Genomic DNA, 72,089 nt, shown 5'->3' with positions numbered 1-72,089 from the left:
CCAAGCTGCTCACCAACAGAAAGGCAGGCATCGTTTTTTCTGGGAAAAAAAAAAAAAAAATACAAATTGTGAGAGCTAAGAAAGGGGAGCAGGAGCAGGGATAAATGATTTACACACAGCAAACCCACTGAGGAAGTCAAACAGATGCTTTATTGTCTCCCAGGGCTCCAGGCTGGATATATCCATTTCTAAATAGAGCTTGCTACACCTCAGTGCATCGTTTCAGGCTACAAACTGTCCTGCAAGGTTCAAGGTAAAGCTTCTCTGTTTCCCTCCTGGACAGCTCATTGCACCTGAGGAAGGGCAGAGGTAGGAAGAGCCCCACCAGGTCACTGCAATCCCTCTTTTTGTGCCCTCGGTGTGTCTGATGGGCTTTCAATAGCAAGCTTAGGAGACACCTCAACAACTTGCTTTGCACCCTCTGTTTCAGTTATTAAGAGAGAAAAGTTTGCACAAATAGGGAGTCAAAGTGGGAAAGCAGAAGCTACCAGCTGAGTTACTCATCGGGGTGGGTTAATTTTTTTGTCGGTGGAGCTACTCCCTTATCACAGAGGTGTCACCCTTTGTGTCCTCCCTTGGGGCAGGTGATGCATTCTCCCCGGGGCCTTTTTTTTGTCATTGGAAGGCAATGTAAAGTATCTATCTGTGTATCTGCCTAATCTCATTCTGGCTGTTGCTGTGATGGCTAGATAACAGATATGAAAATTAGGACTTGTCTAGCAAGGCTCAGCCATCCTCCTGAATGACTTCCTGACTTCCAATAGGGAGTGACCAATCTTTAAGGCACAGAGAGCTGCCCTGACAGGCAGCAGCCTGGAGACCAAGCTTCCAACTCCCATATACGTTTGCACTCTCTTCTGTGTAATTTTGAAAAGGAATTTTTTATTGGACTTTGCTCAGGTGCACGTTTCTCATGTATCAACATCTCATGGAGTTGCAAATTTTAAAGGGATGTTGTAAGGCTAAAAATAATCTTGGCTGGTTTCCCCTTTGCTAATCAGGTGCTGATGGCCACACAAGCTGGGTGGGAAATGCCTGCCTCTAGTTTGCACCCCTTTTGCTCAGGAGACGGGGACAGGGCAGAGCTCAACATCTCTCAGCAGGGTCCAGAACCATGGGCCACAAGCATACTCTTCTTGGAGTGTTGAGCAATTCCTTCCCTAACTTAACAGACTGAATTTTAAATATCTAATTTAGCTTTCAGCTGCATGTTATTAGCCTTTTTTTCCCCTTTCAGTTTGAATTGTAAAAGAGAGAAAAAAAAAAAAAAGAGAGCGAAAAACCTAGGCTTCCCTCGGTAGTCAGACCCCCAGTTTGTTTTCCTTTTCAGTCTGATGCACAAGGATCCAGTAAAGATTTGCAAATGCTGCTGGAGAGTGTTCATTTACATCAGAACATGCTGTTTGCAACTGATTTTTAAAGACCCACTCTCCTTCTCTATTAATTTTATGCTGTGAAATAAAATCGTACAAAAATAATACATACAATGATTTTGACAGCAAACTAAATAGGGCGCTCTGTAGGAGATGCCATCACTGATTTTGCCTATTTTGTTTAGCTGAGAAAGAGCGGGGGAACGCTTGCTTTGAGAAAAATCACTCTCCAAAGAACAGCAGCTGGGGAAGTGGAGGCTGGTAAGCAATTGCTGCCTGAAGATTGCTAAGGCTGGGAGCACTTACTACAGGCAGCTTTCCCCTTAGGAGGGTAGGGAGCTACGTGTGTTACTCTGCCACCCAAAGGGGAAGAGTCTCTCTCCTCCTCCGAAGAGGAACTTTTCCAGTGTCTCACCATCCTCTGCCAGAAAAAAATCATATCTGTCTTCATCTTGCTCCTCTTAAACTGAGAGTTTAAGTGCCAGCCTGCCTTTAGAATAACTCAGAGAATGTGCCTACAGACACATCTTGGCAAAGGGAGGAGTGCAGAGCAACCAATCATGGTAAAGACTGATGTTTTCTACAGGGAGCAAAATGAAGAGGAGACCTTCATGTGGAAAAAACAACAAATAAAAAAAATTAAGAAAAAAGCTCAACCCATAGAAATAGCGTCATAAAAATCTTACACTTGGTCTGTGCACTTGGGCCGCCTCTGATGGACCATACGTGGAGGAGAGACTGTTAACATTTTTCAGATAAACAAAACACTCCCTTCTTCTGCTTCTGCTGGGAAAAACACCCCAAAGTGGTGGAGAAGGCAGTTTTTCCAAGAGCTGGATCACATCTCTTTTCAACCCCGGGGAGGCGATGCCTGGGTGACCTGGACACCCATTTCCCCTCTCCCCATCTGCCTTATTGCGGGGTGCTCTCAGCGGTGCCATTCTCCCCCGATCCCAGGGGGGCCGTATCCTGCTCATCTCCCTGGGACACGGCTCCAGAGCCCGCATTCCTGCCCTCTCCTACAGCTGCTCCTTGGGATCCTTCCATCTCCACCAGCGCCGCAGCCGCCGCCCGGGGACCGCGCTCTCCTTAGCACCCGGCGCATCACCGGCACTCGCAAACCATTCTCACGATAATTAGCAGCAATTAGTGACTTAATGCAGAGTCTTTGGGGATTCCTAAGCGTGCCTCACGAGCATGTTTTTTTGTTGTTTTTTTTTTTTAGGACGGTGGAAGTTGAGAAAGCCCTGAGGAATGCTGGTGGCATCTGGCTGTCCCTTATCTCCGCGCCTGCCCGGACGGGGTTGTTGGGGTGCGCCCTTCCCGCTGGGAATTGCACCCCAGCATCCCCGGGAGAGCTGCCTGGCATCTCTGCCCGCTTCCCCCGCCTCGCCCCACCTCCCCCGGCCATGAGAACCATCCACGAGCAAAAGCATCCCCTCCGAAAGAGGGGGAGCGAGCTCAGATAGCGCAGAAAGTGGGGAAACGCAGCGGGAACCAAGAAAAAATCGAATTTCCTTTGCCCCAGTAGGTCCTCGGCTGTGCCAAGGCTGGGGCTCCCGGACAGTCACATAGGGTTTGTTTGTTGAGGGCACAAGGCATTCACTCCTCCGCCGAAAATACCCCCCTCACCTAATTAAAGTTCTCATTCTGTAAACAAATAGGGGTTCTCGGAGGAGACAGCGCAGTCTCCCTGCGGTTGTTACTGTTGGGCAGATCTTTGCAAGTCATTAGCAACCTCGGGAAAATGTTGATCAAATGGCTGGAAATGCAGCTTTCCAGTTTTCCACTAAACCGAGCGTAGTAAGCCGCTGCGGCATAAGCATCTTCATAATGATGTTTCTGAGCTAACAGGAGGGGCCTGGGGTGTTTTAATTGCCTTAGTTTCTAAATAAATGTAAAGAGATTTGTACACGTCCTGGATGCAAACGACCTCTTGCAGAAAGGCTGCCTTTTTTGCCTCTGAAAGAAGGAAGAAAATCCCATTAAGGCTGGGCTTTGAATGTGTTACTAGCATGTACCCAAAACTATAATTAATGCAGACATATAACCAGCACCTCTATATCTGTGAACCCTTCTCAGCTGCTCACACAGGTTGTTAAATACTCTTTCGCCCAGATGATTTTTTTTTTCAAGATTTTTGTGCCGTTTCACTGGCAAACTACAAGTGACATGAAGACACATCAGTAGAAATAGGACAATTACAATAGATAGTCAGTCCTCAGGTCAGTATGCAAATTGCTATTTTTAGAAATTACACATTTTTGTCCTGCAGGTGGGCTCTCATCTTTCTGTAATTATGGGCTTTCTGCTACATAATAGAGTCTACTTCTGTATGGCAAGTTATTTTGTAACACGTTGGCAGCAGTTTCAATTGCACAAATCGATCCAGGCATTGGAAATTTAAAACAGAATTTTTACCTTTATTGCCTAGTTTAGTTTCTACCTGTTCTCTGCATGTATACAGGGAACATTAGTCTCATCCAAATTCCAGATCACTATTTGCTTGGGGTAATTTTAATTGAGCTGGCTGAAGGTGAAACTCACCCCAATGAATAATAATACCTGCTCTTCTAGAAGAATGACAGAGATGAAAATAGAATTAATTCAGAGATCCATTCCTATGGTCTAGCCACTGGGCACATATCCTCCAAATTAGATTGGACAGAATGGGAACTCCTTTGAAATTACCAGGCAGCCGATTCAAAATAAACACCAAGGAATGCCTTTCCATAACATACATCATTGAACTGGGGAACTCACTGCCACCAGTTGATGTGGAGGCCCCCAGTATAAACAGGTTCCAACAGGGTTTAACCAGAACTGGGAAGCTGGGATCACCACTGCTGCAGTCCCCAGAGGTTTGGCTCCAGCTCACACACTCCTTCAAGTCTCTCATTTGCCGGGGATGAGACGCTGAGAAGGTGGAGATGAGATGGATCATGCCCTCACCACGTTCCTCTTACTCCTTCCCTCCCCATCCACCAGTGGCTGCTTTCAGGAATGAACTGTCAGGTCACTCCAGCAGCTTTGGCCCAGCCCTGTGCACCGCTCTGGGTTTCTGTGCTGCAATACGGGGCAGGTCAAGCCGTGTGGTGCCCAGGGACAGCTGATCACAGCCAATAACCAGAGCCTGCTTGCACCCCTGCTCCAGAGACAAGACTGCTCCACACATCTCTCCTTATCTAAGTACTGAGGTTTGCAGAGAAAAGACCATATTTTACTGGAAAGTCCACAGTCAAACCAGACTATTCAACCCAGAGCTGGCTTTGCAGTGCCTTAGTGACCCTCCAGAGGAATTCAAGGCAGACTGCATTTTTGTGTGTGCGCTTGTTATCTTTTCTTTGAAGTCCTTTGGGAGGCCTCCATCTGCCTTCAACTGACCTGCATGCAGTCTGACTGCAAATTTTTGTTTAAGGAAGCAATTGTGAGATTTTTTTAGCTCCCACATAACAGGTAGATGTAAAGAGCCTGCCAAGTTCTGGCTTCACAGTGCATAATGTTTTCATTAGCATCACTACCAGAGATGCCAGGTCAGAGTTCAGCCCTCCATCTTCAGTGGGCCCAGCACAGTCAGTGCTCTCAGACCTCTTCTTTCCCTAATCCACCTACTCCAGGGCTCAGGAGAGAGCTATTTTCCAGCTCTTCCAGAGAAAGATTCTCCCTGAGAACCTCACACCCTGGGGTTCCCGCAGTTCCTCCTTGCAGGACACTATTTCCCCACACACAATCATTCCCCCTCTTCCCTTTACATCACTGAGCCAAGGGCTGAACCTGTTCCTGTGGCTCACCAAGGGGCAAGCCAGAGATGACCACCTGCAGAGGTGGAGATGATGAGACCACTACAAAATATTGTTATTGTGGTACAGGAGAGTGACTGCCTGGGTCCCACACGGTGGCTGCCTGCACAGCCATGGATCAAACATTTTCCCCATTCATGCAATTCCATAAATGCTCACAGGTATCAGTTTTCCATAAGCACTGTGGACAGACTCTGCTAGGTGACTAAGACATCCATTTTCTGTGTGCCTACACCCCAAGGGTGGCAGTGTGATGACTTCTCCTGTTTGCACCCAGGATTTCAATTTCTCCTCAGGCCTCTTCCTGCTCTGGCTGTGTGAAGGAGGCATGAATGGCAGACTCAATGTAGTGGTTCCCCATGAACCAGGGGTAAAATTCACCCTGCCAGGCCTTGCTCCAGAAGTTGTGACCCAATTTAGACTGGAGGATGGTGGGAGCAGCACATCTACAGGGAGGAACACTTCTCACTATGCCATGAGAAGCCTTTCCATGCTACCCTGAGAGTAAAAATAGAAAATAATGGTCCAGGAGAAAGATCAGGAGGGCTCACAGGTCTGAGGTGAGTAAAGAACCCATAGGAATGTTAAATGAGTGAGCTTTTATCCTCTTTGTTATCTGTCTTGATAATACAGAGTTTTTGGACACGATTTTTTTTTTAATTTTCAAGAGGGATATTGGCACCGACTGACACAAGACTAATTCCCATCCTCTTGGTTCCTTCTGTGCCTGTGGAAGGCAAGGGAGAATTTCCAAATGTATGAATGGTGTCTGGATCAGACCCTGCAGTGCCAGCTAACAAACCCCACCATGGCTCAGCTCTTCACTTGAGCTAGTGCAAATTCTCACCCTGCAAATAGGAAGCACTTCTAACTTAGCACAAGGTAATCTTGTTTAACTCAGAGTTTTTAAAGCAGAAGTGCCCCTCATGACATAACTTGAGCCATTCACCTTGGCTTCGGGTTTGTTAATAATTGAGAAATACTTTGTGGCACCTATCATGGAAGTACAAACAACTGATGGCAGCAGGAACATTTCCTTTAATAGACTGGAGTTTATCTGTGGATCCTTTACTTACAGAGGAAGAATTGTATGAGTTAATCTTAAATGTCTGTCCTAAGTGGGATGGACCTAGGCCTCTCCTTCTCCTGAATCTTCCTACCACCCTCAGGCAACAGCTATATCCCCCTGACCAGTGGTCATATTCAGTGGAGATGAAGCATTGGAAAAGTGACCTTCAGAGGTGCCACTGGAGGTTTTGCAGCTGGAGAGAAAATCCTTCTCCACAGTCCTGCTCCCCTAGCTGCAGCACAATTACTGCAGCAGTTGGTGTGTGCTTGGAGGGACCTACAGCTGAATGCTAAATTCATTTATTTCTCAGATTGGACTCTGCATAACTATTTACCAAGCATAACTGTGTGCCTCTCCAGCCTCACATGGGTACTCCTTTGTTTTCTTTTCCCATTGCCAAGAAATAGTAAAATGTTTTGCAACAGCTGGCTGGGAGCACCCAGGTCCCAGGGCAGCTGGAAGATGGAGAATATAGAGACTCTCCTAGTAAAAGGCAAGAGCAGTAGATCACATTCCCCTTGGACAGAGTGGAAGTTTAACCCTAATCTCCCACATCCTGTGTGGATGTCTCAGCCACCTCCTGCTTTGCTTGTTGACATGTAATTAAATACCATACAAATTTATTAGAAATACAGGCCACATTTTCACACGGTGTCATATAAGTTGTCCTTGCACAAAATGTGGATTCCTGCTTTGAGCAGGAGGGGCATAGGTTAGTAATTCTTACAATATTAAGACTTTTTGGTCAAAAAAACTTCACTTTTTTAAAAGGTGTGTGTATTTTTTTGTTTATCCTGTAAATTATACTCAATCAAACAGGCACATTGTAACAGCAAATGTAATCACAGGGACAGGAGAAGCAGCAGAGAAGTAAATGAAATGGATAACTTGTGCTGGAGTCAGGACGTGATGTAGGCCTGAAGTCAGTCTGGTACTTGCAGGCAACCTGCTGAAGTGAGACATTTAACACCACAATTTATTTCATGAGTGTCATAAAGTGCCCTGTCCGGAGTAGTGGTCAGGATTTAGGAGTGGGTCAATATTGAAAGTAATCCATTAATTAATTATGGAGTTTTTCAAACTTTCTGGAGTGCCAGCTGTGTTGTGTTCACACAGTCTGTCTGCAGGGAGAGGCTGTTTGCAGAATGGGTGGCTTTTATAAACCTTTAATGCCTCGTTAACATGTTTTTCATCCGGTGAAGGTTGTAAAAATGCCAGGTCAGTTCAGTCACCAGCTGCACCCCATGAGTGGCAAATTCTCCACAACTGCCCCACTGAGGAGCCCTAGGAAACGGTTTGCAAGGCCTACCTATGCTAAACTGTGTCCAAAAGAACCAGTGCCAAAATACGAGGAAAAAACACACTCGACCTTGTAGCCGAGATTGAGGCTGAACCCAATTAGTGACTTTCTCACCATTTTTCTTCCAGTGGACTTGCCCCTCTTGGCTATTGAATGATGTCTTCCACAAACATGATGCTTTACCTCCAGCCCTGCCACAGCCACCCCAACTCAAGTTCACCAGCACTCACCTCTTCCCCCTGCAGCCAGGTCTTTTTTAAAAACACCCTCTGGAGGGGTTGATTTGGCCTCATTCTTTGCCTGAACTTCATCCAAGAACAGCACGAGGTGGTGCAGCTGGGGGTGATGTTTGGAAAACCTCGTTCATGAAATGTAAATACTTGTAGGTGATTGTATAGATAATATGGTATCATGAAGGAGCCACTTGATGTGTCAGTGTTAATACCTGCATCCCTTCATTCCCCCAGTGTTTGTATGCACAGTACATATTTTGCTTATAGAATACAGAGCAGGGTTGTAATAGAGATGTCTTCAAGCTACATTTATTTGATCTATTTGTTTTTACATTATTTTTATGCTACTAGCGAATGGGCTGTTTGGGAATCAAAATGCCAAAGCTGAAGGATGAGCAGGATCGCTCATCTCCATCCTCCATCATCCATGATAAAGAAATCAGACTGGTATTGATTGTGGCAGAGAGGGGAGCAGAGTACACTAAGTATGCATGTCCATGCCAGTCATTTAGCACCTTGGGAAAGGTGATATTTTTGCCTTAACTTCCTGGCAGTTTAGAGCTGTGCTGTGTGCCGTGGGACAGGCTCACGTCTTTTGGGAAGACACAGCAGGAAATACCTTCTGGTAAACATCATTAACAAGCAGCTTCAGCAAATATTGGTGATTATGCACCCCTGAAGGTTGGAGAATGGCAAGGGAAGGATGTTTTCCTTTAGCCAGCACACCACAGGCGTTCAGACCTTGGTGAAGAGGGATCCCAGCAGGGCTGATCTCAGGGGTGTCAGTTCCTGCACTCTCAGGGTCTCCCTGCGTCCCAAGAGCCTTTCTCCTGCTCCCAGTGACCTCGGCAGCTTTGCTGGCAGTGGCCTCAGCAATCACAGCCCCAGGAAGAGGCTGCCCCAATGCAGGGCCAGGATAACACCCCAGGGCTGCCACGATGCACATCCCAGGGATAACTTCTGTCTTGGAGAATCCCACACCAGGGTGAGTGCTGTTGGTCGGCTGGCTTCAACAAATCCCCCCAAAACCTCAATTTCAATCAAGACAAATGTGCACCCTGCCACTTGCATGCTTTTGGCCAAATTGCCATCAGGCCTGTCTCCCCCATGGACACTGTGGCCATGTGTCTGAGACCCTGGAACCCAAACACCTCTCCCTCTTTCAGTCACAGCTGCTGCTTCCTACAGTTTCTCATCTTTTTGTCTTTTGTCCTCCTGGACGAGGTCAGCCAGACTGTGACTCTCTTTCTGCTGAAGCTGAAGACCCATTAGCCCCGCTGTGCAGAGCTTGAGGGATTTGCATTTATCACCACCCCATGTGTTTAGACCCTGCTGAAAAGTGCTCCTTATCTTCCTCCCGCATTGAGCAAGGGATGTAATAACTTCCAAGCCCTTTCCAATAGCCAGGATATGAATGCTGCCACCTCCAAACAGCCTGTGACACTGCATCCATCACCCTGTGTCCGTCACATCTCAGCCTTGTGGGAGCTGTGCTCGGACCAGCCCCAGGCACATACACATGGATTATGTATCTCAGCTTCAAAGCAGAAGATTTTATTGCTTTCTCAATGATCATAAAATACATTCTTAGGTCTGAGTGTTCTTTATCTTCCTCTCTTGCTGGGAAGGGTGAAAAACAAGGTCTGAGAGTTTAAGAGCAAAGATATATTTTTGTGCATGCAGGTTTGAGGTCAACATGTGAAAAACCTACCACCAGATCCTAAAATAAGATTAGAAGGTGTCACCAATCTGTGATGTAAAACTGCCCAGGGAACAAGCTTATTTATACAGGAAAAGGTGCATGCCAATTGATTTGTGCAGGTACAAATGAGAGTGCCCATGTGTGGACAGACCAGGAGATACCAAACAGACCAGAAATGGAAAGCTGAAATATAAAAGGACGATGGCATTTTAAAAATGCAAGTGTTTGTTTTTATGGTGCATTTATAACAGGTACTTCATAAGTCTGTACCCTTCCTGGACTACTGTAAAAGCAAAGTGAGAAATGCAGGGAGGAGTAACACCTTTTATCAGACCAGCTGATAGCAGCCTGAGAAAACAGATATATTGGGACACACAAAGCCTTGCTCAGGCCAGAGGGGAGGTTTCTGTTCAGATCTGACAAGAAGTCCATGTACCTGTTAAACTTGTCTGTTTTTCATGTCTGCAGAGGTTACACTCGCTGTCAGGCCATGGGATTCAGCTGTCAGAACAGCTGGGAGCTGGCAAGGGACCCCACACAGCCAGGGATGCGAGGATGCTGTGCCCCCCTCCCCTGCTGTGCTGCTCATTCCTGCAGGCACCAGCCCCCTGCCAAGGGCCTCTCTGCTGCCCAGGCTGAAATCAGGACTGCCTGGAACAACTAGCTCTTGGGAAATGTGCATTTGTGTGGCTAGACATGCTCTGCAGGGATATAGACAGGACATCAATGGTCCCAAACACACTCCTCAGTTCCTGGTTTCCTCACCTATGCTCTGGAGCTGTCCAGTTTCCCAGTGTGCCCCATTTACCAGGATGGAAATTGTCAGGAAGGGCTGGGAGCATTGAGAGCCTTGCATAGCTGGTAGCACTTCCCATTCCTGAACCAAGGCCAATCTGCTAAGAAGGGTGCATTTGGAAGATCCTGAACTGGAGGACGGGATGGAATTACAATAGAATCATTTAGGTTGAAAAACACCTCTAAGATCTTCAAGTCCTTCTATTAACCTAATATTGCCAAGTCTATCCCCAAACCATGTCCCCCAGTGCCACTTCCATGGGTCTTTTAAACTCCTCTGGGGATGGTGGCTCAACCTGGCAGACCCTGGGCAGCCTGTTCCAATGCTTGAAAACCCTTCCCATGTAGAAATGTTCCTACTGTCCAGTCTAAACTTCCCCTGGAAACTTTCCCATGAAACCTGAGGTCATTTCCTCTCCTCCTCTCATTTGTTACTTGGGAGAAAAGGCAGATACACACCTGGCTACACCCTGCCTGTCAGGGAGTTGTAGACAGCAATTAGATTTCCCCAAGCCTCCTTTTCTCCAGCTGAAACAACCCCAGCTCCCTCAGCCAATCCTTGTAGGACTTGTGCTCCAGACCCTTCCCCAGCTCTGTTGCCCTTCTCTGGACCTACTCCAGCACCTCAATGTCCTCCCTGAACTGAGGGGCCCAGAAGTGGAGCAGGATTTGAGGTGTGGCCAAGTGCAGGGGACAATCCATTCTCTAGTCCTGCTGGCCACACTACTGCTGGTACAAGTCAGGATGCTTATCTTGCATCAGGTGCTTAACTAAGGGGTGTTCTGCTCCTTGGAGTTTCCCACTTACCAACTGGTGCACCTCCTGTGACCTGCATAGCCTCAAGGTAGGTTTTAAAAGGTCAAAATAAATTGTTTCGACCTTCCAGGGCTCCGGGGAGAAATTGTTATTTCTATTCTGCACCACATTTTTATTCTGCGGCAGAATGAGATTTTTTTGCACCTTTTGCTGAAAATTGGGGATGTCTTGTAAACTCACCATTCCTCAGCCAGTTCTTTCCACAGCCCCCTCCCAACAGCAGCTTTGCAGACTCCTCTGGGCAGGTTGCCAGATGGAAGGGATGCTTTCACAGGGGAGAGGTGGAGAGGTTGTTCGATTCTCTCCTATCTCTATATTTGCACCAACAGAAGCTAAAAAAAGAAATGCCTCCGTACCTACAGTTGCACTAAATATAACTATCTAGCCGGTTCTATATATACATTTTTAAAAGCTTGGCATGTGATACTTGCAAAGGTTTGAGCCTGGAAAATAAATTACAATGCCAGAGGGCCAGAGCTGTCAGTCACTCCATGCAAGGTAAACCACTGATTGATTTGGTCCTCGAGAATGGCTGACTTTTCTCTTTGTCATCCTCTGAAAAAAGAAACTTATGTATTTTCTGGTTTTAAAAAAAAATGAAAAAAAGCTCAAAAATAGTAATAATAATAACTGATTAACTGATATCTGAAAATCCAGGGAGAACCAAGGATGTGGCACAGAGATTTTGGTTCATCTAGGGTTAAAACCTCCAGTCCGCAGCGCCAGCGATATCAGTCACTAATAGTAACCTTGCTGCATGCATTAAGGTGGTATTGGATGATAAGGCAGAGGAGCGAAGCAATCTGTTGGGCTAGAGCTGAAAATAGTCACTGCTGCACAGGGACAGGCTCCATCCCCTCCCTGGCTCTTTCTTCAGAAATGAAAATGCAGGGAGCGGTGCGGAGGGGAGGAAATCTGATTTCCCCCTGCTAGGAGACAGGGTGGCACTGGTGAGAAGGATTCCAAGGTCACGGTGGCGATGCTATCAGCGGCGATGGGGGAGCCAGGCACACAACAGGTGAAGGCTTCACAGAGGGAGATCATCCGATTGCTGCGGCGAGCTGCCTGCTGGGGGGCACCTTCAGCCCTTGTTTCCACACAAAAGCACCGGAATCCGGCCATCAAGGAGACAGTGAGGGGTACGAGATAAAGAACGTGCCTGTAGGTAACTGAGCTTTCACTGCCACTCACCCTCACACCCACCAGGCAGTCCTGGAGCATCCCCTTCCCCATCCTGGGAAACCTTCCCGGCAGTCAGCCTTGCCACAAACTCATGTTTCCTTTAATCACACACATCCTAAGGCAAATACATGAAATGGCAGGTGAGGTTTGACCAAGGCCAAATGAACTCTCGGTGCAGTCTCAGAATTGCAGCTCTGTCAGCAAACGGCGAGGATTTGAGCACAGGACCCTACATTTCCACTGATACCTTTCCTTCCAATTGTGTTCCACCTACATTTCTAATCTTGGGCAAAGCACTCACCAGCTTGGCACCTCTGTTTACTCTTCTTGTAGAACAAAAAGAGGTTATGAACCACTTGAATTTTATAACTAATATTTATATGGGTCTCAGAGATGCCTGTCTGAGGTGTAAAACAAAGGGGACCTCTACATCAAAGGTGCAAATATGCACAGAAGTGGTTTGGGGAGTACAAGGACTGGCTTTTGCAAAGAGGCTCCTGAAGTAAGGGCAGCAGTGTGAGCAGAGGTTGCACAACCCAGTCAGGATATGTTCCAAGGTGATACTGAGACCTTAACTAAGGCCTTTCTAGAGGGCAATGGAAATTTCACCCTGTTAAGAACAGGTGTAAGGCATTCAGCATGCCATAAATTTAATCTGGGCTACCTTTCCTGGATTATCTGATTTGGATATAGAATTTTAAAATGCCATTTAGCTTGGCAACAAGCACTCTGACCCACCACTTTGTTTTTTTCACCAGTCTTTTTTGTCCTCATTTTTTTTTCTCTCCAAATCCCAGAGATGATCTGGACACTTGAAAGCCTGCAGTCAAGAGTTTCTCTGATTATGCCAACACTCATCAATCCCACTGGCAGAAATACTAACAGATCCTTGGTGCTCTTCTGTAATTAGGGAACAAGTACATTCTTGCAGTTTAAGCACTGGGGAGGTATGTGGGAAGATGGGGATTAAATTTGCCCCAACAAAACCTTCTTGCAGAAATTTCCTTAATGCTGAATCTTTCTGTAAATATTTGTACTCCTGAATGCCAAATGGCTCCTATTCCACATTCAGAGAATTTGCCCTGTGACACCTGAAAATATATTTATGGTGGTACTGTCTATCTGACCTGCTCTGTGCCCTGAAATCTACCTTGTATACACACAGACACATACATACCTCTTTATCTATATCATCTATATCTATATCTATGTGTGTGTGTGTGTGTATACCTCTTGTCACAACCACAGGACTATGAAACTATGGAGACCTAAGTCATCCTACAATTTAAGGGAGTTAGGACACATTTTGCACTGCTTGTTATCTTGTTTGGTTTATTTTTCCAACTTTTCTTTCCATTTCTCTGTTTGCCACTGTCCCTCGCTGGGAAACTGAAGACTGCCAGGGGTTGACACCCAAGTGTTTTCCTGGCTTCTAATTTTGTACTTCAAGTAAAAAGGAAGGTGAAGCTGATGCAGGTAGGGCTGGTGTGGTTCCAGCAGGGATCATTGGGAAGGAAGAGGTGCAGCTTTACCCCACACTGGCCCTGAGAAGTGGGAAATTGAGCAGACAGCTGCCATCAGTGCCCAGCAAAGCTGAACCCTACAGACCTGATACACCCTGCCTAGCAAGGTGGGAAACTACCTCTCTGAGCCAGAGAATGAAAATGAGCTGAGAAAAATGCAACCAAGTCCAAGCCAGCTGGGAAAATCCTGCTGTTCTGCCTTCTTTTGCCCATTTCTCAGTGCAAGGTCCTAGAGGCTGTGTCCTGAGTGGTGGGAGACCAATGCAATTTCCCTGGGACCATAGCTGCTGCCACTGCTTCTGTGGATGGGGATTGCAGGGACAAAGAGGATCAGAGGGATCATCTAAGAATCGATGTGGGTGCAGCTGCTGATATTTCATTGTGACTAAGGGCCCTCATTGCAGTGGACAGAACGTTACAAATGTAAGTACTTAACACAGTCCCCTGTTGGGCACTGGACTGTGTGCATGCATGGTGAAATAGAATTATTGTGTCTGCACCACTTTTACTGCTGCTTCCCTCAACCAGAACTTTCCTTGTAGTTTTGGTCAAAAGTCTTTGGCCATTGTAGGGCTTTCCAGCCAACACTACTATGGTATTAAACAGGCAGCATCACTTTTAAACACTGAAAATAGGTTTTTCTAGCTTCTGAGCTTGGTCAGAGAAAGAAAGACAACACACCACTACTTGAACACAGTAAAATGTTTCAATCAGAACTTTAAAACATTTTTTAAAGCCCTTGTTTTAAGAAATATCACATCATGGATTTCCACAGTGGCAAATCACACAAGAAATCTAGGAGTGAATCACTTTCCCAAGCAGATGCCCTGCTCAGTGTCTAGTGCTCTGCTGTTGGCCATGCCAGGCTGTGACTTGCAGGTCATTGCTGAGGCCAGGGGCCACAATCTCCAGCCAGGCTACACACTGCATCAGGACACCTCACCAAAGAAACCCTTGTAGGTGGCACAGTGAGAGCCCTGCTGTGGGATCTGGTTTCTCTCTAGCCACACTACAGGTCTGCCTCAGCACGAGGCAGTGGCCCATGGTGTATCTGCCATGGTGAGCAGTGATAAAAGGCCTTTGGCCTACATTATTATGATCTCAATCTGGGCTGTGTTTCCAGCCCCCCTTGCGTGCAGAAAATGTTCAGGAAGGACAATCCTAGGGTCAGAGCAGGAGATAAAAAAACAGGTGAACCGGTTGCCTCTAGGGATCAGGATAAAATCCCTGTGTGACAGGGAGAACAGACATCTCCCTGCTTCGTGGTGGGGCAGAAGAAAAACTTCTCCCTAACACAGACCAGGGCTGTGGGAAGTACCCAAGCAAAACCAGATCCTTCCCTGGCTGTAGGAACTGCCCAAGCAAAGTTGCATCCTGCCATTCTCATTCTTGTGCTGCCTCTTTCTGCCCTGCAGAAGGGATGTAGAGCTGTAGCATAAAAGCAGGTCCAGTGTTCAATCCTGCACACACAGAGACAGAAAGAAAGCTTGTGGCACTCTCTGTTTCCCTTACCCATCATTTCCATTTCTAGTGCTGCAACCAGATTTTGTGTTTATCTTTCCTGGAGCCATTCAGTGCATGCTGAGACTTTAATGCCTGGAAGAGGTGTTAAGTAATGAGCCTCTTAAGTACAGATTCGTCCCCTCAGGTATCTCCTGGGTCTCCTGTGGGATCAGGCTCTTCCCTGCTTTTGCCACTGGCACAAGGCTGTGCCAGCAGGGTGACTGCTGCAAGGATTAAACTAGGGTCACAATTAGCTCAGGATTTTCAGTACTGAGTCCAGCCCCTAAGGAAAGTGGCAGGAATCCAGAGAGGAGGTGGTAGCCAGCAGCACAGTGGGTGTCCTGGGATAGCTTGGGCTCTGCTGGAGTGCTGCACACCACTGCTCTGAACAACACAGATCCGCCCAGAGCAGAAACCCCAGGAGATCTGTGCTATCTCTGCTTTCCCCCTGGCTTTTGTATGCAAAAGCAACCCACAAAATCTCACTTTTTTAGTCTTTTGCAAGGTTGGAAAGAAACGGGGAGAAGCACTGTTAGGGGTAACCCAGAGCCTCAGGCTGGTCCTGTCAAATCCCAGAGGAAAGGAGCCAGGAAAGGGGAAAAGGGAAGTGGGAGGAGAGCTGAGGTTCCAGGAATTGTTAGCTGCACATACAGGAAAAATAATACTGCCCTCCCTTTCTCCCTAGCAGCAGTGGAGATGCTTTGCTGTAATCACTGAAAACATGTATGCCTTCAGTCAGATGCCTACACGTGCCTGTGCTGACAACAGTGGCTGAATTCTCTTAAATCTGAGATGTTTGCCAAGATGCACTTTCCATAGACAATAAACTGCTGGTAAAGTTTCCCTCCTCCACCCTCTCCTCTGCACCTGAAATATTGACCATCGTGGATCCCCATGGTCTCAGCAGTTTTGAGGCTTTTTGTTTTCAGGTTTTCTGCCTCTCTGCAATGAGCAGTGCTCCACTGCTTCCTAGAGATGGAGATGTCTAGGAGCAACAGGAGACATTCCAGATGATTTGCTAATGAACAGAGGTATGACAGGAACATTGCCTACCTTTTATTAAAAAATCATTTCTAGATAAGAAATAAAGGACTCAGAGGAGGGAGGGGGTTTCTTCCCAAATTACATTTTGCAGGACAGAAAAAGCAAATTAGCAGAACAGTTCTTTTGATTAGCAAACTGATTTCAAAATTTCTCGTTCCTGATTTCTTTGCAGCCTCTCTTTTATGTAATGTCCCTGCACCCTGGGGTTGAATTTTGCTCAGTTTCAAGGAAAAAAATGAGTTTCTACCTCGCAACACTTCATGAGGATGGCCAAGACAATACTTTTATATATTTCATAAGTCTTAACCTATCTTCTCTAGAATTTCCAGTAATGCCTATGGAAACATTATAGAACTGTCCCCATCATCTACTGAACAAATGCAAGACCAAGGGCAGAATAAATCATTCCAGAACCCTCCAAGCAGCCTAACCCTGATTATCAAACATCCTGTTAGATATGCTGGGTCAAATTTAGTCCTGCTGTAAACTAATGCAACAGTGTTTAGGACTCTGGCTTACAGCCATTGATGAGTATCTATTTGCCATTGCTCAGACAAATGACCTCACAATAAAAAGTATTATTCATCTGGGGGATTTCTTTATGAAAACAGCCAATTATATTTCATATGGGGTTCACAGGTTTGACTCCAATTCTATTGCACCTAACACAGGTTCTCTCATCTCCATACAAGAGTACCCTGATGGACACTGTGACTGCCATTTCTCAGTTTTCCCCTGCTTCTTTCTTGCATATTCTTGGCTCAGACAAACCTAAATGTCCAAGAGGAACTTATCTGCCATCTTGCTGAGGAAACAGTCAAAACAACAAAATAATTAGATTACAATGGAATACTTTAGGACCCAGGGAAACATGATTTTAAATTTTGATCTGCCACAGGCATAGCATCTTATGTTTCAGAACATCCCAAGCACCTTAAAATTCTACAATAATATTAATGAGCCTCTAGAATAATGGCATAACAGAGTTTTGTAGCCAGGATAATGGAAGGTCAGAAGAGACAATATTACCTCTTTCCACAAGCCTTGCTTTGGAAAACACAGTTTGAGATTGAAGCTTGAGATTAAATCCCAAATCCACATTTGGGATGATTTGTGAAATTCAATGTGAGCATTTGCAAAATGCTCATGTTTACATTTCTCCCAATCTCTTGTTATCTTCCATCATGAAGTGCAGGTGCTAGAGCACAACTACAACCACACTGCACTCTCTGTGTTGTTATGAGTTTTTGATCACTTTAATCACTGTGCTTAAGAGTAGCTTGATCTATTTTTTCCAACTAATTTGACATTCTACAAGGTAAGAAGGCAATTAGTGACGTCTGCTCTGCTGAGAGGGTGTGGAATTTCACTTATTCCCCCGAGAGCTTTACATTTTGGCTATACCATTGTTAGATCGAAAACAATGTTTCTTTCTTAAGGAAAGAGAAGTAAAAGACAACTTTGAGTAACCTGATTATGCAGCTTGCTCACATTTTGTTTTAGCTCTTTGATGCTATGTAAAAAATGAATTTGAGCTTTCCTTTGCCCTCGTAGTCCAGCTGCTGGAGTAGTCAGTACTTACCTGCATGTCTGTCTCTTGTGTGTGTTTGCTGACTTCATTTGGCAACAGGCTCAGGTCCATGGCTGAAAACAAGGTTTTCTTGTTTGGGGCATGCTCTTGCACCCCTAGGAAGTTATAAACAGGAGGTTCTGCTGCTTTTACCGCCTGATCTTATCTGAGTCGCTTAGAAGGTAGCAGCTGTCTGGGTGTTAGCTAATTGCACAATTTGTGTGTGTTTGTGCAGGCTTTCATAAAAGATAGGGATGGTGTCAGTGGGGTAATGCTTTCACCTTCCCCAGGGGACTCCCTGGCTGTGTGACCTGACAGTGGTACACGGCCCATTGCAGAACAACACTGGTCTGCTGCCTCCTGAGCAGCGAATCTGACCTTTGTTTAGACAAACCATCTGCTTTCTCCTCTCTCTCTCTCTCTCTCCCAGTCTCTGATCTGTGGCCACAAAGGAAAAGGAGTGGCCAGCAGAACTTCAAACACCGAAAACATTTCAGCCTGAATTTGCTGAGGTGCCTGGGATGCCAGCCTCCCCTGGGAGGTGGTGGCTGTATCAGAGCTCTCCAGCATGTTCCCGAGGAGATGCTTTTGTAGCCAGACAGGCAATTTCTTTCCTCTGAAAACCAGGGGCGGGCTGGATGGCAGCAGACGCTGCTTGAGAAGTTCCTTTCCAGGTTTTGATGATCAGCACACTTCCCAGTGCCAGCAGCACTCAGAAACCAGGCTCGGGACTGCAGTGTTGGTAAAGCATTTGCACTCTCTCACACAGGTGCCCTCTCACCCTTGCCTTTTACAAAGGTGCAGGGTGTCCATCCCTCCCCATCAGCCCACAGCTGCACTGCTGGGAAATGAGATGTTGTGAGGTCAGTGCTGAACCCCAGAGCAGGTCCCTGCACTGCTTCACTCTTTTAAAGTGGGCTGCTGGGAAGGCCTTGAATGTTCTGGGATTTCCCTTTCCCTGGGATGCTCTGGAGGGCAGCAGCTGCCCTGTGTCCCTGGCCCCTAGAAATGGGCAGGCTTCAGCTGGCAGATTCAGCTGAGCTCAGAACAGCAGAGACAGAGGCAGGGGGTCCTCAGCTCATCAGGACACTTCTTCCATCCTCTTCAGTTTCCTTCTCTCCATGAATATGGGGTGCTATAGCTGAGCAAGCAAAGAGGAAAGAGGGTTTAGGTCCATCTCAAGACACCCCAAGGTCTATCTCAAGGTAGGGCAAGTGTACACCACTTCACTAAACTTCTTAATTTTCGTTTCTTTTTAGAATTGGAATGGTTACTCCTGCTGATATAAATCATATAAATGCTGCAGCCTCCCTAGCTGGAGCAAAGAGCCCCGTGTAGCACACACAGCTCTTTGGAGCACTGCAGAGCTTTACTAATCCTTTGCCTCTATTTTACAGTAGTGTGCAGAGCTCCCAGTGAGTTCCACAGGCCTCACCGTGCAGCTGCTGGACTGCAGCCAAATCCGGCCCTAGAGGTGTTGGTGATGGCTCCAAGTCTTCCAGCTGCTCTCACCATCCTGGGAGTGACACCTCTGATGCTGGGGGGATCAGCTGTGCCAGCAGGGATTGAGCTGAGAGGTCTGGACTGCTCACACCACTGTGACCTGCAGCCCCTATTTGGCTTGTACAGTAAGGAACAAAGTGAGGGTTGCCTGTTGTTACTGCACAGGGTCTGTTATGCAACAAATTTTTGTTGTAAATAAATGGCCAAATCCTCAATGCTCCCCAGATAACAGGATTTCTTCCAGCAGCATATTGGCCTGTCCATGAGGAGGACAGGCAACAGATGGCTGTGTGGGGATGGACAGTTGCAGTGTAGGATTCTTCTTATTCAAGAGCTGCTGAGATGTTTGATCTTACACTACAAAACCCACATAATTCAAAGGCAGCAGGATCCAGGCCATAAGGAAGTGAAGATGGGAAAAAAAATCAATCCACCTTACCAAATAAACGTGTGCCTGTAAGCACGTGCCTACGATAGTGATGTTATTCCTTTGCATGCATAAAAATTCAGAGTCTGGTGAGAATCAGTGGGTTTTCATTATGATGAAATGGTGAGGATCCCATGTGCTGTCCCTTTTTGGAGAGTCCAGGCTCCAGGCTGGTGCCTGTGGTGCCCTGACTGGAGCCAGGGATGAGATCTTTGTCATGGCCACCTCTCTGCCCTCTGCTTTTCATCCCTGTGCTCTTCCAGAGATCCAGGCTGCAGTGAGGGCCAATCCACAGGACCCCCATGTGCCCAACCCCCGAATATCTTAAATATTGCATGAGGAGCACAATGGGGCTTTTTTTACACAGACAAGGCTTCGCATTTGCTGCCTTCTTGCTGCAATAAATTGGCAGATGATGCTCTAATGAGAACAATAACACACCCACCCTACCGCCTTCGATCACTTACGTGCTTTTCTGCAGCTTGTGAAAGGCTCTAAAAGCTTTCACCAGACACATTGTCTGATTTTCAGGGAGTGTCACTAGCGCTGTTTACCCTAGACAGGAAGAAGCCTGTTTTTATCCCACACGGTTGCTGCGACAATTAATGTCGGGCTAAGTGACCAATAATTAGTCTGACCAGAGGAGCCCCGATTCCAGAGATTTTACAACAATTTCAGCAGCGGACGCTGCCTCAAAGCAGCCTGTCCAAAGGGAGCACTTGAATAAACTCCTTACTGGGTGTTGTGCTGGGGTGCAATCACTTGGCATCTGATGTGTTGTGCCATTTCGCACCAGCTGATGGTCAGCACCAGTGACTGTCTGTGTGCTGTCCCCTCCCTGACAAAGTGATCTGTGTTCTCCAGCGTTTTCTACTCAGATACACGTGCAAGGGATGGAGAAGCATTTCAATTTGCTCAGTTGTTTCTGCTTGTTCAGTTCTCCAGCTACCGACTCAGGACCGTCTTTACTCTTTGTTGGAAAAGTTACTTGGCAGCTCAGATGAGCTCCCATGGGTGGTTATCACCAGGCTGTGATTAAAATTATCCACCAAACAGCTGTTTCTTTGGAAGGAATGTATTGTTCCATTAACCTGTAAACCCACAGCAATTAAAATTGGGTTTTGAAACTACAGCAACAAAAAGCTGTCTGCATGCTATCTCACTGTTGAGTGTGCCATTTCCCTTACATTCTGCTTGTCTGCTTTCCCTGCAGCATCTCAGTGTGAGGGACTGAACTGACAGATGATCTTTTTCGACTTTCAGTTTACCTTTGTCTGGTTTAGGACCCACAGCCAGCTCCTACTTATTTATGCATCTTTATCTGAAGGGGAATCGACTCTATTTTAATTGCACATGAAGGGGATGATAATAAAATGTTAATTACTTTTTCTGCCCGTGCACTGATCTCTATCTGGCAGAATTTGCCCTTGGTGATCCCAGAGCACCGGCACCACTGCAGACAAATAAGCACGGACATGCCGCTCGCATGAGAATCCAGGGATCTCCCCCATTGTTCCCAGGCTGTTCAATGCTTTTCCATTTCAGCAGCTGCATGCAGCATCACTGGTGTGGAACTGCTCAGCACATATGCTAATACCAATATTCATTATACTGGCAATCCCCACACGAGAGCTAATGTGGGATTTCTTTTGGATAAGACCGTGGCGTCTTTTTTTCTGCGGGCCTGAAATCTTCTCATTGCTTAAACTGCCTAGAAACGGCCCTCTTGTCTACCTCAGAGGAATCTTGGGCTCAAAACAGCCTGATAAAACATGGAGCTGTTCAAACATGTATCCGTCATCCACAGCTTCCTATGTCCTGTAACACACCTACTGCTGGGATAACTGAGCACCTGTCAAGATTCTATATTGCTAGCCATGAAGTCCCCTCGAATTTATCAACAGAGAAGCTTACACTGCTGCCTGGCAAGCTTTTGTGACTCAACCTTGACCTCTAAGGCTCTTCTGAAGATGAGAAAGCATCAAATTCTCCTTGCAGATTTAATCACTGTTTCCTCTGCTGCGGGCTCTGACTGACAAGATGGTAGAGATATCCTTAGCTCAGGCAAAATCACCTGAAAGCAGTCGCTGCTACAAAGACACAGACCACACACTTGTGCCAAACATTGTGTTCGGCATCCCAGGTTCCCAAACAAAGCACACAGTAAAGCAGAAAACTGCCCACAGCCTGAGGTGACCAAATGACCATCAAAGTCAGTCAGTCACCTTCCAGACACAAAAACTCTGGACCATGTTTGAACTGCAGGACAAGACACTCTCTATACCCTTGCTGTCCCTTGAGCTTCAGGACACTTACAACCTTGCAAAAAAAACCCCCAAAACACAGCAATGAGGCATCTAGACTGCCACTAGAAGCCACCAGAGGTGAGTGCTGAAAGATTCCCACCTGTTAACAGTAAATCCATTATAATTTTAGTAAAAGCAAATATGACTTGTCCTGTGTACCAATATGGAAGGATAGGGAAATTAAGGTTGTTGTAGGTAAAAACAAACCCAGCTGTGCTTTTGTTAAGAAATCCTCCCAGTCACCCCTATCCCATAGGCATCAATCATCCCAATGGATAAATTACCTCTGATTATGGTGGCTGCCACACCAGGTGACCTTTGCAGGTGAGCAAAGCCACCCCTGTCCTGCCTGCTGTGTTCTGAGCATCCTCATGAGGATGATGTGCAAAGCACAGCTCCCAATAGCCTTCACCTATTTGTAAAGAAGCTTATAGCAATGCTCTCTTATCTGCTGGGGCAGGTAGGTTTTCCTTTCAGATCTCCAAGGGAAATTCCCCTGAAATCCATGAAGGTAAGTCAGCCTCCCTCCATGAGCCCCAGGAAACCATCCTGGCATTCTCTCACTTGTTCATTAAGTATCCAGTGCAGATGATGCACAGCAGACAAGCACCATGTCATTCCTGAAAATATCCAGTGCATGCCTATTTCAGAGGAAACAGCAACTCTGACCCACAGTCTATTCTTTCAAATCAATGGGAGGCAGCAGTTGCATCTCCTTGGAAATTCCCAACTCTCAAACCAAGGTGTTAAGAAAGTACAAACTGGTAAAGTCTTTCCCAGGACCTCTGTCTCCTCTTCCTCATTAAATATAGAAAGCAGGGAGGGTTTTCCTTTAAAGCTAGAGACCAGAGCAAGGGTGAGTCTCAGACTGGAAAGAAACCCCACCACCTCCAGCCCCAGGGACATCTGTATCCCTTCAGTACTCCCCACATTGCACCAGTGAGCAGCCCAAAGGCTGCCAAACCCTCTGCTCCCCTATTCCTTGATCTTTAAAGGTCTCTGGAAGGTTGTAGAGGTCTCCCTTACAACCTGTGTTCTGATCTAAAGGACACAGCTGTGGAAAGAAATGGTCACAAAAAGGCGACCAACACCACCAAGTGCCTGCTACATATGGAAGAAGTCAAGCTATAACTTCTGCAGATCTGCTGAAAAGGGTCAAAGCTTGCCAGGCTAAAGGAATGCCCTGAAGGATTAAGCTGTGCTACTGTCCACCTTTAAGATTTTTAGATGGAGCCCAGAGATTTTCAGACTACAGCATCTGCATGTAGGTAAGAGCAAGATGAACTCACACATTTTTGGCTCCTCAGTGCAGCTCTTTTGTCATCTGATTTAATCTGGGAAGGCTGCAGCAGTGCCTTCCTCATCTTAGTGGATACAGAGGATCCGGCTGAGAAAAATGTAACAATTTTTTCAGCAAGTCAGATTTTTTTGCTGGTAATTTCCACCTTTCTCCGGTTTGGCTCCCAGGGGATTCTCAGAGGGGTTTGTCATCTCTCCAGGTCATTCAGCACTCTGGAATGTGCTGTAAAATTATTTGCCCTGAGCAGCATTACAGGAAAGGCATCCATCAGTTAACTCCATCGTCAGCTTTCTCTTCTGAGGGATGTGTTGCTGATGATGAGTCATAAAGACATTGATTTTAACATTTGCTTTGAATCATAATTGCATTTGTAAGATTACATAGTGGCTCTCAGGGATCTACTGAGTTTTTAAATCTATAGTCAATGCCTATTCTTCTTAGTTAAGTACTATATAATGCATTGGATGACTGGACAATTTTTTATTTTTATACACATCGCTTTTGGAAAATGGTGTCTTACACCTGGAAAATTAATATGAAAAAAAAAGCTTTCCTTTTTTTCCAATGGTAGTCTTTGTTTTAAAAATTCAGTATAATGGTTCAGTGGGGTGAAACAGTGCATTATAATTGAAGGTTAATATCCATATAGAGTTAATAACAGAGGGGTTCCCATCATGATTTGAGATTCCAGTGTTCTAAGCTGCAATGCCTCTAAACCAGTATAAAGTAAAGTATAACAAAGTATAAAACTAAAAAGGCATACTTGGGAATGAAAATGGGGTGCAAGGTCTAGTCACTAGGAATATAGAATGACAGCCCTATCTTACAGTCTATATTGCTGTGCTCTCATTTTTTTTAGATAAATTCTTCATGACTATTCTAAAAGGTTATTATTATTATTATTAATAATAATAATAATAATAGTAATAGTAATAGTAATACAATGATCTCCCAGTTTATAATCCCAGATAGAATTCTCCTTACAATTTCTTTGACTTTATTCCCCTCTCCTGGTCTTTACCTACAGAATGCTTGGGCAGCAGCCAACACCCCGTGAGCCCCTGGGAAAGCCCTCCAGCAGCAGCTGGCTCCCCCAGTCTGGAGTCAGTGCTTCTTACAGGCACCCCACACCAAGGTGCTGTGCCATTTGTGGGGCTGTTTCTCTCCTGTGAGCCTAATGGAGAAGGTTCCAGGCCCCAGGAACACACCAATGCCCACATTTTACTCTGTTTGATGAGGATTTCGTATTCTAGGTGAGCATGAGAAGGCTGGATGGACACTGATGGACCCTCTGGTAAACAAAACACACTTTTCACTTGTGTGATTTGTCTTTAGCCATTATGATGTCCCTAAGGCACTTTCCACCTTGGTGCTGTGGTCAAGGAAATAAAGCACTGTCACTTTACAGAACAGACACTAAGAAATCTCCCTTGCTTGTCTTACATTCAGCCACTTTCCCATTAATTTGCTGAGTCAAAATAATGAAATAAAAATCCCAAGGCTTTAGTGATGGCAGCAAGAGACAGGAGAGAAGCTGATCCATTTTAAAACCTGGTAGGGCCTGGTCTCTGGCTTGTGCACTTACTGGTACCTGCCTCTTATTTCCATGCTTTTTTCCCCAAGTACTTTGAATAATAAACTGGTGAGAGGTAGGAGCCAAGATCTTCCTAAGGTTTAAAAGCAGACAACAGGATTACAAAATGTGATGGTAAAATAAAATAAAATAAAATACCAAATCAACAAGCAAACAAACAAGAACAAAAGAAAATAATAAAAAAACCCACAAAAAACCCCAAAACCAACCAACCAACCAAAAACAACCAAAACCCCACAAACCACAAGCTAATGGAAATCCTGTCTTTCCATGCCACAGTCCTTAAAAGTACTTTGAATGTGATCCAAATCAAAATTGTTCTTTACAACCTTCATGAAACATTTTCTCTTCAACTGGTCTATGTCTCTGAGAATCCTGCTGGACTCTTGTGGAAAATTTCTAACCCTGGCAGGTAAGAGCCCCACAGGGCTGCCTTTCATTCAGGAAGATGAGGAAAGGGGTGAAAGACAGGTTGTAATAAAGGTGCCTGAACCTGCTACTGTGTCTGGGCTGCAAGGATTCTTGGTTTGTGGTTCTAGAGCTATTAAGACTGCAAGTGCTAAATAAATGCCAGTTATGGTATTCCTGGGGCTAAAAAAGAAGGAAATCTTTCCTTATCCTACAGCTGTGAGGTCAAGGTAAATGTGACTGTTCAGAAACACTGCAGTTCTCAAGCCCCTGGGGGATTTTAATGTGTTTTATAAACTTGTTTCCAGACCAAGCTATTAGGAAAACAAGATATTTCTCCATAAAGCCTTTATTTTTCTCTCTTTAGGGACAGCACTGCCTGTCTTACAGTGCTTTAACTCAATCAGAATCATCATTTTTATAAACAGACCATTTTTCATGACTTGCTTGGTCAACTTGGGAAGGCAGCTTTTCAGAAGTTATAGTCATACACAGGAAAAAAAAAACCATTTTACTCCACCTGCTGCAACCAGAGATGTAATAGAAACCATGTCCTTTCTCTGAAAGTAATGCATAAGGAAAAACACAGACATAGGCACTTGCTTTCCTTTCACACTCAGCTGCAGTTGTGCAATATTACAAAGGGAAAGGAGCAAGCTCTTCAAGCTCTTTCACAAGAGCAAATTGCAAATAAAAACTTTTTTTGTACAGAAGATTTTGGTGGGAGATGTCAATATTTAGCCAGGGCTTCATCTGAATCAGGAAGAGATTTCAGGCTTTTGAATACTCAAGTTGGGACAAAGAGGGCCTCGAGGGCACACAACCCAAATAACCCTGGAGAGCCACGGCAGCGCTGGGAGCCAGCTGGCTGCTCAACAGTGGATCAGCTCTGCTAAGGCTAAAATGTTTATTTACATTGGAGGTTTTAATTGCCCATATTTGTCTTTATATCCACGTGATGGGCTATGTACATCAAGGGGATTTGTTTTCATTTTGTCTCAGCACAAGGAGTGTCAGAAGGTTGGCACCCAGGGCACACATATGGAGGACTCACTCTAAATGAAGAGGAGAGGACTCTCTCTGCTGGCTCTGTCCAGGGGCTGGGAGTCAGCCAGAAACCTCAGGAAACTTCTGAGTGCTCCAGGACTGCAGAGTGATTTCAAACACTCTCACTGGCCTCATCAATGCCATGATTTCTCACACTCACCCTGCCAGCCACAAGTGAGAGCTCTGTTTCCCCTCCTGTCCTCACACATGTGCTCTAGCATGTAAAATATTCAGCAAAATAAAGATTTGGTGCAGAATCTGATAAAAACCTGAACTTATTCTGAGTCACAGTGGTGTCAAAGCAGTGCTGTCAAACTGGGAGTGTAGAGAGCAATCCAAAGAAGTTTTGAGACTGCTGTTATAGAGAAAATGCCACATGCCCCATGAAAAGCAAATATGTAAAAGAGGAAACGTCTGCTTATCTGAGAATTAATACTACTCAAACATGCCTTTTGTGTCAGGAGAGAGGCAAAGTCTGCAGATTTAGCTGCTCACAGAATACCTCCAGCAGGTGCATTACACTCCATAGGAATGGACTTTGCACCACAGCATTGATCTGATTCCACCCCAGCCCACAGGAATGGAGAGTTTTGGTTGTCTCTGAAATGTCTCTTGACAACTCTCTACAGACCTTTCAGGTGGAAAATTTGGCTTCCTAATGAGAGTTAAAATTTTTACATAGTTTGATTGAGAAAAAGGACATTCATACGTACTTTTTTCCCCTTTTTAAGTGTCTGTAGCTCAGACAGTTGGGGCAGTAGTTAGACTATTCCAAGTTTGAACAATGTGAATAAAATGGTAAAACACAAACAGTAGTTTCAGAAAGTTACTGGTTTTGGCTGAGCCCTCACTGTGTGTCTACACTGGATTCTCCTTTGCAGGGGCTGGTGCAAGTAAAGTTTTTAATACAGATTTTTTGTTTCCCAGTGCAGTGTTATCACTGTTAACAAACTACTCTAATCAATGTTCTGCATCACCTTCTGAGAAAAAGCATTAACTGGGGGTGTGATAGTGGTGGTGCTTGCATCAAATAATGTATCTCTTTATTTCTATATACAAGACAAAATGAATAAAGAGAGAGGAGACATTAGCAAAGAGGGAATAGGAAAGAAATGGATTAAAGGAGCTACATTGGGTATGGTTGTTCTCAAAGTATAAATCTACTATCTCAAGAACAGTGCACATTACTCAAATCCCACCAACAGGACTGGGGACTTCTCTGGGAAGTTACAGTTGATATAGTGAACAAAGGCAAAATATCCTTAGTTCCTTATTATAGACTGTGAACCAGTGGTGTGCTGGGTAATAGTGAACATGGAGTCAGAAGATTATCTTGGGATGTAAATTAACAAGTCCACTAGGAAAAACCTTGTGAGGCAGAGAGGGCTTTGTGTTTCCCATATTGCTCAGCGTGCAGCAGCCACCCAACACCAGCCTGGCATGTTTTATGCCTCTCTGAGGCTCTGTTTACCCAGGAGAACTAAATGACCCATTCAAGGTTGCTCAAGAAGCGTATGAATATCTGGTTCTGAATAGCTGAAAGCCTCCCTGTCTCTGGGCCAATTTCCTCATCTACAAAACTGTCCCCCCTGTTTGCCTTGCTTTAAAGCGAATCCTTGACCACAGCTGTCCTCTCCTCTCCTCTCTCATCCCGTGTCATCAGCCTACTGAATCCCTGCTGGCAGCAAACACTTGATCACATTTATCACATTATGGTATTTTTGCCTGCTTGGCCAAACTCTTCAAACTGCTCAGCTTGCAACAAAGCCACGACAGAACAACCTCTCCTGCCATCGCTGCTCCCGTTTCTTGCTTTCTGAGGTGCAGATGGAAATCTGACCTTCACCTTGGAGCGATTTCCCATTCATCATCAAGATGAATAGCTGTCGATCCACCCTGAGCTGCTTAAAGAGGTTCCTCGCGAGCGACTGGCCGTGAATTCTCCCCAGCTGCACCGGCAGGGCCGCTGCTCTGCGGCGTTTGCGCCGGGTGAATTGTGCTCATAATCTGAGACTTAACGTCAAATATTTTCTGCAAGGGAAATAAAAATGTCAACAGGAAGTGAAATGTGACCTGATTAACAGTTAGACCTCTGACTCTGCTTCATTTTTGACTGATGTGGTGTTTTACAAGGATAATAATACCACCAATTCTCCTTAATTGATGGACCCTGATGGAAATATAAATTAAGCAATTAATACGATTCTCTGAGACTCATAAAAGTAAACTCTATGTGGAGATAGTCATATTTATTTTTTAAATTACTTTAAAAACATGTGTCATACAAAGCATTACAACATTTTCTCTCAGGGAAAGCCAAGGCAAGATTGACCTCCTTAAGAGCCAGAATGTGCCAGAGGAGGCAATGCAAATGATCTGCTGCAGACCCGGGCAGTTTGTGATAACCCAAGCTGCCTTTTGTCTGGGGAGTTCTGCAAGCCCTGATTTTCATGTGTTTTATTTAAAACAAAACTAACAAAAAATAATTATTGTTTAACATTTAGAATCACGCCCGGAGGCCCCATTCAGGATCGGGAGCCCTTTGTGCCAGCTAAGAGCATGGCAAACACAGTGGGAGAAACACACTCTGCAGTAAATGGCTTGTGATCCAATTCCTGATGATTTTAATGGTTTCTTCCATGGGAGGTGGTTTTAATAGTGAATAGCAGACCAGTGTGACCTTGAGAAATGCCAGCTTGAAACCAATGGGAGTTTCCAGGAGAGAGCAGGAATTCTGGGAAAGCAAAAATTTAGAGATTTGCAATACCCAAGTGATCTGAAACAGTATTTACAAATATTTACAAACAGGCTGCTGTTGGATTCAATCCTGTTTGCATCCCTCCACTAATGGGCTTTCTGTGACTGATATATTCTCCATGTTTCTCATTTGACTTCTGGTTCCTGAGCAGTGAGAGTTCATACTCAAAAGCTTTCCTCTGCCACCATGAAAGCTCAGCAGTTGTGTTAATAGAGCCTGGGATTCTCTTGTAATGTCTTCAGGTGTAAAGAAAACAGCTTGTTCACCCAGAGGCGCTCAGTGCTTGCTGTTAAATTCCCTTTGAAAAGTTACTCCCTGACACCGGGAGCAGAAGCCACACCACAAATTACAGGCAGTGAATAAAGCAGGATTGTTGCACATGCGGTCTGCTCCCTGCCTTTGAAATTTGAGAGCTGAGTAATTCGGAAAAGGGACTTGACTTCTTTTAAAATCAAAGTGAAGTAGATGCCTGCTTTTTGGCTGTGATTTGAAACGTCTGCAATAGACATTTCTGCAAGCTGGGGACTCGCTGTGGGTGCCAGAGGAAGAGTAAAACCCTGCCCCACCATTCAGCTCTGACAAAGATGCACAAAAGTGGGTGAAATTGTGTGAGGCAGGGGGTGTATGGATGCTCATGCAGCCACGGTGTATCTGCACTTACAAATGACAGGTCCTGTGAGAGACACAGCCGTGATGGGAGTACCAGGCAGGAGGAGAGGGCAGCACACCCACCTCTGCTTCCATGAGTCACTGCAGAGGTACCCAGGCTCAGGGGAGACAGCTCTTCCTCTCTCAGGAGAGGAAATGCCTTCATGAGCTCGATGACTTCTCTGACTTCAGGAAAAAGACTTAGAGCAAGACAGGGAGCCACACAGTTGGACTGATGCTCTGGCACTGTGTGGCTTCTGTGCAGGAGCAGAAAGCAGCTCTGAGGAAGCCGTGACAGCATCCCTCTCCTGTCCGCCTACACGGGAGCTGTTGGGATCCTGGACTGACCCCAGCAGCAGCAGCAGCAGCAGCATTAAAACAGCCCTCAATTATTTGTCAAGGATAGTTAGCACAACACAAGTTGTTTTGATCATACAGTGTAACCTGCGAGTGCCACCAGGTTTACAGTCAACGCTGACATTTCCGTTTATCTTTCTGTTCTCCATCTGCCTCCTTTTTATATGGACAGATTGGACAGCCTGACGTCATGTAAAATGAGCAGGATAACTGCCTCCCTTGCCTCACCATCACTCCTAACCAGCTGCTCTCACTGCCCAGCCACTCTTTTTAAGCAGCCACAGGGCAGAGAAGGAGTTTAGTTGGGTGAGTGTGGAAGGACACGGCTGCCAAGCTGCACTGCACTGCAGAAGGTGCTGAAAGGCAGTGGTGCCCTCCATGTCTTCACTGAGAATTGCCCTGGGTAGCTTAAGAGAACACACAATCATGTCGCTCTATTAGGAACAGCGAGAACGAACGACACAGACTCTCATGGAGTTGATCAGGAGAATGTCTCATAGTTTATTACTTCAGCTCTGTTTTATAGACTGATACGTGAAAAGTACAGAAAGGAAACTCTTATTGGTTAGCAAACCACTACATCACCATCATTGGTCAGTGGTGCACACTACCCCCTGACTTTCTCTTGCAAAGAAAACAAGAGACAGAGAAACAGCACCTGTAAGGCTGTTTTCTGTCTTTGAGGATTGTTTTGAATCCTCCCATGAATTTCCCAGGCCAGTTTCTCAGGCAAGACTGACAAGCTATATGGCCTGCAGTTTCACAAGCTCTCTGTTACAGAGTTAGCATCCACACAATCACAGAATTGTTTAGGCTGGAAAAGACTTCCAAGATCATTGAGTCCAACTTCTGAGTGACTACCATCCTTGTCAACTCATGGCACTTGCTGAGTGCCACATCCATTAATTTCTTGAACACCTCCAGGGATGATGATTCCCATGCCTCCCCATTCCAGTGTTTAAAAAAATCTTTCCATTAAGAAATTCTTCCTGATGTCCAACCTGAAAAGAAGTCAGATGCTTAGAAATTAGGTACATAAAACATTGTTGCACAAGCATCCTTAAAGTGGTCCCTTTGTGCTTGTACAGTTCTTACACACACATGCTTTAATCATAGCTTACAACTTCTATCAAAGCAAAACAAGACACTTTTCTGGAGTCCTCACTCTGCCTCTGTAATTTTCCTATACAACTGAAACTGAACCAACACAAAAAGACATGACCCAAATAGGTCTCCTTTGGCTAAATTCCACAGGAGCTAAGATGTGAGGTGCAGCATCAGCCCACCCTAGTGTGAGTTCTGGCTCCTGCACACATGCGTAGCCAAGGAAGTGGCTGTGTCTAACTCATAAACAAAATAAAACACAGAAGTAATAAATGTGCTTTCCAGGGGTGTGTGTGTGTGTGTGTGTGTGAATGATGTTGTGGGAGTGTCTGATTTCACACATTTCTTCTCTGTGAAACTTTGCCCACTCATCTTGGCGACAGGTGATTATAATTCCAAAATCCTCAGATCAATTCCATCTCCTAGCACAAGAATAAAAGACCTCAGTGAGAATTCTGCTGCCAGACTGCCTGGGCATGCAGGGGCTACTTGCTCAGCTTTCTGAGCAATGCCTCCACCTTTCAGCTGAGGCAGCAGTGGCAGCCCTGGGGCCTTGTTGGAGCATCTTTTCCTCAGAAGACAAGGAGACCATGGCTATCAGTTGTGGCAGAGGGGGCAGAGCAGCTCTGTTGTTCCTGTAGGGAGCAGAGGTAGTGGGGGAGGCTGGCTGTGCTCTCTCTGTCCCACTGCTGGAGATCAAGGGGGGTTCAATGGCTCTCAGCCACTGTCCATGGCATCCCACAGGAAACACAGGTTTGTGCTGCTGCTCCCTCAGCTCTGCTGGGCTCTCAAGGACGTGGTGAAAACCTTGGTTAGACAGTAGTGCTACCCAGAGACTGCTGGGGCTTGGGCCAGGTGACCTTCAAGGTCCCTCCCAACCCAAACTAATCTATCATTAAGTGTCACAGCTATTACTGGGGGTATATTGGATTGCAGGCTGACAGACCACGACCCCTACAAGGCAGCATTTTTCAGAGCAAAACTCTTCCACACACCAGGACAGCTCCTGCACAGTTAAAACACTGTTTAAAAAGTAATGCAAACGTCCCACCTTGGATCCTGGGACTACAGCTTGCAGCAGGGGATTGGTCACTCCCCCAGGGCTTCTTTTTTTCTAGGAGATATGATAAAACTTCAGCTGTTTCCAGACAAAGGGTCACAGCATGGAAAAGGCTGAGAAACACAGAGGTAATCTTTTTGCAGGGCAATTAGAGCTAATGGAAGCTAGCCAGGGTATGGATAGGCTGTCTGCCTGCAAAGCCTTTCTCCTAGGAGATGTCCTCACACCTCATAGACACAATCCCCTGGCTGAATACTGCTAAATCAACTTTTTATCACAGTGAGCACCCCAGAGAATTACATATCCATCCCAAAGTACCCCACTTGGGTGCAGCAGGCGGGGGGAAATGTCTACAAGGTCAAATAGGGATGCCAAAAACCTCAGGTAAGGAGATTCCTTTGCTTTCCAGTGCAGAAAAGTGACTGCATTTGGCCTGGACCCTATCAACGTTTGCCTTGTTTGCTTTGGCTCCCTGGGACCTGACAAGAAGGTCTGGAAAGCAGGGGGCTGAGTCCCCATGCTCTCGAACTACGCATCAGAATAGCTGTCACAGGTGTTTAGGAAGTCTAAACACAGCTCAGACATTCCCAGCTGGACTGGCTTTGACAAGGAGAGAGTTAAATTTCTCCCCAGTACCGTGTTGTTTTGGGTTTGTGATGCTAAACAGTGTTGATAACTGCACTGATGTTTTTATTATTGCTGAGCAGCTTCCAGAGAGTCAAGGCCTTTTCTGCTTCTCACCCCCACCAGCGAGAGGCTGGGGCTGCAGAAGAAGCTGGGAGGGTTCACAGCTGGGACAGCTGCCCCAAGGGTTATCCCACACCATATGGCATCACGGTCAGCAGGCAGAGCTGTGGGAAGAAGGAAATGCTGGAGCGATGCTGTTTGTGCTCCCGAGTCACGGCTAGGTGTGATGGAGCACAGCTCTCCTGAGGATGGCTGAACACCCCCTGCAGCTGGCCACTGGGCAGTGGATTCCTTGCTTTGCTTTACTGCATGTGCAGCGTTTTCTTTATCTATTAAATTGCCTTTGGCTCAACCCACATCTTTTTGCACTTGGACAGTTCTGATTCTCCCCTATCCCACCTGTGAGTGGGGATGTGCAAATGGCTGTGAGGGGCTGAGCTGCCCACCAGGTTAAACCACAGCATGTTTAATTTTGGCCCTTTCCAAGTTTACTTGCAGCAGTCAGTCTCTTGATTGGGGTCATCTTGGGTCAGGCCCTGTAGCTCTCCTTAGGTGTCCAGAGTTTCAGCAGAGAGGATGGCCAGTGGCATGTGCCACCCTCACCAGCAACCCTGCTCAGCCGTGTGGAGAAACCACACAGACCTAGAGCAGGACAAAGGAGCAGTTCCCATCTCCTTCTGTCTTGGTGCTCAGGATTCATAAAGCAGCTTGAAGGGAGAAATTATTTGGATATTGAGATTTTTTTTACCATGAATTACAGTTCTTTAGCTCTCCAGTACAGAAGAGGTTTTTGCTATGGAATTCAAGTTTCCTAATTATTCCTACACTGCCCAGAGGACAACCATTTTGCATAAATATGACTCATTTTTCCTAGCCATTTTAGGAAATATTCCTGACCTGGCAATATTTATAATCTTCAGAAAGTCTGCATTTGCTTGATCATGAATTTTTTTCCCTTTTATAATTTTTTATTTTATTTTATTTTATTTTTTATTTGGCTAAGGCAAAAATCAATGACAATGAAACAACTCTAGAAAAATCCCTGGGGTAGTTCTAATGGGACACATGAGAAGTTTAATTATGAGCCATTGCTAGTGGAATGTATGTAACCATATTCTAGAGGGTTAACACAATGTGTAGAGTTTCTTTCTTGAGCAGAAAGTAGCAGATCCCAGTGGCCTTACTTGCCCTCCTAAATAATAAATCATTTTTATGGATGATTCCAGGAGAAGCTACCTGCCTTGCTGAAGTTATTCCAGTGCTGTTGTTGGGAATAGCTTTGGTGTCAGGGACACAGGATGTGATGGCTGGAACACTGCTGCTTGAGATATTTAGTCAGGCAGGTTGCAAGCAAGTCAGGACTAATTTATGATATTTTTTTAATTAATAAAGGGTTTTTTTATTTATTAGGAGTGGGGGGAACACAATAACAACTTTGGGACATTTTTAAATTAAACAACAAGGATGAAAAAGAAAACCAAAGTGAATGTAGGTGATTGATGCTGCTTATTTGCTTGTGTGCTGCCAGAGAGCTCCAAGGAGAGCAGGGAACAACTAATAGCAGGCAGTGGGGGTAGAGGAGGAGACCTTTTTAATTATATCACATCATTTTTCTAAGTAATATTATGTTATCTCACACAGGATCTTTAACAAACATTTTGGAAACACAGCATGTTACATTTTTCCATGCAGATTGCCTGCTCAGCTATGGCTAACCACTGCTTAGATAGGCCGTGCTGTCACCCTTACACTGTTGGGAAGTTAATAGTCTAGGAGAGAGAGGAAATTGGAGAAGACCTGCGAGAAGGAGTTCAGCATCCAGAGGATCCCACACTTAAAGCTGTATCCACGTGTCTGCAGCAGGATGGGCAGAGCAGTGGCCAGCACCACGGGCTGCACCCTGTGCAGAGAGCACAGGTCACTTCTGTCCCTGCAGAGATGTCCCTCCCCAGGCAGCTGGAAGGGCCACAAGGTCTGCAGCAAATCAGGCAGAGGTGGAGAATGGCCAGGTGAGATCTGTGGGTGGTACACCAAACCTGCACTGGTTGTGCTAGAAACTGGTTTTTCCCCTCTGCTCCTGAAAAAGTGGAACAGTTGTTAATCAAAAGGGAAAGAGATTCCCTCTTCCATCAATGAAGCAAGAGACTGCCAGGCTAGTCTGGGTGTTTGGTGTCCCTCATAGCGCTTTGCTTTGCTGCAGCAAAATCTTTCTGTAGAAAGATGGGATGGGGGAAATCCTTTCTCCTGGGCGTGCCTGGGCTGGAAGTTGCCTGCTGTGTTACACAAAGTCATCTCCAGATGCACCATGACATGGCCCTCACTGGGACAGGCACTGGCCAGTCCAGTGGACATGGAGCCTCCTGCTGCTTAGGCATCTTCTGGTCACACCCAGGCACAAGGTTCAGTAGGGATCATCTCTCTCAGGAACAGGATGCACATGTTTAGGTATCTCCAGCCTGGCAGGATACAGGCCTGTCTCAGGATACAGACATACCAAGGCATGTGCAATGAAAGCCTGTGGGAATAAAAGTAACAGATCTTACAGGAGATACTGAGAGACAAATCATGCAAGTAAGATTCAGTCGTGGAGAGATCCATGGGGATTGCATCCACAGGAGCATTCTAGGGTATGGCACAGAACAGCCCAGCCTTTGCAAATGGTCCAAATGGTGTACCAGCCCAGAGCATGTCATTGTCACCATCAGTCAGCACACCCTGGTTTCCCTTCTGTTCAGAAACTAAAACTGTGGAGAGGAGGTGGCAAGGGAAGTACGGGATCAGAATGTGGTGGAGCAAATCTGGAACTAGATTTAGTTTAGAAACTGAGGCTCACTGGAATCGTGTCGGTATTTGAACGATTGAGCCAGTGAGGATCCACAGAAAGCCTTGCAGAAATGACTGGACACACCTCTATGAGAGATGTCTGTGCCTACAGAAGGTCCCACACCTCTCAGAGAAGCAGGGGATGATGGTGTGCAGGGCAGGGAGTTGGACTCAATGATCCTTGTGGGTCCCTCCCAGCTCAGCAGATTCTCTGGTTCTGTGATTCTGTAATAGAAGGTCTGTGGCTGCAGAGGAGCCACAGCAACACCAACTCACAAATAAACTTCTGTGAGTAGCAGGAAGAAGGCAGCAGGAACAGTTTCATTGCCCTCTCCTGCCCAGCACATCTGCTGGGGGAGGCTCAGGTACTGCAGCTCCACCCAGGAACTGCAGGGCACTTGTGTGGCTGACCTGTGCAGCCACCAGGTGTGCCTCAGGGGCCACCACCACGAGGAAAGCAGGAGCTTCCCACCTCATGGAAATGCCTATGGGTCACTCCATTTAGGGGCACAAATGATTTTCACCCAGCCCTACATCCAAAGCCTGAAGATGTCTGTGATAAAAAGAAGACTGTTGTGGTCCTGGCTCTTTCTTTATTCGTTTTTTTCTACTTGTTTGTGAAGGGGTGATGAATCTTTCTTCTTGCAGTAAAATCCAGGGGCGGCCTTCTTCCCCTCCATTCTCAGCAATATACCATTTTCCTTTATCACATTCCCAAAAGAATTAGAGAAGGGAAAAACATCTTTTCCTGCACAGCATGTTGACACACTGCCAAGACACTGCTAGGGCCATAAAAAAGTGCAGAAATAAGCTTGATATGTAAGACCTGAGACCCTACCTTTATAGTTCCAGGTTTCCATGAGTGTCTCCCAAGCCAGAAGGTGTGATATGATATCAAACTCTACTAACAGATGATTTAAAAAGCCAAGAGAAAACCATACAGGCCTGATGACAAAGATGTACATTTAACACCAGAACACTGGAGAAAAGAAAAATAAAGGGGTGGAGTTAAAAATATTAAAATGGAGACTGACTACCAAAGTTGGGGTGAGGAGAAGTCCCCATGTTTCCTGTGTGGTTTTATGTCTGTAGAGTCTGTTTTGCAATGATTGATATAACAAACAAGGGACTCACAAAAAGGCTCCTAATGCTCACTGATCAGAAGTATAATGACGTGTAAGCTGCAGCTGTTCCAGTGGATTTCTAAACAGCAGGCTCTTGTTGAATGAGCCCCATGATTATTTATCTCCATCATGGGCTCTTTATTCCAAGGTATTTGTTGTCTTCCCTGCATTTTGCCCGTCTGTCCTTATGCACAGAAAGCTCCGATAATGGATATTTTTTATTAGCCTCCTCTTCCTTTTCCTGCTTCTGCACACACAATGCAACCCTGAATCATCCTGTTACAAAAGGGAAGGCACTGCCAGTGTTTTAACAAGGGCCTCCCACAGCATTCTCCCCCATTAGCCTTATAAACACAGGGCAGTGCAGGAGCACGTGCTGCAGAGAGAAGGGTCAGGAGACTATTTATTCTCCCCATTTAAACAAAAATGCTTTCTCCTGAGCAAGGGGAGAAGCAAACAAATAAATTAAGCTGTGCCTTGATGAAAGCCTTTAAACTGTGTCCTTGGGAAATGTACTGAGTGTGGGGATAGTGCAGGGCAGTGTTTAACTTGGCTGATTTGAAATGGCCTGTGAATAAGCAGAGATGTTGCAGGGGCACTGAGTGCGTTCTGCCTTTTGGTTTGTGTTTCTTTTAATATCTTGTGCAATCTGCTCTGGTTCAAGGTAAATGCTCCTTCCTTGAGTCTCTTTCTGGCAGCACTGGGAGGTGAAGTGGCAGGACTGGGGTAGGTAAAGGGAAGACCAGAAGTCTGGCTTTGCTTGCCACAGGCCTGCTACATCCTGCAGGAATGCAGTTTTCCTGTCTGTCAGATAAGGATGATATTTATGCACACACCTCACAGCTAATGGATTACTGCTTGAAATGACAAACATTTTTACTGTTTTCTTGAGACACGCTGTAGGCAGGCACGGCTGAGCAGAGTCTTCTCAAACAGGCAGCCATCCCCCCCGTCCCGTGGTTTATCACTGCTGTAAAGCTGCACACAGTCCCGTTGCAGGCTGGAAATTATACTTGGGAATTCATTGGCTGAAAGCAGATCATAGTTAAAGGAAAAGCTCTTTGGATAGTGTGAACTGGCATGCAGCACCCCTGATGTCAGCAGGGCTATGCTGACTTATACCCAGCAGTGATATGGCTCTACATGTCCATATTTTTGACATTTAAATATGAAAGGACATGTTTCTATTATTGTATTTAATTTTCAGCTGGTTCTTTTTCTCCCTTTTTTCTCCTGGGATGACATCATTGGAAGCCTGTTAGTATCACTTCTCTCCCTGTCACTCACTGTACCAACAAGTATTTTATCTCCATACAAGAGAACTGTAACTGAAAAAGGCTGTAAACTACAAAGGCTCTTTGATTCTCATTTTCATGCAAGGTCAGCAGAAAGAGCATGCCTAGTATTTTTAAGAGAGTTTTAAACATTATTTTACATTTTTTTCTCTTTATGTAAACACAGAAATGAAAGGCTGACGCTTTGACACATTCCTGCCCTTCCTCCCCAACATACTCTTCTTTCTGGATACCTGGAAAACAGTGTTACACAGGCTGTACAGAGGGGGGCACCAAGCCTGTGCATTCCTGGAATGGTTTGGCTTCACTTTAAAGTGGTGGTGAGTGACAGTAAACCAAAACCCAATGTACACATGGAGTCTCCAAACCAGTGTCAGAGTGGGCTCTTCCACCCATCCAACTTTGGGTGAATGAAATACACTGTAAAAAAAAGGTGGGCAGCCTGAGATCAAAGGATTGCTAGGGGTTGCTGTGACAGAAGGCACAGCAGCGTGCTGTCCCGTGGTCTCAGGTACTGCAGGCATAGCCACAAAGTTGTGTTCTTTCACTGGCTGTCTGGGATGAGAAGCAGAGGCAGAACGGGATGCCCCTGGTTTGGGGGTTTTGACATCTCCAGGCTGAGACTGTGACAAAATGCAGCAGCTGAATGGCCCTGACAGATGGAGGCAGCAGCAGACCTAAAGGGAAGTGGAAAACTCCAAACTGACAGTGTGTGGCAGCTTTGGCTCACTAGCAGCCCCTCGCCTCTGGGGGGAAGGTCATATCACAGCCAAGGAGAGGTCAGTAAAGGCTGTGATGTGGATGGGAACCTTGGAGAACACAGACATGGCTTCTGCAATGCAGTAGGAGACTTCTGCAGCTCATTCTTCTCCTCAGGTGCTTCAGTGGAATCAGCAATGACTGTGCACCTCTTGTCCTCTGCAGACCTTGAGGTCTCCTTTAGCCCTGGGTCTTGTTCTCCTACAAGAATCTCTTCTTAAGAGACACTGATCTTCCTGCATTGGCCCCAGGAGCCAGGGAGTTTCTCACACACATCCTGACTATTCTCTGTGACAAACCAGGTTGAGCCCAGGAAGAAGCCAAGGCTTGCCAGGAGTCAGGGATGAAGCTTGGTCTGCAGCAGGAGCTGCAGCTTGGTCTGGCGGAGGAGCCTGCCAGCGTTCCAAGGAGGAATTTCAGAGCTGACTGAGCCATAGCCACTGGAACAAGGGTATGTAGGGACCTGCAGGCCTTGGACAGCAGAAAGTCAGGCTTGTGCAATTTTATTGATTGCACCAGAGCCAAATTTTCTCCATCAAGTGCTGAGAATGCACAGTGTTTATTATTAGACACCGCTGCTTCTCTTGTTGTGAACGGTTGCATATATCAATACTCAGAGGAACCAGGCAAAATCACGTGCCCATGGCTTTTTATAGTATCTAGAGCTCAAAAAAAGCACAGGGTGCTTTTAGCCAGATTGCAACATTTTTGTCTCACACAGCTGATGGGCTGTCTGCTCTACATCCATTCATTTTCTGCTTAAAAGGTCATGTTTAATTTTCCAAATGAGCTCCCCCCACCAGCACAAGTTGCTCATCTCTAGACAATGCCTTTTCTCTCTCCAAGGCAAGACACCGCCGTATTTTTCCTTTGCTACTATGCTGAAAGGGTGCTCGTGCTTACAAGGCTTGTGTGCAGTGAGGGAGAAAAAACATCTGCCACCAGTGACTTCCTAGACATGGTGTATTTACAAACCTTGTTAGTTGCCATGAATACGTCATGCCTGGCTGATGCCCTTATGGGCAAAGCAAAATTGTGTGAAGGGTATTCTCTTTTCTACTCCCCTGGGGAAAAAGGCCTTGTTCTGTAGAGGTAGCACATGGGTGTGAGAGGCCCAGGGGATGGGGAAGAACATCCTGCAATTCATTTAAAACCAAAACCAACTGGCCATCTTTAAAAGTCCAGTTACAGGTCAGTAATTGCAGTGTCTCTCCTGAGTCCTGTGGTGGCATGGGGCCTGAGACACACCAGTTTGGGGCTAAGGTCCCACCTACAAAATGTGGTTCCAGTGGAATGGTATCAAATATCTCCTGTGCACCTGCTATTCTTCACCCACAGAAGTGATGATCCGATGTCACCATTGCTGTTAGCCTGAGGAGTTCCTCTCCAGTGTTATCTTCCGAAGCTCTGTCACCATGAGAGGCTCTGAGGGTTTGTATCCACACTGTTTCAAAACACCAAACAACAGTTAATGATAGATATGGAAGGTAACTGGCTCTCATAAGTACTCTTATGACTTCTGAAAAGGTGTGCTCTTTTTCACAAAGCCTCCTTTCAACAGGATCCATTTTAATGAGCTCCTCTTTCTCTGTTTCCAGGAAAAATATTCTTAATTTCCTTTAGCCTACCTACACCTCCTGACAACACCTTTTGTTATCACTCGTGTTATACATTGCAGTGCAAAACTCTGCTCCTCTTCTAGCTTGGTTCTGAGGGCTTCACAGAGAAGGAGCTGAGCCTCAGGGTCTCTGCAACACTGGTTATTTTGCAACTCTGTAGTAGATTCCCCTCAGAAGTTTGTGTAACCAACAGTTAAAACTTGCGAAATAACTCTGACTTGGTCTCAGTGAAATAGATTCCCTGAACATGAGAAACATGTATATGGCAGTACTCTGAGGGCTGGAATGCCTCTTCCATGCCAGCCCTATTTTTGTTACAAGACCTTTTATCCTGACTCATCCTCCTCAGCACTTAGCTGAAGAATTTGGAAGTGCTCAGGATTATTTCCACTGGCTAAATAACCCTCCCAACAAGACCCAAACAGTGAAATTTGGGATTCACCCAGGTACAAAGCTAACTAAAGAATCACTCCATTGCTTTTTGTTGAGGTTTCAAATGCAAATCATGCTGTGCCAGCTTTTTTTTTTTTTTGTGTGTACATTTGACTGTTCCCCTAGCATCTTTCCATAAACAATTGTCTCCCATTTTAAAAGAAACACCTTACTGCTGCCTCCCTTCTTTTATAATGCAACAGAAACAAGAGCCATTTGTAAAGAATATTGACATGACCCTAAAGCTGTACAGGTGGAGTTACAGACCATTGCCTTCAGCATTCCTACAAGAGCACCTCAGTGATACTGTCTCATATTTTTCCCCCTTGAACTGGAGAGGCAATCTTGGTGTGCCCTCCTGGATGTTCAGGCAGCTCTTCATTGGGCACATCACCTGAATGTCAACAAGCCAAATTACAGTGCTTTTTTGGGGGGGTTTCTGCACACAGATAGGTGCACTACACTCCCAGCTACCCTAAATTCACATTCCTTTTCCCTCTTGTGCTTGAACTCTGAGGTTTGCAAACCCAGACCCTGAAGAGTATTGGGTCAGAGACTGCTGCATGTGGGCTCTGGCTCTGACTACAGCTTTCAGCACCGTGCCACAGACACAGCAAGCACAAATGGACTTCCCCATCTTCTTACCTTTTAAAGGCACACTGGGGAGCTGGCAGCCACAACTAAAGAAAATGTAGGAAAATTCAAGTGCATTATAGGCTCAGTCCTTCAAAGTAGGAGCTCATGCAGTAATTCCATGTTCCTGAGATCCAGTTCCCAAGTCCTTGACAGTGTTCGACCTGAAAAGTCTCAAATAAAAAGCACTTTTCAGGGGTTGTAAGGATCAGGTTTGGGAAACACAGAAGTGCAAATGGCAAAGGGCTACGGGATGGCAAACAAAAGGCACAGAGCCAGGACTGAGATAAGGGATGGATTAAAACAGCAGTACCAGCAGGGGAAAGGCCATGGTATAAGCGGTACAGAAGGCATCTCAGTTCAGCTGAGTGGGAAAGGATGCTACCAGACAGAGGCTGAAACACTGAAAAGCGGCTGTTGGTGGCCAGAAGAGAAGATAAATCTGTAAGCGGCAAGAACCTGTTTGTTATCTGGCTGAAGCAGTCAGGCAGCACTCCCTGATAGACAAATTCAGGAAGCAATGACATTAAATAGATGTAAACAAGCTGTCTCAGCAGTAAAATTTTGTTACTAACCAATTAAATTTCATCTTCAACTCTTAGCTGGCGGCCCTGGCTCACAGCCCCTTCGCTCTTATTGTTTCACAGAGATAAAACATGTTGTATACCATTTCCATCAAAATCAGGAGATGGATGGAAAGCCCTTCCCTTCTCTAATGAGGCTGAAAGACTCCTTACCCTACATATCAGAGAAGCCTGTCACATTTGCATTAATTGATTCTGAGAGTTTTAGGGTGGTACAGAAAGAGTTCAGGGCCAGAGAAGGAATGGGAGGCCCATGAAAACATGTGGTTAAAGTGGATCAGACTGTGTGTTAGTGAGGCCTGCAATTTCCCAATCAAGTGTTCCTTCCTAAGGTTTGGCATCCACACCTCACCAAACAGCGATGTGCGGGGAGCCAGAGACCTTCTGGCAGGTGGCTGTTTCAGCCTCCAAGTAGACTATTTTTATTAATGCCAAGGAAAGAACCCACAGAGCAGAAATGTGTTGCTGTTACAGCCATCACCTGCCTCATTTTGCCAATGGTTTTGTCCAGGCAAGAGTTTTTGTAACTGTAAATGACAACGGAGTTTATAATTCTTACGTTTCAGCTTATACCCCTTCAGTCCTTTCAGTGTTCCTGGAGCTAATGATTTCAGCACAACTTTCATTTCACATCACCCTCACCACTTACTGAAATGGATCTGTCCTGGGGACAGTTTCTTCTTTTTATAGCTGCTTTTACTTCTGGATGGAGCTCTTCATTTCCAGGCATGGGCTGTTGCATAATGACAGACAGTAAATCTGAGGGAAAGGAAAAACTAAGTCATGATTTAGAGAAAGCAGGAACTTCTGAAATGGCGCAAAGCTCAAGCTGCTTGTCTTGCTGAGCCAAATGATGATGGCCTTTATGAACAGCAAACATCTGTAAAGAGGGGGTGACTCTTTACAGGGACTGAGCCCACTCTGCCCTTTACTGGGACTGAGCCCAGTCTGCCCTACATTTCTCCAGATACCTGCTGCATCCTGCAAAATGTTGCCTTTGAAGCACAGCCACGAGCACTACGACGCACCAGTGAGCTTCTCCTTGATAGCAAAAGTGTTTAAAGCCAGACCTTAAGGAGAGCATTCCCTGGTCACTGGGGCACAGTGCTCTCCCCCAGCCCTGCCTCTGAAACAGCATTTACTGTGGAGCAGGCAAAGGAGGATGAGGAGGGAGAGATTCCTCATCCCAGCATTAATCACAGGAATGCAGAGATGCCCAGAGGTGCTCGGGGTGGTGCTGCTGTTGAAGGCAGGGCGGGCTGTGTGACTCTGCACTGCAGGCCTCAGACCCTCACCAGTGGCCCTGGCCCCACCAAAGTGGATCTGGGGCTGGAGGAGCCAAGGGCCATTGGGGGATGAGCAGGGGGTCCTGTCAGGGCTGCAGTGGCTGCACCTCAGCCCCCAGCTCCACTCTTTATTCCATGCCCACCTGGCAATGGATCGTGCCCCAGAGGCCACATCCAGCCCCACACTGCTGCAAAGCTGTTGAGAGTCAGGGGGGAAGGGTTTGGCCATGACTTTACCACAGTGGGGGCTGTGTGACTCCCCAGGCAAGGGGGGACAGCTGTGGGGGCCTGAGGGGTGGCTGCAGGTAGTCCTTCCCTGCCTTTTGGATGTGGGTTGCTGCCGAGCTCTTCCCCCGAAATGAATTCACCTTGGCCATTCATCATCACCACAGGCAATCTAATTACAGGCCTGTCTGAAAAGGAGAGGCTCATTTATAATAGAGACTTTGTTATGAAGGTGTAATACCTCCAACTACATTTCTGCAATATTTTTTAAAGGAAAATTAATTAATTGTCTGGTGCTTTTTAAAATAACCAGCCTCCTGAGGTTGGCGCAGCGTCACCTCTGGTGGTGTTCCCTCCCCACCCAGCCCACCTGCTGTGTGACAGTGAAATGCTAAAATTATTTTGGCAGAGAAATAGTCTCAGAGGCTGTTGTTTATTTTCCACGGCAGAGGAATATCTCAGGATGCAGCCTGCACCTTTGCCCTGTGGGACTGTCTCTAATTGCACGTGGAGCTCTGCAGAAGCGTTCAAAATGCAGAGTTCAGAAAGCAGAATTAAACGTGGGGAGGAGGGCACCCACATCCAGCATGTGCCCAGATTGGACTTTCAAAGAGAGGAATGTTAGAATACGCTTCCCTGAGAAGCACAAAAATGGATTGTGGACTAAGGCAGCTAATCTCCTACTGACATGCATGCAGCACAGCCACCAGTGAATTGGCTTGAGAGCTGAGGAGCTGGGCCAGCACGTTCAGCTCCTGCCAACCTTTTTCACATCAGGATTTGCTCTTTTAGCCATCTCAGTGGTGGGACAGCTCAGGTGGGTACTGCTCAGGAGCAGATTCAGAGCAGCTGCAGAGTGGTGGAAGGCAGAGAAAAGGTGTGTGTCCCTGTCAGTGCCAAGGAGGAGGTGTTGAAGAGAGCATGGCATGCACCTCACCAGCTGAAAAGCCTGCAGCAGATTGCAGCACCTCATAATGCAAGGCAGGGGCTGTTCTGAGCTGCTGTTCTTGCCCAGGATAAACCATCCCAGGCACTCAAAAAAAAAAAAAAAAAAAAAAAAAATAAAAAAATGCAAAAGCAGTGGATGGATGGCCTTAACCTGCCTCCTTTTTTTTTTTGTTATCTCCAGGGCTTGCTAGATAGTCATATCTCTGCTAACCATGCTTTTTCATGCAGACACACCAAGCATTAGATGAGGCTTTGATGCAAAGAAGCAATCACAAAAATGATGAGTCAGATCCCCAGGCATCATGAGAGAGGAATGAACTGCAGTTGCATCTGGGATGAGAGATACTCCAGAAGCTCAGGAAGGGATCAGCTGAGTTTTGAAGGGATCAACTGAGTTTGAAGTGAATGGTAGAGAGCAGGATGTGGAAGAAAGAGAAAGTTTTTGCACAAAAGAAGGGGACTTTATTGCAAGAAGGTACTGTTGAATGTTTTTTTTTCCTGGACAGAAAAAATGGGCACCTGAAATTCAAGGCAGATAAGAAGGGAAGGTTTTGGAGAAAATACTAAGGACGTGGCAGGGATAGTTGGGCCCATTCTTAAATCTTCCTCATCAGCTTGTGTCTGTTGGTGGAGTGCTCAAAAAGCAGTGGAGCTTGAATAGAGACCATTAGGAATAGGACATCCAGGAGACAGAAAATCGTGGACGTTTTTTCCAGGTGAGGCCTTCCTATAAGTAGCATGATGCACCAATTGTTGTAAGTCATCTTCTCACACAGTAAGACTCTCTACTACACCATGAGATCTCTGTTACCCTCATGCTTTCTCAGTTAATGCTTTTAAGGTTAATCTGATATCTGGACTTGGACAGAAGCTCTTGTTCTAATTGCTTGGAAGAATAAGTCACAGGACACATAAAATCCAAACCCATGGTCAGTGAGGACAGGTTTTGTGAGTGTTTTGCCATGTGCTGCTCTAAATTCTACCCAAAACCAAATGAACACAGAGTGCAGAGCAGCCTGTCCTTGTAGGTGTATGGACAAGTGCTGGCGCTCACAGGGCTCCTTCTCCCAAGCTCCACACTAACCAGCACAGGCCAGCTGGGGCTGGAAGCAGAGCAACCACATTGGTGTGAAGCCAGGTCTGAGCTACAAACCAGGTCAGCAGTTATCCCACCAGCTCTGCCTGAGTACACCTGATGCCCACACACTCAATTCAGTCCCAAGGCAGGCAGATGTCTGTTCAGCTTGGAGGCCTGCATCCCTCTGAGGGCAGGACTGGGTGACGCTGCCCCACTGGGAATGGGTGGAGAACAAGAAGGACTGCAGCTGAGAGATTAGAGTGTCTGCCCAGCTAAGACACGCCTTCATCTCTGCAGGATTTTTTACTTGCCTGCCTAATGGTTCTTACTTCAGAGACTTTTTGTTCCACATCCTTGTCTGTATCTTTTCAGTGCTAACCACAGAATGCTGCATGCTTTAACCCATGGTTTTGCTATTTTGATGTTGAGCTGCATGTCTGGTCTAATTAGGCATTCATGCGGTGATAAACACTCATTTCTTATACACATTATGCAGAAACTTGTGTGTTTTCCTGCATTTTCTTTTATTTCTTTTGTAGTGTTTAAAGAAGGACATGATTCATTTGAAGGAGGAAAAAGAAAAATGCTTATAAAAGCATCCTGCATAAGCAGAAAAAATGCAGTGCGTAGTCCTCATAAAACTGGAGGCCAGCCCAGAGCTTGGGACCTCCAGACCTTTTGCTAAGGTCTGGTGAAAAATGTCATGGAGGAGCAGTGGCTTTTGCCAGGCTTGCAGGATGATTTTATGCAGGTCCCTTCAGCAGGTACCTGTGCATTTGCTCCACTGCAGTTCCAGATCTGCTGAACCCACCAGGTGCTATGTTATTGTCTGCATGGCAATGATGGTCCCCAAGAAATGCAGGATCTCCTTCAGAAATATGGGTAACATCATATATTTGGGATCTTGGAAAAATTCAGACAAATTTATTGATTCATTTAATTTATTAATCTGGAAGGCAACCTGCTGTTTGTATATGCCTGGGCACAGCTGGCCAGTCATGTTAGACCACTCTTGGTGACCTCCTGTCTGCCGTTCATTCAGAGTTAACTCTGCAGACATTGCTACTGCTACAGCATGGTTTCTCTGCTGCTTGGTGAAAATCTAAAGGTCAGCTGGTCTGACTACAAATCCCCAGTTTTGGCCACCTTCCTATGCATGTTTTCACTCCTGCCACGTGGGTTATGTCAGTGTTTTAATGGCATAGCCTTTGGGCTTGATTTCAGCCTCATGTTTTCTGGTGTCCATTGGCAGTGTCTTCAGTGAAGTAACAAACCTGCAGTAGTATAAACATGGAATGAGCAAAGGAAAGCCAACCTTACAGTTTTTAGAGGGAGAGCTCTGACAAAAGCTTGAGTCTTAATCCAAAAATTTACTGTTGTCATGATTTATTTGATCAGTTTGGAGTGTTTTTTTCAAGGGAAATTCGCAGGCACACACACATGCACACACACACAAAACATCTTTGTTAATGGGTTTGTGTGATAAAAGATGGATTCAATTTTTAAAAAAGTAATGTTACTGATTATTTCTATATAACATGTAGTACAGCCTAAAGCTGTATGCTATTCCAAATGAAGAGCTTGTCAGCAATAGTTTGAAAAAGTATATGCTGTCCATCACATTGTTTGTTGGGTTTTTCTGCACTAGACAAAGGATACTGTGTCAAAATGCAGTACTCTGTACAAAGGTAACTTTACAACAATTTACATAAAAATGATAGATTTTGCAAATCTATCTGCTGGTCAAATCCTACTCTTGTTTACACTATATTCAAGTAACCAATTTCACACTATATACATTAATGCAAAATTCAGTGCTGCATGTACTGTACACCTGAAAAGAAAGGAAAAGGAAAATGAAAAGAAGGTCACAAAGCTCTTTCAATTTAGATTTTGAGATTGTGTGGTACATGCATTTCTTTCTAAAACCATCTTGAGAAAGCAGGGGAACAACTATTAAAGCAACCGTGATTTCTAGCCCTACTTCAGCTTGAAAACCTCTGCCCTTTAGGTCCTTCTCACCCTATATGCCAAGCAGCACAAAGACTAACCAGCACCTGGAATGTTGCTAGCATTGCCAGGTGCATTTTGTATTACAAGTTCTTCAACAATTGCTGTGCTTCTTACAGCTCCAGCTTTTGGATCCACATGCTTCCTTCAGTTTTCAGGGTAAAGCTTTCATATGTAGCTTCAGGGACCATAATGAGCTGAAAATGTTGAGGGAAATTCCATGTCAATTCCTTTCCAGTGTGGGAATTTTGGTAGTAAATCCCAAAAGCTGTGGGAGATCTGCCTGTGTTGTCATCCTCTCACATTGCTGGGAAGAACAACCTCTAGCATCTCAAATGCCATCATGGTGTGATGGTGCTAACAAGGGTGCTCTGCTTGATGTCCCTTCCATCCAGCTCTCTCTCAAGGCATCTGATCCTGTGATCCTCACATTCCTTCCCTTTAGTTCACTTCTATACCCAATAATCAGTTCTTTTTCTCCTTTTCTTTCTTTTTCCTTTAGCCCTTCCCCTTCTCAGGGACCTGTGAGTAAGGGCCAGCCTGATCCTAAAAGGAGAATTAAAAAAGGAGTGCAGAAGGGCAGGAGCCTGGTCAGTGTCAGCAAACACCGAAGCTGCAGAGCTGTAGTGCCCACTTTGTGCTGCTGCTGTCTGTGCTTCATAGCACACCCAGGCAGTTGGATGGAGGAGACAGGAAAAGGTTTCTTCTTCAGGTCACATAAAACTGACCATGGCACTTTGTGTTGTCAGCTGACAGGTGCCAGAGGAGTAAAAGGCCACTGTAGGCCAGCAGAGACTGAGTGCTTCAAACCAGGGGAGCTTTGCAATGTTCAGTGGAAGAAGCAGAAATGTGGGTATGAGTCACTCTGAGAAGTCAAAGCTCCACTTGCTTTCAGAATTCAGCTTCAGAATGCATTAATTTTTACACAAATTCCCAGGAAATTAGATTGTGCTTTACAATTTCAGAGTTAGCCTTTAGTTCTGGAGGCCACATAATAATTGGTGTGAATCCTTTCATCCATCACAGAGATGACATGTCCGGTGTTTGGAAGCACAGAATGATGCTACACCACAGTTGTGGAGAGACAGTGAAAAATGATGTCTTCTGTGGAAGCTGCAAGAAGGAATTAGGTAGACTGGAAGGATTTTCTCAGTGGAGATTTGGCTGGGGCACGTGCACACTTTGTGAAAAATGTGTTGGGACCTTCCGTCAGCAGAAGCGGCTGCAGCCCACTGCAGCTGCAGTGTCTCCTTCAGACAGTCAGGAGAACAGCTCTTCTGTCCTCTGACAAGGGAGAACACCAAATACTTCTTACAGTTCCTGATCATTCAGGATTGGTCTCCACTCGAGCCTTTACAAAGCCCAGAACATCTCAGGTGGCCCTTGGAGCATCCTGGGTTTACACTGAGCTGTACCAGCTCTGCCTGTGGCCTGACACAGCTTCCCTTGTTTATTTCCACATAATCTCCTTTGATTTTTCATCTTCAGTGCTGTGGATAGTCAAGTAGTGAAAACCATGTCAGAGGAGTACTTATAGCTACTTATTTACATCTATTTTAACGACAGGAAAGAGCACAGAGCCATCCAGGGGAGCTGAGATTGGAACCAGTGTTTCACTGACAGACCTTCCATGATTCCAGGGATAAAAAATAAGCACTTGCTTCAGTTTTAGCTGCCAGAGCTGAAGTTTTAGATTAGAATATATGAGATCTACCATAATCCATGGCAGGCTGATGACTTCAGTTGTGTGGGGCTCCTCTCTGACTTGGAACAGATGAGCAGGGAAAATTTGGAGCTACAAAGCAGACTAAGAATTCAAGGCAAGGAGCAGATTCCAGAGAAGTGTTCAGGTGCAGAAGAATGCAAAGATTTGCCCCACAGGGCACTTTTGTGGGAAGCTTTTAGCAGAGCAGATTGAACAAAAAGAATCAGTGGAGTGGTCTTCTCTTTGTAAAAGTGTTTTTGCCAAAAAGCAATTTCTTTTTTGAAATGTATCAAAATTTAAAATAAGAAAATGAGAAACAATTGTCCTTTGACTTTCTCATTTCACTATGGTAATGTCAAATTGTTTCATTTATTGCAAGTCAAAACATTTTATTCTAATTTCCTCATTTAGATCTGGATTCTTCTATTGCAACATTTACTAGTGTATTTATATATTTCTGTCTATATATTCCATGTTTGTACTGCTTCAGTGTTGCAGAAGTGCAGAATTTCTGGTTCTGCAGAAACAATAATATTTTATTTTTTGTTCTGTTTTGAAGTGAGTTTGCTTTAAAAAGACTGATGTTCCCCACCCACCCACCCTACACCCAAAAACAGGCATGCAGATTTTTGTGTCATCTCTTGCTTCTGAGAATTAATTTTCCCCTCCATTTTGAGTGCAAAGCAAAATCTTCTGAGGCTCAGGTGGTTTTATTTTGGATCAGTCCCTGTTCTGAGCTCAGGTTTTGATTCAGAGGACTTAGAGTGATCAAGCAGTAGCAACCAATCCCTGAATAATACTTGTCTTCCTAATACATCTTAAAGTAATTCAATTTTTTTTCTACTTTCCATACTGTCTTTAGGAGTACTTTATCTCATATCCTGGTGGTGTCAATCTCAGTTCCACCATGGAGTAAAGTCACAATCCCTGTGGAAATGTGTTCCACAGAAGAAGGAGCTGTCCAGAAAGTCCCAAATTACATTTCTCACTCTTTCAGCACTGTCTCCTTCCTCCAAGTTAGGCCAGTGTGTTGTGCACGTGCTGTTTTCCAAGTTTGCAATGCTTCTCTTTGGATTCTCTGCACCATTGTCTTGTGTTTTGGGTTGGCATTTTAAATGTAATTCTGAACAGTGAAGGTGGGAGGGATTGAACAGCCATCAGAAACCAACACTTTTTAGGAAATAACTATTTGTGAATAGCAGTTCTTGTGTCCTGCTTCGAAATCTCGCAGCATCAGTCTGCAATTAAGGGAAGAACAAAGGAGATTCCAGAGACAGAGATGTTTTTCCCAAGAGGGCTCGTGTGTGCACAGGGGGTGAGTGTTTATTGTCCCCTCTCTTCCCCTTGTGTCCAAGCCAGCCTGGCAGAGAAATCGAGTGGGATTCAGTGGACATGTAAACCAGAAAAGCAAGATGAGCAATGCCTTTCCCAGCCTCATGTTTTCCCTCCCCCAATGGGGCTTTGGGAGGTTGCTGCTGCATTGGTGGAGAATGACTGAAACGAGCATTCACAGCAGCAAAAGTCAGCTTTGAAAATTTTCCCAGGTGAGTGTCAGCCAGCCGCTAATCAAATTGAGCGTTGATTGCAAAACTAAAAATGAAGCAAACGCTTTGCATAATTTGTCAGACTGCTGCTGTGTGTGCATGTGTGTGTTTATAGACTCTTCCTCAAGCATTGTGAATTGAATTAATCATGGAAAGAGAAGCACTTCGTGTTCATACTCTTGGTGCCATTCCAGAGAAGTTTTGTATGCTCTGGACCGGAGTTAGGGCTGGGTTAGGAAATAAGGGAGAGAGCAGCCCTTGTTCTCCAGCTGCTGCATTTGTGGGCAAGATTTAATGGCATTTGATGTATTTTGTATGTACAAGATTTGATGTATTTTGTATGGCTTGAGAAATTTTAGACAACTTTCTGTATTTGCTGTATAGAAATGGAGAGCTGTTTTATCTCAGCTTGTAGGAATGCTTAAGTTAAGTTAGTCTGTGCCTACTTGAGTAACTGCAGCCATTGAAATAAAGCACAGAAAATTCCAGATCCAGTTACAACACCCCAAAAATGAAGCCTTAATGTATCTGAGAAGTCCCCAGAAATTTCCAGTTCTCAACAAGCATCCCCCAAAGCCAGGCTTACTTGCCTCAGCCCACAGTCTGGTCCATGAATTAAATACACGAACCTTTTCTCTCACCAAGTCCTCAAAACTGTTCAGCCCTACCTAAGCCTACAGAATTTTTGTCTCACACTAGTTTGAGATGGATGGGTCAGGATTAAGTAAAGGGATTGCCATAGTGAAAGAGCTGACCAGCTCTCAGATGCCTTTCAGCTGACTGCAAGTAGACTGAGCCCTTTCTCCCTATGAAGGCTTTATGACATAAACATCTTCTGGGCAGTGCAGATGGACTGCTCAGTTCAAGCCAGCCCTCTTTTGTTCTGTGAGATGAAACAAAATGACCACAACTTACTTGACTAGCTCTGGATTCATTGCTTTGACATGTTCTCTCAGTGACTTTCTAACCAATGCCAGTCACCTGGAGCATTGGACTGGACCCATCGCTTTTAATTCTCTTCTTTCTTTGAAGAATGATGGAGCTTCTGAGAGGTTCCTTAAGGCCACCTCATTTTCCCTCCTGTGCTAATCCTGGGCTTCAGGATATCACTGCCAGTCCCTGGGTGTTGTCAGGCTGCTGGGCAGAGCTCACTGCCATGCCAGGTCCTTTTCCCCAGATCTGTGTTGTCTCACTAAGCAGCAAGTGGGGATGCTTTGGCAATGGGAGAGAAAGGGATTTATAGCTGTCATGGTGAAGGGAACTGCAAAACACAAGTTCAAATCTCAGTGACTGATACCTTAGCCTTCAAATATCTACCCTGTCTGATAGGAAAGGGTAAATAGAGAAAAATGGGGCAAATGCTACTAACCTACTAACTATTACCTGTAACCTTCCTAAATGATGAGTGCAAATCCTCCTGTGAGACAAGCAGTGTACTCATGGGTCTACTGGAGTGTCTTTTTCCCTTGCAGGCAAGGCTGTCTGCAGCAGGCTCAGGGGCTGAGGGAGGCCAGGCAAGCAGCAAGGTGTCCAGGGAAACAGCCAGGAATTGAAAGGAGCAGGGAGAGATCTCAAAATCTCACCCAGCCTGCAGGTTCCCTGCTGAGCTGGTGCAAGAGGAAGGAAAAACTTGGTATTGATTCTGAAAAGTGCTTCCTTGCTTTCTGTGCCTGCCCTCATTTAGCTGCCAGAGGTATTTGGAACAGCACATCCAGATGCTTTCCATGTCATTCCCTCCTTGCTCAACCACCTTTGCTGTTCCCTGACCCAATCCTCTGCTCCAGGCAGTACTTTGTGCTGTTTGTTTTTTGTCCTTCTCTGTCTCTCATCAGTGTGTAAGTGGCCCTTCCCAGGACATGTGAATCTGCAGGGCTCTGCTGTTATCCTGCAGAGCTAAAAATCTTCTGCAGCAAAGCAGCTGCTCCATAGAATTTATCTGACTAAAAGATGAGACTTCCTGAAATGCATTGAAGGGCTAGATCCTCCCAGCCAGTATAAATCCTCATTTACAACATAGATCACAGCTATAGCCAACATGTAAATCACAATGCTCCCTCCTGACTTGAAAATCAATGAATCTATGAAAATTGGCATAATTGCATTGATTTCAGGAGGGCTCCTGTGATTTACACTGGCTGGGGACACGGCCTGGCGTACGCCCATCCTGTTAGAACAAATTAGGATTCTCTCTGTGGCGCAGCAGTTCAGCATCCAGGCAGGCTGGGTCAGCCACAGCCTCCAGCTCCTCCCAGAGCCCACAGAGGAGCAGGGCTCAGCTCCCCCTGAGCTCTGAGCATGTGGCTTTGCTCCCTGTTAGGCTGTGTTTGAAAAACACTACTGCCCAGTAAAGTGGTACAGTGTAGAAATGCAGCACTGGTGGCACTTTGACCAAGGAAAACCTGTGGGGGTTTTCACAGGCTAGCCAGTGATTCAGGAAATGCTTTTGCAGAATGCATCCAACACTTCTGCCCATGGACCTCTCTGAAGCCCTCAGTGCCAGGTTCCTTGGCATAGCAAAGGATGCAGGCAAAGTAGCATCAAATCAGCTTAACAGGTATTGAGATTTTCCCTTGTGCAATGAAGGGATCTTGCTCTCTGCCTGATGTAAAATTAGAAGGAAGTGAATAAATAGCAAATGAGAAATACTGAGAAGAATTTCAAACAGGTCATTTTGCTCTCCATGCAAGTTTACTTATAATTTGGTTTACATGGGATTATTTTACATTAGAGTGGCAATTCACCTTAAAGTCTCTGGAATAAGAATCAAAGTCATTAGTCTTAAAATGCATTCATTAAAGCCCTAGTTGATAGTGAAAGTCCTATTTAAGGCTGCACTTGCACTTGATTTAAAATAGTTTGTTTCCCATTGCTTATAATTTCATGAAAAAAATTACTCCTCTGGATTTAATTTTAATGCCTGGCCTTTGCTCAGTGGCAAAGTTTGCTGGTTTGGAGGGAAACCTATTGATAATTTTCTAAAACAAAATTGGAAAACCAACTTTTTATTATCATATTACATTTGGATTCTTTTCCATAGGATTTAATCCTGACTAAACCCTCAAGTTCAAAATATGTAGGTTGCTTAACTCTCACCCAGGACTGGAGTCAAGGTCAATTGATTTTGGACATGTTTAGTGAACAATTTCAGCTGTGCTTAGAGTCATGAGCGTGCAGGTCACAACAAATAAATATTGACAGATCTGTGGAAGCCCAGAATTTGGCCAAATTCCTCCTTTGACTACACAGCTGTATCTCTCTGGGGATATTGATGTTGCTTTTGCATATTTTCATAATCCAGGCTTAGGAGGACTTTCAGGTTTGGATTCTGTTTTAAACTATCTGGTGCTGGTGCTGTGATGGACGTTTAATTTCCCTAAAGACCTAGGTAAATAGTAGATCTCATTTTGGTGGCCAAGATGGAACTTGTAGCTTCTACAGAGTAAACAGTGGAACCACAGTGTTTTGCAACAGCCATTTCCAGTCTGAAGTCCTGAGATGGTATCAGGGATAGGACTCTGCCACTAGTTTCAGTCACTAGCGAGGAAAAGAGACGGATGCACAGCACACAGGGTGTGCACCCTCCCTTTCACTGCTTCTCCCAAATGCTGTCTTTTTGGGGAGGGGATGTTTGGAAATCCCCAGGGCTGTACCCTGCCCATCAGGGAGTTTCTCCCTGTGCAGGGCTGCCCCACGTTTCAGCCACTGCAACAGAAGGTGGGCCTGTGCTCTCAACTGTCCTGTGAAAAACAGACTTGCTTACACACCTTGCAGCCTCATCCTGTATTATTTTGAAAGGAAAGTCAGCCTGGACACATTTAGTATGAAGGCTGCCACTGATTGTGGTTTTATTGGCACTTGCCAGAGCTGGCTTCCACACAAGTTTCTGTGAGATAGGTGTGGCCCCGAAAACATTCATCCCACTCATGCCAGACCTGTCCTGGCTTGCTTGCATGAGGAAAAGAGCTCAAACACCCTTTGTGGGAAGGATCTCCTGACTTAGCTACAAATAGGAAAGAGGTGCCCCCTGAGGCACAGGCACACTTTTCTGTCCTCCTTTTAACCCAATGCTGCTGTGCTCCCTTCCCACCTCATTGCCAGGGAACCCTTTTCCCCTGGCCAATGCCCCTCTGATGTTGAAACCATGTGTAACATCCCTGCCTTGTCAGAAAACCTGGCTTGGTGGGGTTTTTTTACGGCTGGCATGTCTGGGAGGGTGGTGACTCAAATTATCTCGGCGTGTATGAGTGAAAAGAGTGCCTGGCATTTGCTGCTGGCTAGAGTGGCCCTGTGGCTTGACTTGTACCCTCCCAGGCAGCTGGGACCCACCTAACAGGCAAGCAGGGCAGGTCCCTGGCCACCTCACGAGTTTCCCTGCCAGCTGGCAGGAAGGTGGGCTGGTGCCTGACACCGAGGCAGGTTGTGCTGTTCCTGCTTAGTGGATGTTTTTATTGCAGTATGAAACGAAGCAAAATATAGAAGCTGGCTGAGACTGTGTTGTGAGGAAATCCTCTGATCTTGCTAGCTCTGCTCAGTGTTTAGCCTTTTATCAGGACATGAGCTCATTGCTGTTTCAGGCTAAAGACAGAGCTTTGTATGGATTCTTTGCTTTCACTCTTGAAATTCTGTTTGACTCGCAGCTTGTGTCAGAAAGGGCTTGATGACAAAAAAAATGTTAATGCTTTTACCAGGAAAGTTATCAGACACTTACACGTCACTCTTCCAAGGGATACAGGTGTGTAAGTAGAGAAAAGTCACACATCTCTCTTTGAATCGGGTTCTCAGAGCATCCATGGAGATACTAATTATCTTCTGCTGAAGATCCCCAATTTCTTTTATGTCACCGAGAGCTGTAGTTGCCTGGCAATACCCAGTAACATCCAAGTGCCTCGGAGGACTGGATGTAAACTGCAACATCGGCGCATTGTAAATGGAGGCAGGTGTATTTCAAGATTTTTACAGAGGAAAAGGTGCACAGAAAAGTTTAAGCAGACAGCTGAAACGAGTTCTTTTTATTCACATGATATTTTATTCCTTGTGATAACCAGCTTCTCCTTTTATTAAATAAACTCCAACAAAACCTTCCCCAGCTTTTGTCTGATGTTTTTTCCATTGCTGATTTTTGTGTCATACCCATGATTCTGTTGCTGCCAAAATTTACACCAGGGGATGTCTGACTGGGATATCCAGAGCCGTGTCAGAGTATGCAGGGCAGGACTGAAGGACATGGCCAGGGCTACCAGCCTTGGTGCTGTCAGGGCCATGGTGTGGGGTGTCACACGGCTCCTGATGTGTGAGTTTGGGCTCACACACTGGCTCACACACTCTGTGAAGTGACTGTGGCCGGTGTGAGCTGATGGGTGGCAGGATGGCCAGCTCAAGTAGTGGTGATGTCTCTTCCCCCTAGACAAGCTTGTTAAGAGCTCATTTAAGAGTCCAGAAGACCTGGGAATAGTTTTAGCCTCAGCTTCCAGATCTGGCACACTGTGGCAGTTCCAGCATGATGTCTGGTCTGCTGCAGAGGAAGCACCTGCCCTGTTTGGGTGCCTTTTCCCTCAATATAATCACACCTAAGAGGCACAATTGCCTTCACTTGGCTGCCTAGGTCCTGATTCCAGTACTCCACAGCCAAATCAGGTACTCAGAAGATTTCTGTAACAAAAAGTTCAGACTCCACTGGTCACAGAACTATTCAGAGCATTTAAGCTACAATTTATGGCTTGAATCCAGGCTCAGCAGCGGGCGGCTGCACGCCTTAGCGCCCGCCTCAGTGTGCGAGCTCTGCATGGCAGGAGCAAGAGAAAACTTCTGAAAAAGCTGGCAGAGTGGTAGCTTTGTTTTGTTTTCTGCTCTGTTTGGTATTTCATCTAGCTGTCAGGAGAGCTGTGGTTTTGTTTTCATGAGAGACTTTGTCTTCACAATGCCTCTGAACACAGGACTGCAGGTGAAGGCTGTGTCTGCAATGTGGCTGGGAGGTGCATGTTTCAGGCAGCTCAGCTTCTTTCCCTTAGCAGAGATCAGAGTGAGTTTTAATCAAGTTCTGCTTTAATCAACACCTGCTTAACTCTAAGGTGAAGCCTGTTTGTTTGTATTATAAACTAATTCAGTGATGACTGGTTCAAATTGTGCTTTTAATTTCTTGGGTATGTAAAATGGTTATGCTGTGGACAGCTGGCCCACTATTTAAGAGGGTTTTTTTTTGCTCAGGTTGTAGTTTTTCGTAGTCTGGAATAACAGCTTTCCAGAATTTATCTGATGAAATAATCTCAATCGCTTTCCTGAGGGAACTGAGTTTTTTAACTGAATTTTTCTTGTTGCTTTTAGCAGAATAAGTGGTGCCTGTATTAGAAGAATAAACTGCCACATTCCAGTCCATTCCAAGAGGGAAAAGGAGCCTTATGCTGCCTCTACCTATCCATCTGAAAATTCACCTTCATATGCATATTCCATGGCTGGATGAAGAACACCTTGGCACAGGTGATGCAGGGGAAGGACAGACTATCGCATTCTGAATCAAGAAAAGTATAACATACAGGAAGATGTGCTGCTTTTTTTTTTTTTTCCTGTTATCTCTTTGAACATCAAACTCACTTCCCTGCATTCCCCTTCCTTTACTTAATATCAGAGTGGCCCTCAAGAAGCCATTGTGCTCTGTGCCTCTGGGTGGTGTTTGGTACAAGCTGAAGAAAATTAAACTTTCGTGGCAGTATAATTCAGTGTCCTGTCACTGCACAGCTCTGTGCATGGATACCAGGCTCCAGCCATTCCCTGCAGTGTGGCCACTCTGTCATTCTGGCCATTTCCCCTCACATGGTCATGGTCACACATGGTCACACATGGGTTAGTGACCTAAACCATGAGTGCTGTTGTAACAAGCAGGCAATTTAGACATTCAGAGAAATTAAGGAGAGGCATGTCCCAGGACTGGGGACTCTAGGCTGAGACTTCACAGCCACTAATTAAAGATCATAAGGTTATTGTACTTTTCTAGTTATAACTAAATACTGGCTTAATTTCTGCCTTCTAATTTATGTCCTTTTGTGTTTTAGGTATACGTCATACACGTGTCTAATGCAATTTGCTGCAATATATTTATCACATTATGGAAGAGTGTTATCTTCATCAATTACAAGCAAAAAAAGGCTCCTAGAATTAATAAGGGGATAAAAGCTAAATTTGTATTTCAGTGGACTCTTGAAGGCTTATCTCCATGGGAAAGCTGTATGTAAATCTGCAGTGTTTCATCTGGCTTATGTTAAGTCCTACGTTTGGATTTCAATTCTATGGTAAGTGCAAAGTGTCTCTCCACAATAAAGGGGAATAAACTGCCTTGGAGTTAGTGAAGGTGTGCAAGATGAGTCACAGACTAGCTAATATTCTCTGTGTTCTGCTCCATCTTGTCTTGCAGCAACCTGTGCTTTTCATATGGTTTTCTGCTAATATTTTTCTTTGTAATCCAACTATTGGTTAAATTAGGGTAGCTGTAGTGTTATGAAATAGGTGGTGTAGTGGAAAAAGCATCGTTGTGCTGCTTTATGTTGTGTGCCTGTTGCAAACCTTCTCAGTGCTTATCCTTCCCTATTCCTGACAAGTCACCTGTCCTGTCTAGTCAGAATAAACACTGATTACAAAATGCTCTAGTACTTGAAGCCCCCCTGTCAGGTGTACACCTGGCTGTGGTGTCTGAGCCAGCTTCTTGATCCCTCTTGCTGTTCACACTGCCTGGTCTGAAGTGACCAGTCCACTCTTCATTTCCTCTGCTTCTCCTGGCACACGTTCTAGAAAGGAGAGCACAAAGCTCTGCTTTCCCCAGGAATCATGCTCACCTCTTTCTCCTGTGCCAGAGTTTTACCAGTGGCATAAGCTCATGCTTTCTCAGAATCTCTCTTCAAGGTTCTCATCAGGAATATTAGAAGCCAAATTATCCCTTATGCTAGTGGCATAACAAATAGCCTAAGGTAAAGAGAGCAGTGAGTTACCAGTCCTGTTTTCTGCCACACTTCAGCATTCTCAACTGCTCTTTGGGTTAAGATCAGTTTACAGAAGCTGAAGATACATCTTTATACCCCCAAAAATAATTGTGGTTAAATTATTTTTCCAAAATGCCCCTTTTTAATATTCTGTTTTTCCAGAGTAGCTCTGAGAGCTTTCGTTTTTAGACACTGTCATGACTGAAACATAAGAACTTTTCATGGACATAAATTTCCACAAGGAAAGATGCAATGTAATTCTACTGAACCTGGTTCCGTACTTCTCATGCATATACAATTATTTTTACCTTTATCATGTTGGGTAGGAGAGACCCATGGCTTGGAGTAATAAAGTCACTTAGTGGTGGTCTGCATGACTATGTAAATTGCAAGAGGCAGAGAATCTGATACTATGCCTATAAATTTTATCAAACCAGCTGCTTGTCAAAATTCATTTTTGCTTTATTTCATCATTAGCTATTACTGGAATAAAATTGTACATTCTGCTGTTAGTTCTTCTGTTATAAATCTGGAATAAGAGCCTAATGCTTACCTTCTTCTGTCTGGTATCAGTGGAAATCAATTCCAGTGAAATTTACTTTAGATTTAAGCTGCCATATTCATAGCATAACCTGGTCTTTGTGGTTCTTAAAACAGATGCATGGAAATGCCTATAGTTGTGAAAAATGATCCAAGTCAGCTGATTTCATGTCATAGCTTTTACCTCTGTGTGATGGACTGTATTCTGCTGCATTCCTTTGAGCACCAGATACTCAATTGGCTGGCCACTGAGCTGGCTGTGGTTAAAAAATAGATACTGGCACATACTTAGTCAGGCATCAGGTTTACAGGGAGAGCCAAAATTGCCAGTTGTTGCAATAGTACCTGCAGCAAAGGTGTGGCTGAGTGAGCAAGCATCTGCCTTTCAAACAGCGATCAGCTGCCACCACAATGTCCTGGAAGAGCTCTGCATGCGCTGTATAATCCCTTCTGCACACTTTTACTGCACATTCATCCTGGGAATGGAGTGGGTAGATGGGGTGATGTGCCCTGGTCAATTTATCCTCCGTGGGGCTGAGACCATTGCAAAACAGGAGAAGAGGTGCTTGAGCTGAAACACGAGAGCCTAAGTCAGCAGCTGCGAGCACAGGGAGCAGGAGGGGCTGTGGGAAGTGCAGGGGCCAGGCTGGTTGTGTGCGGAGCTTGGTTCTCCAGGAGAAGGGACTCTGTGCCAGGGGAGAGGCTCAGGTGATCGACAGACCCACATTGGATGTGCAAGGGGCAGGGCCAGCACCTTTTAGCTGAGGAATGTAGTACAGCGGTGCCCAACAAGGATTTTATCTGAACTGGTGCCACTTGGCTCCTTCTCAGCAGTTTTCATGCACAGAGTGTTCGGGGAAGGACATCTAGCTAAAGGGTGTTAGCTCTCCAATTACCCTTGCCTGGTATAATGGCTCCCAGAGGCACATTCTTCGCTGCTATAAATTAGAATAACCCTTAAAGTTGGCTAATTTGTCCATGCCCTTTACTAGGGATGAGGGTAATACGCAGGAGATGTAGAGCAGCCTTCTCCCCTCGTAGCCTCGGGGCTCTGTCATCCACCTCAGCCCAGCCAGCAGTGGGGATCAGCTGTAATCCTGACTTCCTGCTGACAGCAAGGAAAAGCTGGGCAGGATGGGCCAAAATAAATCCCTTCAGAAACACACCACCTTTCTCGTTCTCACGTTGTGCTCACAGCCAGCACAGGCCCTGAGAAGGCAAAGGAAGCTTTTCCAGTCCTCTGGCTACAGCAGCTCTGGGGTTCTGTAGCCCAACAGGTGCTTGCATAAGCACCAGTCACGGGTTGTCCCTTCTCCTGGCTTGGGAAAGAGAAATACTTTCTTTTTTCAGGTCACTTGTGGACTTTCAGCTGCTCAAAAGCTGCATTTTCAGCACAGAGAAAAGCTGTTAGGTGCTTTTCTGCACGGTGATCTGCATGCATAATTTAAAGAAAAGGGGAAAGATCTTTTGGGAGGAAGCCTTCACTTGAAAGGAACTGCTTTGTTCTGCTTTAATCTGTGTTGTTTGATTGACCCTTTTTGGTGACAAACCTGGTGCCCTGCTGCTCTGCTTCTGAGGCCAGGCAGCAGAGGTCATTTCCACCCTGGAATGATAAAGTGCTCAGGGTATATTTGTATTACCCCAGTTCTTCCAGTGTCTGTTTGGATTCAAAAGAGGTGCCAGAGGGGTCCCTGTAGCCCCACCGGTGTCTGATGGAAGTTTGCACATCCATTTGGGCAGTGCAAAGCTGTGAGCAGGAGTGTCTGTCAGGTTTCACACATGTGTTAAGCTTTCTGCAGGTGCACCTGAAGACCCCAGGGGTTCCCTCCCCCGTCCTTTGCACTCTTTTGGCAGCCTGGGGAAGGGACCCCCTGAAAAGTAACCTTGGGAGTGTGGGGGGACCTTCTGCTGTTTTTCAACCACATCAGTTCCCTGATCCACTTTCTCTACAGAGGTGCAAACATTTGTCCCAGCACGGCAGATGAGTGGTGTGAGGGAGGACTCAGTGGTGAGAAGACTAAATCTGCTAATCCAGTACTGCCACCAAATAAACACACCTTGAACTGCAGCTGCTGGAAGCTCATCTCTCAGTGCTGCCTTTTCATAGGGTGATGGGGAGCAGGAACTGAGCCTAGGAACTTAGCTTTGAGAAGCAAATTCATTTCAGTTAAGTCTTAAAGAATATATTCTTTTGTTTAAGTTTATCATATTCTTTTGTTTAAGTTTATCTCTGCCAGATCTCTGGCAGTTTCCCCATTTCCCTTTGAATTACCTCCTCTGAGTTCACTGCAGTGCCTTGAGTTCACTCTGGAGCATAATTGAGTTATGACTGCTCATTTCCTTGTGTTTTTGTGATGAAAACAAATCTGTGATGTGGGGATACCTCTTGGCTTAGTCAGAAGGTAAGTAAAGGCATCTAACTGCCCCCAAATGCTTGCAGAGTCACTGTCCATCACAGACTGAAAGTGCCAGTGTGACCACAGGCTGGAAGAGTATGTGAAGGATGAGAAGACTGACCCCTCTTTCACTGATGTGTTTATTAAGAGATTTCTGTAGTGGTTTTAACCTGACATAAACCAAGAAAACACTGAGAGGAACCAAAGTTCAAACGAGCCTGATTTTTCACACATTCACCTTACCTGACTGCTCCCACCCCTTGTGCAGTACATAATAAATGTTGTTATGTTATTTCTTATGGGCATTGCTGTGCAACACCAATCCTAACTGCAGCCTGGCCAACCCCAGCTTCCTCCTCTTGCTTCCCACCATCACACACACCTTACATGAGCTGCAGACAGTCAGCTGTCAGGGAGAACTGACTGACCAACACAGGGCTTAATTTTTTCCTCTGAACTGTACCCCTGAAAACAAACCTTTTTTTTTTTTTTTAGTTTTCTCTCAGACGGTTTCCTGTTGTTCCTACATCAAAACAGTATGGCAGCCCCAGCCCTCACACTGATTTCACCAGAATTGGAGAGTATCCAGCTACACTCAGACCTTCCCTACAATCTCAGGAAGGTCCAGTCAGGTTTCACAGTGGAAAAACAGTCTGCTCCTGTCTCTGAGTGTATGGAATTGCACAAGGGAATGTGATGAATGAGAATGTTTTTCTTTCTCAGCATATCTTCTAAATCCCACTGGCCAGTCTAAATCCCACTGATCGGCAAAACTCTTCCAGAATTCTGACTGTCGTAGCCCAGCCCAAATCTAATCTCTCATTAAAGGATTAAAGAGCATGCCAGTATTTCTCCATGAAAAGTTTCCATAAATCCTGTGAAGGAAGCCTTTGCTTTTCTCACTCTCCCTGGCTGGGAAGCAGAGGTGAAGCTGGAACCCCTAACTCTGAGCAGGTTGGGCCAGGTCTTGTTACCATTCCTCCCTGGCCTGGGGCTGCCAGCACCTGCCCCAGGCACGACAGACTCTGTCCAGCCCTGCCTCAGGCAGCTCCAGCCTGGATTCAGTGCTGCTCCTGATTCCTGGACACTTTTGTAGGCACCAGAGCTTGTCTGCACAAGAATCCAGCAAAGGTGGGACAGATCTCATGTACCTGGGTTGATGTGCAAGGCGTCACACCAGGAGACTCTTCTTTACTTTCTTTCCTGAAATTTAAAGGGAAAAAGGGAGATTAATGATCCCTCAACTCCTGCACTGAGAATTCCAGATAGATTCTCAGATGGTGCTGATCACAAGGATGTTTTTGGACTGAATTCCAGCCAAGAGCCTGGCCCCACATTCTTTACATGGAAGCAGCACTCAAAAATAGCATCAGAAACTAACGTCCTCTCTTTAGATGTAATGAATGTTTGCCCCTGTTGTTTAATTCTTCTGCTCAGTGTCCTGACAAGGAGTTCAGTGCTGGAAAATACAAATGAAAGCCATCCCCACCCTGAAGGGCTGACAACTCAGGAGACAGAAATACTGCAGACTCGTTTTGCCAGGGAATAAATAGGTGAACATGGTTTCATGTTTATCTCTTTTACCAGCAATGAAGAGCAGGACAGATGCAGAAATAAGTAAGCCTGAGAGAGGTTTTTTTTTCTCCCTGTTGATCTTGAGGAGAAAAAAAAAAAAAAGCCATCCAGTGAATAGTGAATTTAGGAGAATTCAAATGGGGAAGTAGCTAGAGAGAAGTGTTTGGCCATGGAGAGGAAGACAAATTGTTCAGGTCGAAGTCTCCCCACAAGAGAAAATTACCTTAAAATTCCCTCTGAAATAAATCAGAAGTTCTTCTCCAAATAATCCCACTTAATGCATATGTGCTGCAAAATAACTCGTTCATTACCTGTGTAACAAAACTGGTGTAGTTGAACCACATTTTCTAATTTAACCAGAAAATTATTTATCTGGCTTATCTGACAGCAAAGGGCTACTGAAAAGCTTCGGTACACTTCTTCAGAATTCAGGGACAATTGAGCAAGCCTTTCCTTGGCTTTTTGGCTACATGAAGTCTGCATTTCCAGCCATGCCTTAGCTATACAGAAATTATTAGCTGCAAGGATAAGGAAAGTAGCAGCACCCTTATTTTGGCTGCATAGCTTTATGCACCTGCACAGGCAAACAAGGTGCCTATACCAATGCAGAATTCAAACACACTCATGTTTAATTCAAGGCTCTGATTCTTTTAGTTATCAATTATTGCTCTGCAAAGTTTTCAGGCTGGAGTCCAAATTTGTAAAAACTTCTTGTATAAACCTTGGCTGTTCCCTGCACAGAAGTGAAACAGCAGGGATTTACACCTGACTGTCACAAGGTCCTGGAGGTGTTGTGCATTTTTGCCTGCATGCTTTTGCCAACTTGTCTGCATGGCTATTTACACAATATTTGCAACATACATTTTATCAAAATGTTTATCTATTCATAGGTTTTCATGGGAGGTAAAGGAAGAAGGTAAATATTACATGGAAAACTCCATATTAAGGGTTAAACACATCCACAGACACAATCAACAATGTGATTACCATGAGATTGAAGACCAAGTGTGTTGGTATTTCTAAAAGCCTTCAGGACCACCTGCACTTATAGCACAGTAATACTTTAATGCAGCTTTTTGATTTTAGAACTCAAAGTGTGAAATTCTCACATACACATTTCCCAGGTTTGCATTCTTCGTATGCCCTCAATCACACTGGCATTCATAGGATTTTTCTATGAATGCAGGGTCGGGCCCTGTTACAAGTTTCTGTTTTCTAAGTCTATTAGGGAAACACAAGAAGAAGCAGATATTACATGTGCAAATTTTTACTTTCATCTCCAGGTGGGTGTCATTAGTTAATGATGACATAAGAGCTGGCATTCCTGATAAGCCCACAGCTCCTTCAGGCTTGCTGGAAGGTTGCAATCCTATTAGTCAGATGCTGTAAAAGTTGGGTTTTTAATTACCTTGGAGTTAAGATAACTCTTCCCTTTCTGAGCTGCTCAGAATTACTCAGAGGTACATGTTCAGTGGAAGGATTTGGCCTCCAAGTTTTAAGTACAATTACTTTTAAACACAGGGTGAAATACAGACTTTTTTCCTATCGACAAGCATGTCTCCTACCTGACCTGTCTCCTGCCCCTTTGTCTTCATCCTTTGTGATTCAGGGTTCATGTGACTTCCTCAGCCTCACACCTTCCACCAGTGACAGTGTGATTACCTGGAACAAGGGACCTGGGGACTGTCAGGGGACAGGTCTGTACCACAGTTTGTTTGTGTCAAAGTCCAAAAAAGCCTGACTGTGAGAGGGGATCTCAGGACAGCACGCTGGCAGGGAGCCAAGAGAAGCGTGTCAGTGGCTGTGTGCTGTAAACCAGCAGCAATCCTTCTGCCACCGTGGATTGCAAAAACAGCAGCACTGCCAATGTTTATGTGACTCTGGCATCCTGACTGAGAATCTTCTAGTTACATCATAGGTATGTGCAATAGGGGTTGGAGTTCTGCTGGCTAGTGGTGTGATCTTTGGCCTCTTGGGATGTGGATGGATGTGTAACTTAGTGTCAGAGTCATATGTGAACCCAAACCACAGGGAGACAGCCTTGTACTGTCAGCAGTGCTTGGTGTAGCAGTGGGGGAAGAGGGACTTGGCTCCTCTCAAGTCATAAACCTGACCAGTAGAACTGCATTGTTTTGCTCCAGGTGTTACTCTGCTGTGAATAATTTGACTTTCCCTACATTGTACTGGGTAGCAGAACTTTTCCTAGCAAGCCCCTTTTGCTGTGCCTCAGTTTGTAGCTCGTGGACATTGTAGAAAGCATAAGACTGCAGTCCTGAGGATGGTTTTGTTTTGGGTTTTTTTTCCCCCTGTGGTCCATATGTGGAATTTTGAGATTAAATGTGTACTGTTTTCCTAGTGAAGCTTGTCCTTCTTGGCTAAGGGCTAGTTGTCAATAGGAAGTTGATCTCAAAAGTACCAAGGGCTTATTCTAATCTCTTATGAAGTCTGCAAACTTTCATAAAAAAACCAAGAAATGTAAAACTAGAAAGGCCACTGGTCTTGTGTCTGGAATATGTGGACAGACCTCATCATTTAATTCTTCTATTATTTGTCATTTTATTGTTTTCACCAGCAACATAAGTAATTTTGCACCATTCTTCTCTACAAAGGTAAGTACTATTCTTTCTAGGGTGATCAGGACTCCAGTCATGAAGCTGTCATTATGAAGGGTGATGGTACAGGTGGAAAAGATGAACACTGCTTGATTAAAATAAAAATGTGATCTTAAGAGATACAGGGTGCTATAGCAGTGAGGAAAATAGCTGGGTAAAATCCAGACCCTGTTTCCTACCTGCCCTGGGTCCTTCAGGGAGTGACTGAGAGCATCCCTAGCCACTCTTCCCCACCTAGTTGATTCCTTTCCTCACTGAACAGGGGTTCAGAGAAACCTCAGTTGTTTGTAGCAGCTGCAGAGCTACGTGGCCTGTGTTGTCCAGCAGAGATTTGGTGGCTGCTCCATGAGCAGACAAACCTTTCTTGCAGGGGAGAAGCTGCAGCCCTGAGGGCAGCTGTAGAAAGTCCAGGTGCTGTGCTACTGCTGATCCCTCCTGCTCCTAAGCCAGAGCCCTGCACCATCTCTCAGTTCTTTCATCTGTGGAAGGAGGTAAGAGGATTGCTGTACCTCAAAGACGTGAAGTTCAGATAATTACAAGTGTGAGACACTGAAATATTACACAAGTAAAAATACCTCAGATGAAGAATCGTTGCTCTTTCAAGGCTAATGTGATTTTCTCCAGGTTGTCCTGTTCAGTGAATTCTAAAGGGCAGGGATATGGTTTCCTTAAACTCTGTGGAATGATGCTGGATTTCTATTTGTTGGCTTTTATTTTCTATGACAGTCCATAGGGTTTTTCCTCAAGGGATTAAAGTGCCTTTATAGACCTTGCTCCCCACATCCTTCTTCTTCTTCTTCCCTTTTCTTCTCTTCTGAACTTAGATATACACTTCATTCTGACAAGTTGCAGAAAAAAATCTATCTGATCTGTTACCAGTTTTATGTAATTTAAAATGCAGGGTTACACTGGACTATTTTCAGTGGAGAAAAAAAGAGATTAATCATCCTGAGGTGGATGCAATCCCTTCAAGATCTTGAGTCCTAAACTGACAAGTTACTGTGGGCAACCTGAACCACTTGGCTCCCAAATCCTTCTCAATCATAATTTATAACAAAGAAGGATATTCCTTAGGTTAAATGTTTTGGCTTCTTCTCATCTTTTGTGCCACTTTTCTGAAATATTTTTTGGGTATGAATTGGTACTGCACATCAAATTTCTCTTTTGCATTCAATGAGGGCCCAGTCATTCTAACAAACTTCAAAAGGGATTTCATATTCTATAAAATACTTCATATTTCTTTTTATCAAAGTCTGATTTTTTTCCCAGGGTTGTACCAGCTCACACTACCTACCAAGTCTGTCTGTCTGCATCACTTTCACGTGTTTGTGAATTGCTAATGAAGCTACCTGGGCCTCAAAGCTTGCAAAGGGTTCCCTTTGACTGGGTTTGTACAACCTGAATTAATTCTCCTCTAGAAATGCACTTCTCCTTTTGCCCATTGCTTAAAATGAAAGGATTCCCTTGTTGTGAGGGTGAGCTCTTAGAAGCCCAGCAACAACATTGTCAACCAAAGGTTATCAGTTTTGCTTTACAAATTACTGAGAGGGAACCAGAAGATGAAAAATCCAGGGAGATGTTCTCAGCCCATTTTTGCTCTGCTGTAGCTGAGAAACCTTGACCACTTCTGCTTATAATGTAACATCCCATAACTTCCATACCTGATTGCAAAATAGCTGAAAACCCCAAATGTGAAACTTTACTTACAAACCACTGTTTTTTCTGCAATGGTGGTGCAGTGATGCATCTTGCCTTTCTGCTTATCCAGGTTAGCTATAGATCCAGTAAACATATATTGCTCCAAAGGACTGACAAGAGGTGTCCTCCATTCTAAAACTGTTAGCAGATATTTCTTCCTAGTGAAAAGCAGTTAAATGTTCACTAATATCCTAAAATGAAAGGTTAAATAACAATAATAAATAAATAAATAATAATGATCTTGTTTTCTGGTAATCTTTTTTTACCAAACAGTACAAGATTTTTGGTCATTCCTTCCATTTATTTAATCTCAAGAATGGCCAATGACAACAGCCTTTCCATGTTGGTAATTTGTTGATGGGGGAAAGAGAGATTTTTCTATATTATTTAAAACTCTGTAATGAGGACAGAAGGAAAGATTGAAAGTAATCTCAAAAGGCAATTAAATCTTTATGCAGGTTTTATCAAAAATGCTCTTGAAGCCCTTTGTCCTCTGTGAAACCAGAATGTGAAAGAGCCCAAGAAGGTGACAGAAACTAAGTAGGCATGGAGGGCAGATCCCAAAAAGGAGCTGTGCACATAATGTGGCTTAAAACTGAAATAAAGGTGCCTGAGTGCAAATCTGCATTCCTGAAGGGTCCCCCTCATCCTGTCTTTCCTGAACTTTTTACTTTAACTTTCCCCAACTGTGCATCTGCTTATGCTCAGGAACAGCTCAGCCCTGAGATAGCTGATGAGTGAGACCTGCCTCATCTTTAACCCAGGAACTCTGAGCTCAGGGCTTATTTCCCCAGAGAGATCCACGCTGCTGAGGATTGTCATGGCACATCTAAAAGGTGGAACCCAGACAGAGTGGAATGGAAACCTTTTTTTTCTTTTCAGATTTGGCAGGGACAGATGCCTTCTGTACAATAGCTAGCTGGGTCAGTAGCCTACCCTTCACTCTCAGGGCTCTCCACAGTGACTCAAATCCACACCTTCCCCAGCCATCAAGTTAAAAGCCAGTCTGATCTGAAATGGGCATCTTAGCACAGCCATCACCTTCTGAGAACAAACTCAGTTGTTCCATGTCCTAAATGGTGCCATTTAGGACATGGATCCACACACTGGATTCTCTCTATGGCAGTTCCTGTGGCAACTGCTGCTGTCCTTGGCCACCCACCACATCCTTGCAGTCAAAGCAGTACAAACCAGAGGAAATTCTCTTCAACTAAATGTCTTAAGGATGCTTCAGTTTTTCAAGCAAATAAGAAAGCAGTGCACCACTGGAATTAGAATCACATATAGAAAAATATGACCCCATATGTCTTTCTTTCCTTCTGCAGCTCTTTTCTTACGTTTTCCTGAAAGCAGAGTAATTAATAACTTGGGTGGCATGTGTTTGTTGCTACATGGTTATAGAAAAGGTGCCAGAGCCCTGTAATGAACTATTTCTCTGAAACATTAAATATCTGGACAACTGACTGTCAAGGATTTTCCGTGCACAGATGGGAGCTGTGGAGCAGCAGATCTGTGGGGTCTGAATCTCATGCAGCACAAAAGGAGCCCTTTCATGTTACATGAAAACACCCTGCAGTGTTTGAAATTAATTCCTTTGGATGAGGGGGAATCAATTTTGGTCAAATTGCCTTCAATCAAATGACTAATGGTTTTGTTAAAAATCTCATTGTCAGTCTTGAAGAGAGATGTTGATCTGGATAAGCTACGCTGAGCTTCCCTTTGCTCCCTCACTGCTCATGGCTTGAGAAAACTCTTCAGAAAAATATCCCATGCAGCATATTATGATGTTATCACATGTTAGCACATCTCATCCAGAGCTATCCAATCTGATTTTAAATTGCATGTAAAACTTCAACTAAATATAATCCAGACTTCATATTGTTTTATTATTTTCTTCCTTTATACCTGTTCCCTGAGTGCGTTCAATAAGACCATATTATTCCTTCCTCTACCATGAATATTCATTATATTCAGGTTTTTCATTTTGGTATTTGGGATGGGCAAAGCTATGGAGGTTTCTTTCTTGTGAAATCTGTTTTATCAGGGGAGTTGTGGTTTCTTAATTCTCTAAAATTCAACACCGGGCCAATTTCACTTCTCTTTATCTGATCAGATTTTGGTGTGGCGTTAGATTAAAAAGAAATGCCATTGTGGAGTGCAGCATCTGAGATTTAAAGAAAGAATTACTTCTGCTCAGTTGTAATGAACATTATTTGCCCTTTGTGTGCAGGTCTCCTATTAGATCCAGCAGCTTTTGCCTTAGATAATAAGGAAGGGATTATGTGAGAGATAAGTTGATTACTCAATAATTCCCCAGGAAAAAATTCTGAAGCAAATTCAGGTGATAAACACCATCTGTGTGGGGAAGAACCGTCTGTGAATGGATATGGTAAATCTCTTCTATGTGTGTGTGCAATATGTTCTCCATGTCCCAAGCTGAGGTAGTCAGGTCCGCTTCTTCAGTCAGAAATATCCCACCCCCACAGGGAGCACAGCACTTGGCTGGACCATGGATGTCCAGTGCTCTATTTCCAGATTTTTCCTTAGTAAAGCAGAGCAAAAGCAGTAACTTTTGAGTGTCTCTGAACACTGTCCTTGCTGCTGCTGAGCCCCAGTCTTTTCTTGTTTACTGGCGCAGCTCACCCGAGGATTTCTTCCCCAGGTTTGTTTTGACTCATTCTCATGATCTGCTTGCTTCTCTGCAGAGCTTCTCAGATTTCTGTACCCACATCACCATGGGTAAGGTTCTTCTGGAAGGTTTTTGGTATTTTCTTTTGGCTTCTTCACAATTTTTACAAATACACATATCCAGTGGAAGGCTGGTGCCAGGTTTTGGCTACACATCATTTCTTCACATGAGCTACACAACAGGCAGAAAATGCTCCAAACAGAGTTTATCTTCATGTCCAAGGTGGATTTGCTGTTTCATTGCCAGGCTGTTGTGTGGAAAATCTACAGTGCTTCATCCCTTGGAAAATCTGGTTATTGCTGGCTCTCAGATTCATGGTTAGGGAAGCCAAACTCCGTGGTGCACCCCAGGCCAGGTGCTTTGAGGGGCTCCATGAAGTAGTGACTGCCCTGAGCAGCTTGGAACTTCTGAGCCCACCAACCTGCTCCATCAGCCAGAGAGGACAGGCTCTGCTGCTGCACCGTGCACAACACTCACACACAGAAATTTTAGAAGAACTGATTTATTCTTATGCAGAGTAGCTACAAAGGGTGCAGAGCATGACGCCGGGAGATTTGCAGCTTTGTAATCTTCCGTACAAGAAGCAAATAATGAAGAATTGAGAACTGGGGTCTTGATATTTCACGTAATGCCCTGTTGAGTCCAGACAAAGTACCACAATCAACTTTATATGGCACGTGTGGATGTAGTAAAACTGTTCACTGCTCTTTTAAATCAGCTTTTTCCAAGGTAAAATTTCTGTAGGAACCATAGAATGTTGGGACACATATCTTTGGGTGTTATTTTCAAATGTTGGGGAAGCTGACATTAATTTTCTTTAAGGTCTGATTGTCTGCATTCCTTTGATTGAAGTTAATAATTTAGGTAAAGTTTTCAAGGGGCTGTGAAACTGATCCAAAATTGCTAATAACAGAGTGAATGGGAAAGATTTGGAAACTGAAATGTCATGAGATTTTTTTTTTATCAATGTGGCAAACTTTGTTGGAACAGATGTATTTTGATTTACCTTATCAAAGGCTTAAAAAGCATAGTGATAACAAGCTCATTGCATAGACATTTGCAGATTAATAAGTTATCTTAAAACTTTCTGCATTATCTCCACACTTCAGCTCACCAAGCTTTCTGTATCTGAACATTTTAGAGAAGCTTCAAGTAACTTTCAGGGGCTCACTTAAAATTCAGAGCATGCCCTGATGAAGGCAAGCTTTTCTGCAATGGCTTTGAAGTGACCAAGTAACCCACTGACTTGCATTACAGACACAGTTCAGGACAGACTTGTCCTCATGAATCTCTGGAATTTCTCTTTCCAGTCAAGCTCAAAGCTCTGCTCTTGCCTACCCCCACACCCCTTTCTATATCTCTCACCAGGAGATGCTCCTGTCTGCCTGCTTCACACCACCTAATGAATACTTTTCCAGCATTTTGGGAATGGTGGCTT

At 44.9% G+C, this 72,089-nt stretch overlaps 1 long non-coding RNA gene across 4 annotated transcripts; it reads left to right on the top strand.

Annotated features, from left to right (window-relative positions):
* The first annotated feature begins 45,088 nt into the window (after nucleotides 1–45,088).
* LOC107202624 lies at nucleotides 45,089–68,159 on the top strand. 4 transcript variants are annotated; one of them, XR_004495957.1, is made up of 5 exons: nucleotides 45,089–45,312; nucleotides 50,990–51,174; nucleotides 57,496–57,648; nucleotides 58,221–58,457; nucleotides 66,635–68,159. It is a non-coding gene; the product is annotated as an uncharacterized LOC107202624 (long non-coding RNA). The 4 variants fall into 4 exon arrangements; XR_004495955.1 differs by lacking the exon at nucleotides 66,635–68,159 and adding an exon at nucleotides 62,573–63,812; XR_001520780.2 differs by lacking the exon at nucleotides 66,635–68,159 and having other exon boundaries at nucleotides 58,221–59,653.
* Nucleotides 68,160–72,089: the final 3,930 nt, after the last annotated feature.

Source organism: Parus major, chromosome 1 (assembly GCF_001522545.3).
Source record: "Parus major isolate Abel chromosome 1, Parus_major1.1, whole genome shotgun sequence".
In the NCBI taxonomy this organism is placed as follows: domain Eukaryota; kingdom Metazoa; phylum Chordata; class Aves; order Passeriformes; family Paridae; genus Parus; species Parus major.
This window is presented reverse-complemented; position numbering and strand designations above follow the sequence as displayed.